Here is a 72,089-nt window from a genome sequence, read left to right as displayed (position 1 = left end):
AGACATGCAAAGAAGAAAAGTTGCACAGGAACTGGAAGCCTTTGATTGGCAGCTTGATTCACAAGAACTATGTCCTTTGGTTTTCTTCCCAGGGAAAAGGAAAACTTAAAAAAAATACTAAAGGCAGTTGTAAAGGATTTCTTTTGAAAAAAGGTTTTCCTAATTGAGGTTGCCGAAATAATCACTAACCATTATTCAATATGGGATCACACTACAAGAATTAAATGGATTTGAAAAATGCCACATCAAAGACTATTGCATATAATAAGAACTCATGGTTTAAGTGGCAACAATTAGACTGAACTGAGGGTTGATTAAGTAACAGGAAGCAAACAGTAGAGATAGATGGGTCATTTTCAGTTTGGAAAGACATTACTAATGGATTGCCTCACGGATCAGTTCTGGGGCATCAACTATTTACAATCTACATCAATGACTTGGAAGAAGTGACCAAATGTATTGTGGCTAAATTTGATGACAGAAAAATAGGTAATAAAATTGGTTGTCAAGAGGATATAAATGAGTCTGCAACGGTTGACATAGGTTAAGAGAATGGTCAAAGATTTGGCAGGTGAAATGGAAATTCCCACTTTGGTAGGAGGAATAGTATGGCTGTATATTACTTAAGTGAAGAGAAGACTGGGAAACTCTTCGAGTCATAGAGTTGTACAGCATAGAAACTAACCCTCAGTCCAACTCATCCATGTCGATCAGATATCAAAAATTGATCGAGTTCCATTTCCCAGTATTTGGTCCGTATCCCTCTAAACCTTTCGTATTCATATATCCAGGTGACTTCTAATTGTTGTAATTGTACCAGCCTCCACCACTTCCTCTGGCAGCTCATTCCATGTAGGCACCATCCTCTGCACAAAAAAGTTGCCACTTAAGTCCCTTTTAAATCTTTCCCCTCTCACCTATACCCTTTAGATTTAGGCTCCTTAGCTATGCCTCCGATGCTGTAGGAAAAATTGCCTCAGCCTATTTAGCCTCTTCCTACAGCTCAAACCACCACTCCTGGCAACATCCTTGTAAATCTTTTCTGAACCCTTTCAAGTTTCACAACATCCTTCAAGAAGCAGGGAAACCAGAATGCCTGCAGAATTCCAAAAGTGACCTAACCATTGTTCTGTACAGCCACAACATGATCTCCCAACTTGTATACTCAGTGCCCTGACCAATAAAAGCAAGCATGCTTTCTTCACTATCCTGTCTACCTGTGACTCCAATTTGAAACTATGAACCTATCTCCAAGGTCTCTTTGTTCAGCAACATTTCCTAGGACTTTCCCATTCAGTGTATAAGTCCTGCTGTGATTTGCCTTTGCAAAATGTACATTTGTCTAAACTCCATCTGCCAATCCTAAGCCCATTGGGCCATCTGATCAACATCCTGTTGTAATCTGAGGTAACCTTCTTGGCTCTCCACTACACCACCACTTTTAATGTCATCTGCAAACTTACTAACTATATCTCCTATGTTCACATTCAAATCATTTACAGAAATGACAAAAAACAGGAGACATAGCACTGATCCTTGTGGCACACCACTGGTCACAGGCCTCCAGTCTGAAAAGCAATCCTCCTCCACCACCCTCGGTCTCCTCCCTTCGAGCCAATTCTGTATCCAAATGGCTAGCTCTCTCTGTATTCCATGTAATCTAACCTTGCAAACCAGTCTACCATGTGGGACCTTTTATGATGCATTGAATGTTCTAAAAATGTAAACTGGGGTTGATAAACAATATTTCTTTTTCCCATTGTGGCCTCTAGTATTAATGTCTGGAAAATGAAGCAGTTATCAATTATAGACAGAGTGAAAGTTTGCAAAGTAGCATACCAGAACAGGCATATTTCACTCTTTTTTGCTAGCTCAAATATTATTGCTTAATAAAAATGTTATAATTACAAGCTGCTGCTTCACAGCTGTTGCTACAATTTCAGGTTTTTAACAGAGTGGTTTGTTCTAAATGGACCAAAGTAGTTTTTGGATCTAGATGCTGTATCTTTTCAGAATCTTAGCCTTGGAGAGTGAGTGAATGATTTAGTTAAGTACTGCACTATTGCAGCCACTTTAGAAATGGTGGATACTCATTTTATTGGGAAAAATAAGCTAAACATAAAGTTAGCACCAAAGATCTGAAAATATCAACATCTGAACTAAACTATGCAGAAAGCCTAATCGGAAGAGATTGCCCTTAATAACTAGTCAATGTTACAGATATTGCACACCATGAATCAAAGCCAAGTACAGGTTTAAAAGTGTTGAGAGGGGAAGAGGTTATTAGTCAGAAGTGTCCACTTTGTTATTTTACATCCACTGATTTTCTAGCATCATTATAGTGCAAATACTAATCTACAGCAATTTGAGAAACATAGAACAAGAAGTGGATGTAGTGGGCATAGTCCAAAGGTGTACAGGTTTGGTGGTTTGACCATGCTAAATTTCCCAGTGTCCAGGGTTGCATAAATTAGGTAGATTAGCCATGGGATATGCAGGGTTACAGGGATAGGATGGGTTGCTCTTCAAGGGATTAGTGTGGGCTCAATGGGCTGAATGGTCTGCTTCCATGCTGTAGGAATTCTATGATTCTATAGTGTAGAAATGCCCCTGCAGTACAGGGTGAGGATATGGTACATAAAAAATTGAAATAGTGCAATACTATCATTTGAAAAAGAAGCACAATTACAGATTGACCCATTTGCAAAGCAAATGTAAGTCATATCTATGCAAAGGAATTCATAAATAATATAACAGTGTATCCAAATGAAGTAAGGCTTTGTCACCATAATGTGTTCATAGAAGTAATGTTCTGTTGTACAATGTGAATGTAAGAAACATAAAATTCAGAGTATTTCTGAAAAGTTAGAACCTAGTGGAATTAATACTGTCTCATAGTTCTCACTTCCATCATACATTGCCAAGCAAATTAGCTTATCAGCCAACTGTTAGAATAAATTCTGTCAATTATTGAAATGGACAACTTTGACATTAGGTCAGAAACTTCGAGTGTGATTTTCTCCTCTTTCTAGGTGGGAAATAAGGCTGAGCCTGGCCCTGGAGAGAAAGTTACCCCTTTTCACTACCTCAGCAATTAAGCACTGGGCAAGAAGGTCAGTGGGCAACCTTCTTGACTTGCCATCAATTAAAGTCCTTAAGTGGTTAATTAATTGCCATAAAGGGACGTGAACCCACTACCTCCCCCATCAGCTGTCTCTCAAGTAGACATGTAAGGTGGCTAGTTTCACACCGGTGAAATCATGGCATTATGACAAATGGGGGTGGCATCCTCCAATTGCTCCAAAGGGTGCCACCTCTAAAGGACATCCCTTTCCCTTGCCCTTGTCTCCCAAACATTGACCTCCACTGAAAAGAAGGAAAAATATCCTTCCCTTTTTGCAACTGGAATCCCTGAGGAGTAGGTCTCAACCAACAGACTTCAGAACGCAGAGCCTGCTGGCCTCTGATTGACGAGATACTTGTCAGCTCTTAATGAGGTGACTGACAGATGGTTGAGCCAGATATATCACCATTGGACATGGTGCGTTAGGTAGCACTGATCATACTCACCCCCACAGTTTTAGTAAATTGGGAAAATTTTGCCTTTTCCAAAAACATTGGCTGTCAGTGCCCATTGTTAAAAGCATCTTGTCCTTCATCCTTTCAATTACAATACTTTTCACTAGGCACATGGTAAGTGAAAGTAATGCCTAAAGACACACAAGTTATGATAAACATTTAATTTTACATTTCCATCACTTCATTCAAGGATGTACAAATGCTCTGTGGATACTGGATTGGCAAATTTGATCAGTTCATGTTCTCTGTTGTCAATGATATTCATGGCGTAGAAAGTTCCCTGACTTAAATAATTTCAATCCTAATTTCTCCAACTGCCTATTTGTCTTCCTTTTTAGGGCGATGGCAGCCACATTAAGATGAAATGTCAAATTACTACATTGTGAATTTAGTAAACTGCTGAACAACTTTGAGCTCAAATTGTAGGTGATGTGTGCAGCCCACCTAAATTTTTATAAGAGGCAGCCCTACAATACTGTTATCTAATTCTACTCATTGTTTTTCTAATTAACTCAAAAGAGATACTGATGTCATTTTGAACATTCATCAGCAACTAGAAGCCAGTTCTTACTGATAACAAATTCATTGCATTGGGCACTGATGCTTTTGCACACTTTTAGGCATTTGATAAGATTATCAGCAACTGGAAAAACATATGACTCATGACTATATAGCACTTAAAGGCAAGTACAGTACACAATCCTTTATCCGATACGCTTGGGACCAGCTGGTTTTCGGAATTCGGAACTTTTCGAATTTCAGAATAAATGACAGTTCAACAGTGAAATTTTAAAAAATCTTACCAAACAGCAGACTCACAGTGAGTACTATGGGCCCCGAGACGGAATTGAGGCCTGCTAGTGCTGAGCCACGCTCCCCCCATGCCGCATCTGAGTGGCACGCATCGAGTAGGTGTGGAGTTGGATTAACTGTTTGCACGCCAAACAACCTTGTTATTGAGAAAAAAAACTTTCCAAAAAAACCTTCAGATTTTGGAGCTTTTCGGATTTCGGATAAAGGGTTGCCTACCTGTAGTATTCGTAGTTTTACTGCTCCAACAGTAAAAATAATTGCTTTTATCCATGAAACATTGAGTTGCATCCTTAAGTAAAAAGGCTGGGTCACAAAAAAAAACAAATATTCTACCTTTTCAAATTATAGGCACTTGAAATAATTCCACCTTTTGGAGGGTTCATTATCTTGGCAAGCCTTTCCAGAAGGCAGATATTGTCTCTTTCGATTTCTCGGCGTACCCTTGAATCTTGCTGTTAAAAATCAATTCATAATTGAGAACATCAGTAAAAATGAAAAGTCTCTTCAATTTCCCAAACATTTCTGACTTCACTGCTTTTGATGGAACTGTAGATATCACCAAGTCAGTCCATGTTCCACCTTTTACAATATAGTGTAGCACAAATCAGTTACTGCAGAATGTGTGGTACAACCTGGCTTCTGCGTAATCATGTAAATTTTGCACAGTAAATACTGTAACCAAATTATTCCAAAAAACCTACTAATTTGTGGAATGCATCTAATGAGAGCAGTAAAGCTTTTTTTAAATTAATTAGCTATAAGACATGAGCCAGCTGCAAATGCATTAGATTTTTTAAAAGTATTAGATTTTATAAGCCTACACATCATCTTTAAAATTGATATGTCTCATTACCTGTGAGCATTCCTTACAAACAATTCAACATTGCCTGCTTGGGACATGTCAAACATGTTGTAATAGGAGCTTCCCACTAAAGCAGCAGTCTAGGTTGCTAGAAACTAGTCTTAAAATGCTACAAGCTTGAGTCTTGAGGTGACTTTTTCAGCTCAGCACACTGTGGTATAAATATGAAATAAAAGTACCTTTGGGGGAAAAAAGGTTCATGGAAAGGAGGAGGAGCGAAACAAAGGACTCCTCAATCCAATGTAAACTACAAGCTTCATGCCATGTAAATACATTCTAATTTAATCTCCATTTCTCTCCAGGTTTATAATGGTCCGGTCAAAGTTTGGGAGAAGATTTGTAGCTCGGGTGCTCGTTGTTGTGGTTCTGTTCGCCGAGCTGGGAATTTGTGTTGCAAATGTTTCATCCCCTGTCTAGGTGACATCCTCAGTGCTTGGGAGCCTCCTGTGAAGCGCTTCTGTGCTGTTTCCTCCAGCATTTATAGTGGCCTGTCTCTGCCGCTTCCAGTTGTCAGTTCCAGCTGTCCGCTGCAGTGGCCGGTATATTGGGTCCAGGTCGATGTGTTTGTTGATAGAAACTGTGGATGAGTGCCATGCCTCTAGGAATTCCCTGGCTGTTCTCTGTTTGACTTGCCCTATAATAGTAGTGTTGTCCCAGACGAATTCATGTCGCTTGTCATCTGCGTGTGTGGCTACTAAGGATAGCTGGTTGTGTCATTTCGTGGCTAGTTGGTGTTCATGGATGCGGATCGTTAGCTGTCTTCCTGTTTGTCCTATGTAGTGTTTTGTGTAGTCCTTGCATGGGATTTTGTACACTACATTGTTTTGCTCATGCTGGGTATCCTTCGTTCTGGTGAGTTGTCTGAGAGTGGCTGTTGGTTTGTGTGCTGTTATGAGTCCTAGTGATCGCAGTAGTCTGGCTGTCAGTTCGGAAATGCTCCTGATGTATGGTAGTGTGGCTAGTCCTTTGGAATCCTTCCACCATGTGTCAGATACAGACCACCAATCAACAATCCACAAGCCAGGGACACAGCCAGACAGAACGGACTCAGGATGATCCAGGAATGATTACAGACGCTCACAACAGACTTCACAAATACAGACAAGAAATTGCGCGCCAAAAATCGTTAATTTCAAAAACCACCAATCAGAAATGGACCCGGACCATTGAACAGGCCGTCACCATAGGACAGAACAAGACCACACACCGCAAAAAAACAGCATTAACAGAAAAAATGGCCAACGAAGAGGACACCACAACACACACCTGGGTTAAAAACCTCTCCCACAGACAGCTCACAGACACAGAAAGAACAATACTGGCCAAGGGACTCAACTACAACCACAGGGACGCCAAGACAGCAGACTTCCTAGCAGCACCAGAATGCACACTCAGGAACAATGGACTGACAGAAGAGACACAACAAACAGTGAGACAAAGTATCGTACCTCTGATAACAAGGAAAGGACAAACACATAACCTCAACACCAAGGAGAGAGAAGCACTAAAATCACTAAGAAACGATAAGAATATAATCATACTACCAGCAGACAAAGGCAGAATGACGGTCATCCTGGACAAAGCAGAATACATCCAAAAAGCACAACAACCATTTGTAGATATCAACACCTACCAAAAGAGGGAGTTTGACCCCACCCCACAGCTCACCAATAGGATAAACAACACACTGAGGAACCTATAAAAAAACGGACAAATAACCAGGTCTGACCTACAAAGAATGAAACCTGAAAGCAACAACACCCCCAGATTCTATGGGCTACCGAAAGTGCACAAACCAGACATCCCACTCAGACCCATAGTATCACTACCAGGGACACCATCACACAAACTGGCCAAAGAACTACAGCAGAAACTGAAACACCTGATCAGCAGATCCAGACAATCTATACAATCAACACAGGAATTCTTGGACATCATCAGAAATATACACATAGACAAGGAAGAAACCATGGTCTCATTCAATGTAATGGCTCTGTTCACCTCTAACGACAAAACCCTAGCCAGAGAAACAATAGCCAACCTGCTGGGCATACAGAACAGACAACAGGACATTGAACCTATCAACAAAGACGGCATACTTAAACTACTGGACCTGTGCCTCACAACACACTTCACATTCAACAACCAGATATACAAACAAATCAACGGAACACCCATGGGCTCACCGATCTCTGGACTCATAGCAGAAGCAGTAATGCAAAGGTTAGAACAAACAGTCTTACAGCAAATTCAACCCAAACTCTGGGACAGATATGTGGATGACACCTTTGTAATAATTAAAAACACAGAAATAGAGAACACACACCGGATCATCAACGCCACACTCACAGGAATCCGATTCACAAGAGAGGAAGAAAAGGATAACCAACTCCCATTCTTAGACGTGATGGTACAGAGAACACCGAACGGAGAATTCAGCACAAAGGTATACAGGAAAGCCACACACACAGACCAAGTCCTGAACTATGAAAGCAACCACCCCAACACACACAAAAGAAATTGCATCAAGACACTATTCAAAAGGGCCACAACACACTGCAGCATACCAGAACTGCAAAAAGAGGAAGAAGAACACCTATACAATGTATTCGCCAAAAACGGATACCCGCACAATTTCATCAACAGATGCCTAAGGGAAAGACAACGGAATGAGGACATGCCGCAACCCAAAGGACTTAGCCACACTACCATACATCAGAAGCATTTCCGAACTGACAGCCAGACTACTGCGACCACTAGGACTCATAACAGCACACAAACCAATAGCCACTCTCAGACAACAACTCACCAGAACGAAGGACCTGATACCCAGCATGAGCAAAACCAATGTAGTGTACAAAATCCCATGCAAGGACTGCACAAAACACTACATAGGACAAACAGGAAGACAGCTAACGATCCGCATCCATGAACACCAACTAGCCACGAAATGACACGACCAGCTATCCTTAGTAGCCACACACGCAGATGACAAGCAACATGAATTCGACTGGGACAACACTACTATTATAGGGCAAGCCAAACAGAGAACAGCCAGGGAATTCCTAGAGGCATGGCACTCATCCACAGTTTCTATTAACAAACACATCAACCTGGACCCAATATACCAGCCACTGCAGCGGACAGCTGGAACTGACAACCGGAAGCGGCAGAGACAAGCCACTATAAATGCCGGAGGAAACATCACAGAAGCACTTCACAGGAGGTTCCCAAGCACTGAGGATGTCACCTAGACAGGGGACGAAACATTTGCAACACAAATTCCCAGCTCGGCGAACAGAACCAAACAATGGTCCGGTGTAAATAGTGAGGAATCTCTGCTTCATATCTTTTGGGCCATGTATTTAAATCTCATGTTACAAACACAAAGGAACATTCAAAAATGTTGTGATAAGGTGAAACAACATCAATGACAACTGAACGTTAGTTGTATGTGGACAGCTCATCACTGTAAATCAAGCCCAGAAGGGCAAGGATTAGGAATTGTTGAAGCACATTACCTTTGAAACTTGTACTTCAGCTCAACAATAAAGGCCAGCCACATTTTTCTGTAATTCGTTCATTAAAGTGTGTTGCCATCATTAATTGGAGGGGGAGTGTGGGGGCAATAAATGTGTCCATTTTTGATGCTATGAAAAGACAGCCTGCATTACAAAACCAGCATTTTGCTTGCAGGGATCATCCTGTGTAAAATAACGTGGGTGGGAAAAGCAACAAGGAGCCCACCTTCTCCAGACAGCTGATTTTGGGCATTTCTTCAGTGTTTTATATGGAAGTGGTTGACAAGAGGAATGACACTTCTCTATCCATTGGGGAAACATATCATATGAGCTAGAATACAAATTAGCACTGATGACTGGGACTCAAGTTCTTATACAAAGATAGTTCATTCGCAAAATGAAGAAGAGCATCAAGATTAAGTCAAATGTAAATACAAAGTGTCTAATGATAGGAGCCAAGAAGAGATTGGTCAAGAGAATCTCTTAACAATTTGCTGCATTACAGGCTCCTATTTCCTCTAGATGCTTGCTCTCACCTTTCTGCTCCACTTTTTCCTCCTCAGGAATCTACAATGGAACTCCACTGGACTGAGCTATGCATTAAAGCTAATGAGCTCTTCAGCAATGGAGTGTACTGATGGATGCCCCGTGGATTTGGCCAGACAGTAAAGCCATTGTTTGAGAACAGCAATGGTTCTCTCAATGAGAGTTCTTGTTGATGCTTACACTTTAATTGGTCACACTGTAATTGGAGCAACATCTCTGCTTGGGGTCCTGACAGGAACAAATCGCACAGTGAACCCTTCTGGTTCAGAAACTAGGTTCCTGATGGGGAACATGCAGAACTATGTTTATGATATCCTGAAACTGCAAAGATCAAGCAATGATGAAAAATCTCAGTGCTTTTTCATCCTGATCAGTCTCTGTAATAAATTGTTTATAAGTCAGGAGCAAAGAATTAGTGATCTAAATCACTGTGTTTTCAATGTTCTCAAAGGTTTTTAGAATGAGCCAAATCCCTGAATATTGAGCCATGGTGAACTCTTGCCAAAGGTAGCATAGAGCATAGCCTGTTGCTCTAAAGACACCCTACCAGACCCAAGCCTCAACTTAAGAGAACCAAGGACTTACTTTAAATAGCACCTCTGAAAATTGCTAATCAGTTTACTTAGGCAAAAACACAACAGTGATAGTGATATCTACAGTTTCTAGATATTTGAAGAGAAGGAATGTACAGAGATGTTGGGAAGGATGGGTAAGTGGCAGCACAGGAATTGTTCTTGGGAGCGTCATCACAAATGTGATGGGTTGAATGGCATTCTGTATCAAGGAGAAATTTCTTTTCAGGTGGAGAATCTTTGGAATTCTCTACTCAGGATGCTGTGGAAGATCAATTATGGGCATGTTCAAGACAGAAATCAATGGATTTCTGTTGATTAGTGACATCAAGTGATATGGAAAGGGGATGGGAAAATGGCACTTACATAGATGATTACCTACTATTTATCTGAAACATAGATTAGACTCAACAAGCTGAATGCCAGCTCCCACTCCTATGTTATGTGCCGGAATGATTCCAAGGTTCGTTGTTCTCAGCACGATTTGCTGGATGGGTTCATGAAGTCATATTTCAACCAAGGACAAATAATCCTTCCCTGAGATTTATTAGTTGAGTTTATTGTGTAACTTTTCAGTTAGGGTTTTATTTTGGGTTTTAGCCCATAAAGTAAAATAACAGGTTGTTTAAACTAAATTCCACGAACTGCCAGCTTAAGGCCAAGCCTCCATCTTTGAGTGCAAACCCAGTACAACACCCCATGTGTTGCCAGATGCTGTAAAAAAAAACATACAGTAAGATACACACAGAATGATTAAGGCTTGAAGTCTGAATGAATTAATAGATAGATCTGTAAACGTGAACATCACCACTACCTCGTCTGAAACACCATCCCTCCTCAGCCCTCCAAAATATAATGGCAAGATCTCAAATGCAATGTAATAAAAATACAATTTGACTTATTCATTCATTGCAAGCTAGTGGCCTTTATAATGATGGAATTGTTTCTACTACAATAACATCTTTCATTTCTCGAATAATGAACTCTGGTTATAACAAAACAAAACAAAAAAATCCATACTAAGATCTACAGATAAGAAGATACATTGATTCATAAAAGTCAAAATTTTGTTTACTGTTAAAATGAATCCTACCTGCTGCTTAATTGTTGGTGCTTTATTCCTGTTTGTGGACCTTTTCTGGGGTACAATCTGATTAGACTCAGAACGCTTGGAAATGGTGTTCTGCTGTTTGCCCCTTTTTGAACTATAAGAAATGAGTTACCTGGTCAAACAATTCAAGAAATAACAGTACAGTACTGTGACAGTCTATTCCACACAATTTTATACTATAAAGTGTATAAATATAGATGGGACAGAACATACAATAAAAGTCTGAGCAGGAGAAAGCCATTTGGGAGAAAATGCCTTTAGTGCATTGTGTAGAATAACTACTAAGACTGTTCTAAGACTGTTGAAAGAATCATATGATTTCCCCACACATAGCCCACAGAAGTTTTTTTTAAAATCACAGTATATAGCAAGCCTGGGCCAACGATCTTAATTCTATTAGTCTTAAAATAGTGATGGAAAACGACAGCCCAGATCAAAAAGTTAAAGTTCTAAATTGGAAGTAGGCCAATTTTGACGGTATTAGGGAAGAACTTTCAAAAGCTGATTGTGGGGGAATGTTTAAAGATAAAAGGACGGCGGGAAAATGGGAAGCCTTCAAAAATGAAATAACGAGAGCCTAGAGACAGTATGTTCCTGTTAGAATGAAAGGAAAGGCTGGTAGGTGTAGGGGATGCCGGATGACTAGAGGAAGTAGTATTTTGGTTAAGAAAAAAGAAGGAAGCATATGTCAGGTATAGACAACAGAGATCAAATGAATCCTTAGAAGAGTATAAAGGTAGTAGGAGTACACTTAAGAGGGAAATCAGGAGAGCAAAAAAGGGACATGAGATAGCTTTGGCAAACAGGGTTAAGGAGAATCCCGAAGGATTTTATAAATACATTAAGGTCAAAAGGGTAACTAGGGAGAGAATAGGACCCCTCAAAAATCAGCAAGGCAGCCTATGTGTTGAACCACAGGAGATTGGGGAGATACTAAATGAGCATTTTGCATCAGTGTGGTGGTGGAGGGTTGCTTTTCAGACTTGAGGTCTGTGAACAGTGGTATCACCCCTACAAGGATCGGCGCTGATCCACTACTTTTCGTCATTTATGTAAATGATTTGGATGTGAATATAAGAGGTATAGTTAGTAAGTTTGCAGATGATGCCAAAATTGGAGGCATAGTGGACAGCCAAGAAGGTTACCGCAGAGTACAACAGGATCTTGATCAGATGGCCCGGTGGGCCAAGAAGTGGCAGGTGGAGTTTAATTTAGATAAATGTGAGATGCTATATTTTGGAAAGACAAATCAGGGCAGGACTTATACACTTGATGGTAAGGTCCTGGAGTGTTGTGAATAAAGAGACCTTGGAGTGCAGGTTCATACTTCCTTGAAAGTGGAGTTGCAGGTAGATACGATAGTGAAGAAAGCATTTGGTATGCATCATTTATTGGTCAGAGAATTGAGTATAGGAGTTGGGAGATCATGTTGCAGCTGTACAAGACAATGGTTAGGTCACTTTTGGTCTCCCTCCTATAGGAAGGATATTGTGAAACTTGAAAGGGTTCAGAAAAGATTTACAAGGATGTTGCCAGGGATGGATGATTTGAGCTATAGGGAGAGGCTGAATAGTCTGGTGTTGTTTTCCCTGGAGCGTTGGAGGCTGAGGAGTGACTTATAGAGGTTTACAAAATCATGAGGGGTATGGATAGGGTAAATAGACAAGCTCTTTTCCCTGGGGCAGGGGAGTCCAGAATTAGAGGGTATAGGTTTAGGGTGAGAGGGGAAAGATATAAAAGGGACCTAATGGGCAACTTTTCCACGCAAAGGGGGGTGCATGTATGGAATGAGCTGCTACAGGAAGTGGTGGAGGCTGGTACAATTACATTTAAAAGGCATCTGGATGGCTTCATGAATAGGAAGGGTTTAGAGAGATGTGGGCCAAGTGCTGGCAAATGGGACTAGATTCATTTAGGATATCTGGTCAGCATGGATAAGTTGGACTGAACAGTCTGTTTCCATGCTGTACAGTCTCATAATTAAGGTGATTGTTGACAGGACTCAAGTATGAAGCCATGATCTGATCTTTATTCATTGATTAAGAGGGCATTACAAAAAGGGAAGCAAAGGTTGCACAGGTCTAGCAACGAAAAATTGATAAGATGTCACCGAATGGTACAAAAGGAGAGGTGTGCCTGCTAGTTAGACATGTGGGGTAACTAAAGCTTCCATCTATTAAGAATAATTCTTGAGCCCGAAGCAATTAGGGAAGAATAAAGAGAATTCTTACTTATATGACACATCTAGACAGCTAAATTTCTTAAAGGTTTCTTAAAAATGATGTGTAATGCTCAACTGCTATGTATTTAACCAATATGATTTTAAGTCAATTTAACCTTTTAAATTCACGCTTAATGAGTTTTGAGAAGATTTGTAGCTCAGGTTGAGGTTCTGGATGTAGGTTTGCTCGATGAGCTGGAAGGTTCATTCCCAGATGTTTCGTCACCCTACTAGGTAACATCTTCAGCGGGCTTCTGGGCGAAGCACTGTTGATAATTCCTGCTTTCTTTTTATATGTTTGGGTTTCTTTGGGTTGGTGATGCCATTTCCTGTGGTGATGTCATTTCCTGTTCTTTTTCTCAGGGGTAGTAGATGGGGTCTAACTCAATGTGTTTGTTGATAGAGTTCTGGTTGGGATGCCATGCTTCTAGGAATTCTCGTGCATGTCTCTGTTTGGCTTGTCCGAGGATGGATGTGTTGTCCCAATCGAAGTGGTGTCCTTCCTCATCTGTATGTAAGGATACCAGTGAGAGAGGGTCATGTCGTTTTGTGACTAGTTGATGTTCATGTATCCTGATGGCTAGTTTTCTGCCTGTTTGTCCATGTAGTGTTGTTGCAGTCCTTGCATGGTATTTTGTAAATAACATTAGTTTTGCTTGTTGTCTGTATAGGGTCTTTCAAGTTCATTAGCTGCAGTTTTAGTGTGTTGGTGGGTTTGTGGGCTACCATGATACTAAGGGGTGTAAGTAGTCTGGCAGTCATTTCCGAGGTGTCTTTTAATTTAGGGGAGAGTGGCTAGGGTTTTTGGACATGTTTTGTCTGCTTGTTTGGGTTTGTTGTTGAGAAATCTGCAGACTGTGTTCATTGGGTACCCATTCTTTTTTAATACACTGTATAGGTGATTTTCCTCTGCCTCATTCCTCTGTGATGCTGTGTGTGGTGGCTCATTGGAATAATGTTCTGATGCAGCTTCATTTGTGGATGTTCGGGTGATTGTTTCCGTAGTTCAATATTTGGTCCGAATGTGTTTTTTCCTGTAGATGCTGGTTTGAAGTTCCCCATTGGCTGTTCATTCTACTATGACATCTAGGAATGGCAGTTTGTTGTTGTTTTCCTCCTCTTTAGTGAATTTTATGCCAGTAAGGGTATTATTGATGGTCTTGAAGGTTTCCTCTAACTTGTTTCATTTAGTGATGACAAAGGTGTCATCCACGTAGCGGACCTAAAGTTTGGGTTGGGTGGTTGACAGAGCTGTTTGTTTGAGTTTCTGTATTACTGCCTCTGCTAAGAACCCTGATGTCAGGGATCCCACGGGTGTTCCGTTGGTTTGTCTGTAGGCTTTGTTGTTGAAGGTGAAGTGTGTGGTAAGGCATAGGTCCACTAGCTTGATGATACTGTCCTTGCTGACAAAGTTGATGGTGTTTGGTGTATGTGTCTTTGGGTCTTCTAATAGAATTATCAACAGTGCTTCGTCCGGAGGCCCACTGAAGATGTTGAGGTAAAAACAATGACTGCAGATGCTGGAAAGCAAATACTGGATTAGTGGTGCTGGAAGAGCACAGCAGTTCAGGCAGCATCCAACGAGCAGCAAAATCGACGTTTCGGGCAAAAGCCCTTCATCAGGAAGATGTTACCTAGTAGGGTGACAAAACGTCTGGAAATGAACCTTCCAGCTCAGTGAGCAAACTTACATCCAGATTCATCCTTAAAGTTAATCCTAACAGATCGAGAAGAACATAATAAGCTGTGATCATAAATTATCTTTGCCATTCAGTTTTAATAAGATCTGTATTTGTCATCTTTTCCTGTCCCTTATCCCAAACAAAACTGTAGATTGCATTTCTGTGCCAAAGTTCATTCTTCTTTGATAATTAAATAACTTTCAATTATTTAATAAGTTTGGCAAGATTGATCTGCTAAAATATAACAATAGCAGCAATGCCAGGTTAAACTGGTAGCATTCATTTCTTGTTGAAATGTGCACGATAAAATTTCTTTGCAAGTTCAGTTATTACAGTCACAAAACTGAGGATTCCTAGCATTGTGTTGCAGAAATTCTTGTAGGAAGTTCTGTAGAAGTATTATTTAACAGCAATAATACACTATCAAATGTTAGTCAGTGAAGACCATCAATAAACCTGTGTAAAAAGCTTAGGCATGATGTTAAGTTACTCAATCTAAAATCAAAGTAAACATCAATAGGCTTTTTTGGCCTAGATGTTCCTGCAGGAAACATGCTGACATGGTCCATTTTATAGTTGTGCAAAGGGATGCATAGCAAAACCAGTGGACAAGTATAAATAACTATGTAGAAAAGTTTAAATCAATCAAGGACAGTCAGTATAGATTTAAGGGAAGGTATACTTTATACATTTGATTGAATATGTTGAGAATATTACAAGGAAGGTCAATGACAGCAACATACTTGATGTAACCTACCATTTTTTAGTCAGCTTCTTGACAAGGTTCTGCTTAGAACATTGATCAGAAATACAAGAGCCTGTGGGATCTAAGGGCAACTTGGAAACAAAAGTATGTTCAAAAGGCAGAAAACAGAAGGTAATGACAAATAGGTGTAGTAATGATGAGAAGGCTGCTTCGTTGAGGATTCACAGGAGTCAGTAGACTTTTGTAGTATAGGTACCAATACCAAAGTCTTGAATGTAAAGGACATGCAGAATTTGGTTGCAAACTGTATAAAAATTAGCTGTGCAGTTGAGGAGTAGGAAAAAAAGCTAAAGATGGCAGGAAAACATCACTGGATAGCTCATTAAAGCAGAAACATGGCAGTGGAATTCAATTTGGTGAAGCACCAGTTAATGCATTTGGGAAGGACAAACAAGTTAACACACAATAAATGGTAGGATATTGTTACAATCCAATGGGTAGCAAGCCATAAATTGACCCCTGCTTTTTCAGGCTGAAACAGATCATGGACCAGGCTTCTGTACTAAATCAGAATTATTTATTATACGTTATTATGTTATAGTGCAGGTAATAAGCGCGCGCACATACACACACGTAATAGGCAGACAGTGCAGGGATCCCCTGTGGCTGTTCCCCTCAAAGATCTCCCAGCTGTTCCTCGAACCATTGAATCTCCTAATACTATTGCTCTCCTATTCTCCCCACTTCCCTTCTGAGCCACAGAGCCAGGCTCAGTGCCACTGTAGCTTTCCCTGATAGGACTGCCCTCCTCCCCCACCAGCAGTATCCCACTCTGGCGATAGTGATAGGAAATTCAATGGTTAGAGGAACAGACAGGACATTCTGTGGTTGCGAATGAGACTCCCGGATGGTCTGTTGCCTCCAGATGCCAGGGTCAGGGATGTCTTGGATCAAGTCTACACGATTCTTAAGGAGGAGGGGGAGCAGTCAGAAGTTATGGTACACATCACAACCAATGACATAGCTGGGAAAAGAGATGAGGACCTGAAAAGTGAACATAGGGAGTTAGGTTGGAAGTGAAAAGACAGGATGAGCAGAGTAATAATCTCAGGACTGCTACTGGTGCCACGGGCTACTGAGGCTAGGAACAGAGAGCTAGTACAGCTGAACACATCGTTGCACAGCTAGTGTAGGAGGGTGGGCTTCAGATTTGTGGATCATTGGGATACCTTCTGGGGAAGGTGGGACCTGTAAAAGGAGGACAGGTTGCACCTGAACTAGAGGAGTACCAATATCCTGGGCGGGAGGTTTGCTGGAGCTCTTCAGGAGGAATTAAACTAGTTTGGCAGGGGGTGGGAACCAGTCAGAGGATAGGGTAACTGGTGAACAGGCAGCTACTGAGTATAAAGAGTCTGTAAGGAAGGATAGACAGCTGATAGGGCAAAGTTGCAGTCAACGTGATGGGTTGAAGTGTGTCTATTTTAACGCAAGAAGTGTCAAGAATAAGGGTGATGAACTCAGAGCATGGATCAGTACTTGGAGCTACAATGTTGTGACCATTGTGGAGAATTGGATATCACAGAGACAGGAATGATTGTTGTTAGGTGTTTCAAAAGGAATAGGGAGGGAGATAAAAGAGGTGAGGAAGTGGTATTGTTGATCAGGGATAGTATCACAACTGCAGAAAAGGAGGTCATTGAGGAGGGTTTGTCTACTGAGTCGGTGTGGTGGAAGTCAGAAACAGGAAAGGAGCAGTTAGCTTGTTCGGAGTTTTCTACAGATTCCCTAGTAGCAACAGAGACACAGAGAAGCAGATTGGGAGGCAGATTTTGGAAAGGTGCAGGGGCGGCATGGCGGCTCAGTGGTTAGCACTGCTGCCTCACAGCACCAGAGTCCCAGGTTCGATTCCAGCCTTGGGTGACCGTCTGTGTGGAGTTTGCACATTCTCCCCGTGTCTGCGTGGGTTTCTTCTGTGCGCTCTGGTTTCCTCCCACAGTCCAAAGATGTGCAGGTTAGGTGAATTGGCCATGCTAAATTGCCCATAGAGTTAGGTGCATTGGGAAATGGGTCTGGGTGGGTTACTCTTCGGAGGGTCGGTGTGGACTGTTTGGGCCAAAAGCCTGTTTCCACACTGTAGGGAACCTAATCTAAAGTAACAGGGTTGTTGTAATGGGTAACTTCAACTTCCCTAATATTGATCGGAACCTCCTTAGTGCAAATAGTTTGGATGGAGCTGATTTAGTCAGGCGTGTCTAGGAAGGATTCCTGATTCAATATGTCAATAGGGCAACTAGAGGGGAGGCCATATTGGAGTTTGGCAATGAACCAGGTCAGGTGTCAGATCTTTCAGTGGGAGAGCATTTCAGTGATAGCAATCATAACTCCCTGACCTCTGCTTTAATCATGGAGGGAAAGGAGCAGATGGTATGGAAAAGTATTTAATTGGGAGAGGGGGAATTACAATGCTTTTAGGCAGGAAATGTGGAACATAAATTGGGAACAGATATTCTCAGGGAAATGCATGGCAGAAATGTTGAGGTTGTTTAGGGAGCACTTGTTGCAAGTGCTAGACAGGTTTGCCCCACTGAGGCAAGGAAGGGATGGTAGGGTGAAGGAACCTTGGATGACAAGAGATATGGAACATCTAGCCAAGAGGAAGAAGGAAACTTACTTAAGGTTGAAGAAGCAAGGATCAGACAGGGCTTTAAGTTACAAGGTAGCCAGGAAGGAACTGAAGAATGGACTTAGAAGAGCTAGAAGGGAGCATGAAAAAGCCTTGGCTGGTATGATTAAGGAAAAGCCCAAGGCATTCCACACTAATGTAAAGAACAAGAGGATGGCCAGAGTGAGGGTGGGACTGATCAGGGATAGTGCAGGGGGTAGGGGAGGTCCTTAATGGGTTCTTTGCTTCAGTATTCACTTGTGAGAGTGACCTTGTCGTTTGAGAGGACAGCGTGAAACAGTCTAATATGCTCAAATAGGTTGATGTTAAAAAGGAAGCTGTGCTGGAAATTTTGAAAAACGTGAGGATTGATAAGTCCCCTGGGCCCCCTGACAGGGTATACCCGAGGTTAGAACAGGAAGCGAGGGAAGAGATTGCTGCGTCTTTGACGATGATCTTTGTGTCCTCACTGTCCACTAGAATCGTACCAGATGATTGGAGGGTGGCAAATGTTATTCCCTTGTTCAAGAAAGGGAATAGGGATAATCCTGGGAATTACAGACCAGTCAGTCTAACGTCGGTGGTAGGCAAATTATTGGAGATGATTCTGTGAGACAGGATTTATGATTGTTTTGAAAAGCATAATTTTATTAAGATAGTCAGCATGGCTTTGAGAGGGTCAGGTCACAAGTCTTATTAAATTGAAGATGTGACAAAACACATTGATGAAGATTGAGCAGTGGATGTGGTGCATATGGATATTTGATATTAGCAAGGCATTTGATAAGGTTCCCCATGGCAGGCTCATTCAGAAAGTAAGGAGGCATGGGATACAGAATGGTTAGCCTATAGAAGACAGAGGATGGTAGTAGATGAAAAGTATTCAGCCTGGAGCTCTATGACCAGTGGTGTTCCACAGGGATCTGTTCTGGGATCTCTGCTCTCTGCGATTTCTGTAAATGACATGGATGAGGAAGTGGAAGGATGGATTAGTAAGTTTGCCAACGTCATGAAGGTTGGTGGAGTTGTGGATAGTGTGTAGGTTGCAATGGATGGGAAATTGACAGGACGCACAGCTGAGCTAAGAAGTGGCAGATGGAGTTCAACCTGGAAGAGTGTGAAGTGATTCATTTTGGAAGGTCAAATTTGAAAGCAGAATACAGGGTTAAAGGCAAAATTCTTGGCAATGTGGAGGAACAGAGGTGATAGTGTTATCAAGAAGGCATATGGTGTGTTGGCTTTCATTATCGGGGGGTTGAGTTTAAGAACCGCAAGGTTATGCTGCAGCTCTATAAATCCCTGGATAGACAACACTTGGAATATTGTGTTCTGGTCACCTCATTACAGGAAGGATGTGGAGCCTTTAGACTTGGTGCAGAGGAGATTTACCAGGATGCTGCCTGGACTGGAAGGCATGCCTAATGAAGGTTGAGGGAGCAAAGAAGAATGAGAGGTGACTTGATAGAGGTGTCCAAGATGATGAGAAGCATAGATTGAGTGGATAGCCAGAGACTTATTGCCAGGGCGGAAATGGCTATCACGAGGGGGCAATATTTTATGGTGATTGAAGGAAGGTTTAGGGGAGATGTCAGAGGGTTACAACAGAGAGTGGTGGGTGCGTAGAATGCACTGTCAGCAGTGGTCGTAGAGTCGGATAGAGTAGGGACATTTAAGCAACTCTTGGGTTGTTAGTAAAATGAAGGGTATGTCAGCTAGTTTGATCTTACAGTAGGATAAAAGGTCAGCACAATACTAAGGGTTGAAGGGCCTGTACTGTGCTATACTGTAGGAAAAAAAACCTGTAAAGTCAGTTCAGTGGTCTTTGTTTTCATATGCTAAGGTTGGGATTGTTCTCTGGAAACTTGTAGTGGTGTGTAAGAAATACAGTATGATTGATTCACTTGGAAATATCTCTGAATTATCAATTCAAAAGTCACAGCAACGACTCCAGGAAAGGTAGCTGCTTTTATTCAAGTTTAAACTTAGTTTTTTTGTGCAGAAAACAGTCTGTTTCTGACGAGGAGACCAATAGCGCACCTGTGTATTTCTCTTGCTGTGTGTCTGTGTCTCTTCAACTTGTTTCCAGTCCCAATCTGCTCAGTTAGCTGAGCATCATTCAGCTTCACTTGTAAACATCTCCTTGGCTCGTGACTGTCCACACAAAGAATCATAGAATGCCTACAGTCTGGAAGCAGGCCATTTGGCCCATCAAGTCCACACCTACCCTCCAAAGAATATCCCATCCAGACACCTATCCTATCCCCATAAACCCAAACTTACCATGGCTAATCCACTTAGCCTGTCTATCCTTGGACACAATGGGCAATTTAGCATGCCTAATCCACCAACCTCCACGTCTTTGGAAAGGAGGTGGGCGGGGGGGGAACTGGAGCACCCAGAGGGAACCCACGCAGATACTGTGAGAACATGCAAACTCTACATTGTCACCAGAGGGTGAAATTGAACCCAGGTCCCTGGTGCTGTAAAGCAGCAATGATAACTGCAGTGCCATATACCACAACTACCCGCAGCCATTAAAAAAACAGTTCACAATATAGATCAAAATCAAAATTATGCAGCCATCCTGGTAAATCCTGGTTTTAAAATCTATTTTTCAATATAGTCCAAGTTTTTAAAGGTACAGAAAGACAAATGATTGAGTGCATGCCCTCATGGTAGCAAGACAGTTAGATTAAAAATAAAGTTTCTGGTAGATAGCAGGGGCTACAAAGAGCAGCAGCCTGAGATGAATATAGAAAGTGCAGAGGGTCACTTAGGAAAGGAAAAGGGGGACATGGAAATACACTTTTGGATAAAACAATGGATAATCCAAAAGCATTTTATAAGCATTTTAGAAACAAAACGATCACCAGAAAAAAGCAGGGCCTATTAGTGATCAAATTGCCAATCAGTGTGTGACCTGGATGACGTAGGTGAGATTTTAAATGACTGTTGCAGATTTGAAGTCATATGGACACCAAACTAAGTAATGATGATAAATTCTCTTCCTTAACGGGAACATTCAATAGTGGTCAAATTAGACTAGCTTTTTTAATTCAAATTCTTAATTGAATTTAAATTTCACCATCTGTCATGGTAGGAACTGAACCCATATTGTCAGAACATTAGCCTGGAGTTCTGGATTACTCGCCCAGTGAGATATCATTGCACCCCTGCCCCTCTCTAAACTTTAAACATTGTATGTGATCTATTAATTTTAATGCCATTCAAGTTTTGAAATCACTGCTAAGTTGTTAAAGATGGATATTCCAGACATTTTCATTGTTGAAGCAGCGCTTTTATTTGATTTTTCTCCTCAGCCACAAGGACAGGACTTTGGTGTGACGTTGGAAGTGTATACAATATTGCAGTTGTGTGGGATACATAGGACACACCAGTGAGTTTCTCCTTTCTATCAGCATTGTTCATAGTAATTTTTGCTAAATGCATCTATTGAAAAGGAAAAATAATGCAAAACAGAAATCTTACTTTTTTGCCACATTGTTACTCTTGTTGGACATTCCTCCTTGAGAATTTGTTTTTGACGTTGATCTTTCTACCATGGCTGTATTGCCATTTTCAGATTCATACATTTCCCTCTACATTTTTAAAAAGAAATAGGTAGTCATTGCAGAAAGTAAAATCATTTCTCTTTACCTAAGGGCACACCAGATATGAGCAACGCCACTGCTAATAAACTTAAGCTTTTTGATTACTTGACACTTTATTCAAGTCCACACCGACCCTCTGAACAGTCACCCATCCAAACACATTTCCCTCTGACTAATGAACCTAACACTGCAGGCAATTTAGCATGTCCAATTCACCTGGCTTGCACATCGTTGGATTGTGGGAGCATTTAGGTGCTACCTAAATCCAAAGACAGATTGTTACCTTGTCAACCAAAACTCAGGAAAACAGAATCTGTTATACAACATTTCCGCTTTTTAACGAAACAGTGCAGTAGGGAGTGCTTTGAACTAAATAGAGTGGACTGGGGAGAGATATGTAACCCTCAAATTGCCAGAGGTTGCCACGTGGGAAAATTTATAATATGTTGGAAAAGTTCCTAAAACAATATGTTGTATATACAACTAGGGATCAGGTTATTTTGGATCTGGTAAATGTAATAAGACAGGCTTAATAAATGATATCAAGGAATAAGAGATCCTGAAGAAGCAGTGACCGTAATATGGTAGAATTTAGCATTCAGTTTCAGATTGAAAGATATGGGTCGTAAACAATTTTTCCAAATCTAAATAAGTTTAGTTCAAAGGAATGTAGGGAGAATTGGCTGGAATGGATTGGGAAAGGAACTTATCAGCAGAGTTGACAAACAATGGCAGCTATTTAAGGAAACTTACAAAGATAGAGTAAAGTAGCCATAGTCCCAGAGAACCATAGGGTTGTTCTTTCATTTGAGAAATGGTAGTAATGGTTTAACCCAAGGGTCACCGCATCTCAGGCAAGGGGAGAGATTGAGAGAGGGACCTTCAATGGTCTCCTTTACTGGTAAGGTAATTGAAGCCATACTGTTCATGCTACTCTGCATTATCCACCCAACTGGCCTAACTGACACCCAGGAAAGATATATACCACTAATGAAGGAGGATTCCAGCAAAGGGCGGTTAATGGTGGTGAATCAATTAAGTTAAGCATAGTATCAAATTGAAAGAAAAAATATCCCATGTGGCAAAGTAGTCAGCCAGACGATTGGGAACAAAAATAGAACAAAGATGACAAGCAAAACAGAGAGAAAATAAAACTTTGAGGGTAAACTACCAAGTAATACAAAAACAGATAGTAAGAGCTTCTTTAAACATGTAAAAATTAAGAGAGTTGTCAAAGTGAACAAATGCAGAGGAAGATACATCTCAGAATTCTAATTTTACCTCATCAGCTTGATCATCGATGCTGTCACCTGAAGAAGTAAAAGTAATATTGTAGCAACATACAAAGCAGAACATAAAGCACCTTGTAGAGTAACTGATTTCCAAATAAGGTACGATTGACATGCCATGAATAAGTTGTCAGACTAAACCCAGAAATCACAGTTAACAGTTTTAAGGTGGAAGTTCAGGATTGTTTATTTCTATTGTTACATCAATAAAATACCAATTGGTAATCAATTTGAGTTTTGAATACTATACTTAAAAGTAAAAAAGTAAGGAACCAGATAGATTTGTACTGAAAGGTGGACATACGTATTGACAAAATTACAAATTAATTCACCTCAGAATACTTTTAAAACAATCGATTAAAAAAGTTAATTACACAGTTTCAAAATAGCTAAATGAATCACAATAGACAAGTCTAATGGAAACTATCTGGAGAGTTGGAACGTTACTGTGTTTGGAATATATTCATAAAGATAATTGCTATGAACACACACTCAGTTTAAGTCTGGGTAAAGGATTCAGCTTTGAAGTGGCCTTCAAATTAAAATGTGACTCAAACAATTTTAATTGACCAAAGCTTAAGGTTCTTTTGTCTGTCTTGTTGGCTGGTGTATTCACCTGTGCAAGCAAAACTTCTCAGATCAATACAGTACTGGCCTATCTTTTGGTTTTAAGTCTACCTCCTTCAAAGCAGTCGATCTTTCTTTCTCACAAGTTCCACCTTAACTCTCAACTCTCTAGTTATTGTCTTCAAATTTCCCTCCCTCTTTCAAATCGTGCAGTGCGTTCACAATGTACACATCTTTCCTATCACTCCCAGATCAAGGTAGTTTCTGTTCCACACAGCACAATATTCTTGACATCACTTACATCAATGACTATACTCACTGCTCCTTCTTGTGCTCCTGGATTTTCTCTCTGTCTTTTAAACCCTGTTCGTCATTCTATTTTCCACAATGTCTCTCCTTTGCAGGCCACCTTCTGAGAACTGTTCTCTCTTTGCTTGGCTTTTACTCTCCCCTGGTCCTCTCTTCTATCCATATGCTACCCCTTGCCAGTATCTGAAAGTACAAATTCCATATGCACAATAAGACAAAGTTTTACATTTTCTTTTCCTGTTTGATTCCAATATTGTTAGTCCACTCTCTAATTCCTGTTTAACATTAAGTTTCAGTTAAGTCAAAGTTTTGACTGATTTTGAAGTAGACAAGACTAAAAATATTCAAGTTAATTTAATTTAATCCAACTCCTCACTAGCACCTCTGGTCCAGTGATCAGTGTAGAACCTGGCTCAAATAAGAAGAATCCCACCATTTCAGTTCTTAACATTTTCCCTGGCTGACATCTCTGTTTCTAGCACCAACACACTAGAACTATTTCATAATGCTGCTACAATTCCCTTGGACCCTTGCTCAATACTTTAACCTCGGTCCTTTTTAAGCCACCTTCAGCTGTTGACAGGCCTCCACCACATTGCTGTGCCCAACTTCAGTGACCTCCTTCAGGGCTACATTCCTTCTTTATGTCAACAACTCCATCCAAGGTAACTACGTTATTTGTCCCTGTGCTCCTGACCCTGAAGCTTCTTCCTTAATCTTCCTATTTTAACTTTCCACACTACATTCACAGTGTATTAAATACTTCCTTAACTCCATTCCATTCATATTTCTTCCTTCTACTTAGTGCCAATTTCACCCCCAACATAACACATTAACCAATGTGCTCATGTAAAATGAAAAACCAATTGCTATCTGGTTCTCCTCAATTTGCAAAATTCTTAAGAAAACCAGAGATCATCAACAGTGTTTCCCAGCATTTTGAAATAGTACAGCAGACCCAAGACTATCATTCTTAACACTATCTGATGGCCATCAGATGCCAGGATCAAAAATGTCTACGTCCAAATTCCTGTTACTAGTGACATAATTATAACGCACACAAGCTAAACGCCTACTGTTGACATAGTAACCCAATAAAAACAGCATACCAGTCCTCAACAGCTAAAATACACCCAAGATTCAGCAAAAGACTTATAATTCCCTGCAAAATCAGAAATGGTATTGACCCTGAAACCTAAATTTTAACCTAAACTGATTTCACAGTATCAGACAAAGATGGATCAGAAAATCATTTAAGCATTAAATTTACTGGTACAGAAATTTGTAGGTCATAAAGACCGTGCAGAATTGAACATAATTAATTTGGGAATAGAATGGCAGTTTAAGATTTACTCCAAGTGCGATACACATTACTTGGGTATGATAGTTGCCCGCCCAAAATGGTGTCTGGCATGATGCACTTGAAAAGAGTGTGCATGTACTGCAGTGCTATTTTGGAGCTCTAAGCATTTCACTGGGAATCAGTGCCCTTGGTAGGCTTAGGCAAGTATTGTACAGCTGTATTTTTGGTGTTCTTTCTATATGCATAGTGAGTGACTGGTGGAGGCATGTAAAACAGACACATTATAAAGTCAATCAGAGTGCAATGTTAATTTGAAAATATCTGCACCATGTTGAAATTTAATGCATCAGCTAACACCCTCTCAAATTTGCAAAGCTGAATGCACAATGTTATCAGTACGAATGACCGCCCAACAGTACTATTTGAAGAAATAGACCTATCAAAAAGTTAGGTTGTGGTTGATATCTTTTGGTTTCCACTTTAAATTGAGAAGTTTTTCAAGCTTTTATTAGTTGTTGAAATGCTGCAACTCCAACAAGGAGTGATGAAACAAGTGCTGACTGACTCTCTTTGCTGGCTTCAAGGCTCCAAAATAAATTGTTTCCAAACATGGGTGTATTATTGGACTCTTCACCTTGGAATAAAGCATTATTTGGAGCATGAACAATGGCCACGTTAAGCAGGACAACATGCTGGAAGGAGATCGTGGAACTGATGAACACTAATCCAGAATCTAAGGGAAATTATTCACCCATCTCAGTGAGAAACAATGTATCAGGTATCTGTGCTTCACTAACGACATACTCAATGAAATCTACCACCATAACCGCAGTCTCAGGCAAGGCAAGTATTCCGTTGCTACTGGCTACTGTAGTTAATGTGACCAATCAACTTGAGCTGCTGGACTTCGAAATCATTGAAAACAGCCCATAGTTGCTATCATGTGCCTCATAATCAGAGGACATGGCTTAATTGCACATTCCTGCATCAGTTTTCAGGGACTATCAAATTGATTTTCTGCTATCCTTAGTTTGAGTTTCCGATTTCCAAACAGCTTTTGCTGTGTGAAACAGACCTAATGATTTCATTATTCATGGAATTGAGCAACTGGGGAGTAGATTGTTCCAAACAACTGATTGCATTTAACCTCAAGTGTATCAACAATACTTTCTCATTCGTTTAACATAACAGAAAGCATGTAGTATCGGAATTACCCCAGGAGACTTTGGCTGTCTTGTAATAGCTTAAACCAATTTAACAGTTAGATTTAACTAGTGTATGAAATATGCAGCCATTTTTGATCTATGAATAACTGAACAATTATACAATCCTGTCCTACATTTCCAGCAGTGGAAAGAACTGACCTTAGCTTGAAAAAGCATTTGTTCCAGTGCACATGAAGTGGATTATATATTTTTTCTATATCCTCTGTTGTACATATGTATGTACATATGTGTGTTTATATACACACACATACACAAGCGAGAACATTTCATTCTACACATTGCATGTATACTGGCCCACATGGTCTGAAGAAAGGCTCTTCCTTTTTACACTTGAGAGGAGATTCTGCTTGGAGTTCCTGCAGAAATGCGGAACTGTACCTGCATTCTGGCAGTTCATTCATAGCACAGAATGTAAAGCAGGGTCAAACCACACCCCTTTTCCCAGCTGCTGCTGATTCTGAAATTTAAGAGCCCCGATAGCCACTTTAAGAAAGCTAGTCAAATCTTTAAGTACAGTTGGTGAGCATGATGTTAGGGTGCCAGTTGGATAGGAGATAGGGTGCTAAGCAAGTAATGCAATGTTTATTGTTGGAGAAATCTATTCTGGGGAAAGTGGTGGGTGGGGACAAAGATATCTGGTGAATTCTGGTTGGGGTGTTTGGGAGGCAGCAGTAAAGTTTAGACAGTCTGTACCAGGAATGCAAGGGATCTAGGGCAGATATGGTTGGATTTGTTTAATAGAATCTTTGCTTAATAAGGTCAGTTTAATAATTGTTCAGGAGTTGTACTATGCATTTCATTGTGTAACTTTTCCTTAGTGACTGTTTTACTTAGTACCATCAGAGCAGGCTGAAGTCTTCAACTTAAATGGATACAGTCAGAGGATTCCAGGTGTCGAGGAATTCCCCTGTGGAAAATTCAATTTACATACGAATTCCTTAGTACGATAGCGAGAAAAATAACCACCTGGCCAGCAGAAAACCCAGGTCATGACATTCTCGAGTCCATGGTGTAATTTTGTGTGTAAAGTAGAATTACTTTGTTATTAAAAATACATTACATTTTTGCACTGGGAATACATATCTGTCAGTATAAGACTTTCTAAGCCTTATCCTTCAAGTGTACCCTTCCCAAGAGAATCACAAACTCAAATCACACTTGTTGAAAGAACCAACATCTTGCAAAAAAAAATCACTCAAATAAAAGCAAGGAAAATTAAATAAAAATACATAAGCTAACAGAGCACCAAATCACAAAACAAAAGGTTGCTGACGCCATGACATACTAATGGAACAGATACCAATGTTAAATGGTGCAAAATTCAGAAAACAGAACACTCATGCTGAGCCTCTCAATATTGTTGCTGATAGTCTTAAGATTATGGGCAATTTGAATAGCACATACTAAGTATAGGAAATTGCACCATCAGATACATGCAATAAAGCCAATACAGGTAAAGCCAATAAGGACATATAGTTAAGGGACTCAGAGAAAGTGAGAACTGCAGACACTGGAGAGTCAAAATCAGGAAGTGTGATGCTGGAAAAGCACAGCAGGTCAGGCAGCATCCGAGGAGCAGAAAAGGCGCCATTTTGGGCATAAGCCCTTCAATCAGGAAAGGCTTTTTGCCCAAAATGTTGGCTTTCCTGATGCTTGTTTGATGCCTGACCTGCTGCACTTTTCCAGTACCACACTTTTTCACCATAGCTATAGTTAATGCAATGGTCCTAGATACAATAGCCATTATGCATCAGGCCACTGGAAATATACAATATAAATCACTTGATATTCGGAGATTCATAAGTTTTACTAAAATTTACTGACCACTTCCTATTTTTGTAGATTTCAAATTTGAGGGAACGTGGTTTGTACCAACCATGGCGGCTCTGCTTATCTGATCTTTCTGTATAATAGGTGATTGATGAAAGACAGACGTCACAAAACCCCATCATAGGCATCGATTAAAACTTTCCTGAAATAGTTGCTGTGGACACTGCCATTATTACATCATACAGTTGCTGCATTTGCCAATGGACTTACTGTGTAATGCAACCTGATCCTCTGTGACCTGTGACATCACAAAAGGAGACCACTTGCAGTAATGGATACCTGTTTGGAATCAGCAGCTATGTGAAAATTCAACAATGGTCTACCTCTGAAATATTGATACTTTTAATCAACCTGTTCAAACATGGCGTGACACACCTCTTGAACAGGTGGACCTTGAACATGGACTTCTCACCCAGAGGTAGGGATACCACCACAGCACCACAAGAGTCCTAGAAAGCTTAAGTTTTAAAAATAGATAAAAGAGCTAAATGAAAGAATAAAATACAACTCTTATGAAAACAGTCCAGCTGGACAATGTCAGGTCTACCTTTAGTCAGCAGATTTCAAAAGCTGCAGATGACTACAGCACCCCTAGATGAGGAAGAAGGAATGGGGAGGAAACATGCTTGATGACTATACATTATCTTGTGCTGGTGCTGCATGAGTATGGACATGAAGTGATTGGGCGCCATTGTGATGTCCTCTGGTTAAACGACATCCCACAACTCACTGTAGCAGGAGACTGAAACATCACTCTTTGAAACAGGTTCGTTCAAATTACTAGTACTATAGAAAGGTACCGTAAAGGGGATTCGCCACATTTGGTAGACTTTCTTGTGAAGCATACCTTCATTTAATTAATTGATCTGACTTGAAATACCCTATTAGTTGCTAATCACATTAATTTTGGCAAGTAGCAAAAATATATTATGTGATAAAAGCAGAGATATTACTTTGTGGAGAACATATTCAAGTGTCACTTGAGTAATTTCTAAAAGGACACAATTTAAAGTTTGCATACCCACATATCACTAAACTGATGCATGAGTTTAGATTAGATTCTATACAGTGTAGAAACAGGCCCTTCGGCCCAACCAGTCCACACCAACCCTCCGAAGAGCAACTCACCCAGACCCACCTCCCTCTGACTAAGGGGCAATTTAGCACGGCCAATTCACCTGACCTGCACGTCTTTGGACTGTGGGAGGAAACTGGAGCACCCAGAGGAAACCCACGCAGACACAGGGAGAACGTGCAAGCTCCACACAGATAGTCACCCGAGGCTGGAATTGAACGTAGGACCCTGTTGCTGAGAGGCAGCAGTGCTAACCACGGAGCCACTGTGCCACTTTAGGACACATTAGAGTTCAGTAACAAATTGGTCACAGTACCTGAACTATTAACTCTCTTTCTCTCCTCAGATGCTTCCAGACCTGCTGAGTTTCTCCAGCAATTTTTGTTTTTGTTTCTGAGATAAATTGGTTTTGGTAATCGTCAATTTTCAACAACCTATTTCTCCTGCAAAAATGTCAAGATATTTATCCCTTTCTCTATTTTTTCCTTTAACTTGTAAACACAGATTCCCCCTCTTTCAAATTTATTTTGATTGACCCTTTTTGCTTTCTAATTTATCAGCAATTATTTACATTCTCCTTGATAAATACCACATGTTGCTCAGTATTAACCTTTAATAATATCTTTTCTATTTTGCCTCTTTTCAAGATAATAATCAACTGGTCTTGATCAGAAATAGAAGCCTCCTTGGAAAGCGGTGACTGAGTTCTCGTCTATATTCATTCATCTATCATTCATAGTTTAGTGAAATATGTTGTAGTATTAATTTAAAGCAAAACTACATGATTCGTAAAAATACTTCAGATGGAAAATTTATGTATTACTGCATTTTGTAGATTGTAAATGCAAATGCAGGAAGATGTACACAAGGGAATGATTTCTAATTTTTCAGCTAATCAGAGGTACTTTGCATGATTTATACTTGTGCAAATAGCACATAATTAAATTGAGCATCTCACAGGCATTCTACCTATAATACAAATACAAAACAATTCCAGAAATTTAAAACCTTTAATCTATGGTAGATGTCAAAAGGGCAAGGATATGATTTAAACTTCAGTGTTTTTTAAAAATCTTTGCACACTTTCTATTTCAAGTTGTGGTTAGTTGCATAGAAAACGCTGCTCAAAGTATAATGAAGAATATGGACAAAATCACGTCCTTGCAAAATAGAATATAAATATTTTTATTTCATAAGCTCTTTTCAGAAAAAAAGTCAAAATGACAAACAGCAATACTTCAGGCAAAATTTGTAAAGCACCAACTATTAAGTCAATAAAAACTTTGTTAAAAAAAAAGTTCCACTGAGGAATCTCATTTAACACCATTTACCTCACATGGTTATTAAAAACAGACAATGACATAAAATTGATTGGGGTGTTGCACCCTATCATCAACTTTGAACAAAATCACTACATTGTACAGTAATTTTTAGAATCAACATTCCACTCTAGCATTTTGAGGAGCTTTATTTTTGAAGAATTTGTGTAAAGAGCTTTGCAAGAGTCAACAGTGAAAGAACATACTATGTACAATATATACAGAATTACAATTTAATTATGCATGACCCGAAAGACTTCCAGAAATTCAGTGTATTTCTTCTTCACCTCTTTAACCTGTACCGCTGCAGAAAAAGGAAGAGGTGAACAATCATATTCTTTGACAAAGTTAATATCCTTAATATATAATATTCCTGCATATTAAAAATTTAGAAACATGATCTTAAAACTAGCTTTTGTCTCAATGTCACAATGCAAAAAAAAGGTTTATTAAAAAAATCTTACGTGGACCTGGCCACTAACAAGACTTTGATTAACTATAATAATTGTGACAGTTACAAGCCTTCATTTGATTTGATTTATTGTTGTCACATGTACTAAAATACTGTGAAAAGTGTTGCTTTGTGTGCTATCCAGGCGAATCATATGTACATCAGGGTAATAGAACAGCTAGAAAAGGTGCAGAGAAAGATCAACTCAATTCTGATACTTCCAGTATTCATACAGCCAAATGACCAGTATTCCCCCTAATTTCTATGCAAGTTCAGCAACTCAACAGCCTGACAGGTACCTTGCTCCATGTTAAGTATGGTGCCTGCTCAAAAAGAAATTGCAAAGTACATAACAACAGAATTTTGTTAGAATGTTCATCATCATAGGTCACATGAATAAGGAGGCCAAACATGACTAGCTCAGTACATGGAGCAATTGATTCACACTGTAAAAAGCATAATCCTTCAGAAAAGTAAGATTAGTGAAGTACTTTAAAAGATAATGCTGTGCACCAGCATCTGAATACATAGTACATCAAACAGTAGAATGGGAAGGTAATGACCTAGTGATATTATCGTTGGACTGTTAATCAAGAGACCAAGTTGATATTCTGGGGACCCATAGCAGTTGATAAGAATTTTGAATCCAACACAAGTCTGGAATTAACAGTCTAACGATGCATGAATTCATTATCAATTGTCCGGAAAAACCCATCTGGTTCACTAATATCCTCTCAGGAAGAAAACTGCCATCCGATCTTGGTCTAGCCTACACTTGACTCCTGACCTGTGGTTCTTAACCATCCCACTCTGGACAATTAGGGATGGCCAATATATGCTGGCATAGTTAGCAATGACCTCATCCAATGAATGAATAAAAACATTAATTTAGAAGAAATATTAGGCAAAATTATAATTTAAATTGGATACAATATTGTTTATTCAAGATACATGTTCATGTAACTTTGCAAAACTCTGAATATGCATTATGCCTTTGGAGCATTTTAATTCACAATTAAGTGATAATTGTTGGCAATGGAAAGATTGTGCAATACAAGTGATTGTTAAGAGAGGTAGGCAACAGTTGCCTGATTGCTTTACTTACACAGTGTGGCAACGTCACCACCTTCCCAGTTTATCACATCTTGTTGAAGTCCATTCACGATTGTCTCCAACTTCCTGCATGTGTCACTTATTTCTGCCAAGGCTGCAAGCTCCTTTGTAAAGGGGTACATGTATGTAACCAGATGACAAGCATTTTTAGGATTCATTTAGCATGCAGACACTAAGTTTGCAGAAGAACAGATTTGTACCAAATGAATTGACACAAAATGTGCACACACAAGCACAGAATTTGACGATGGTTTCATTTTTGTGCAAGCTGGACAAACTTAATATAATTAGTTTACATACTGTGAGCTGACTCTTAATGTGAAAGAACTATATTAACTCACTCTTATAGCATCAAACTGGAAATAATATAAGTAATCAAGATGGTGCAGAATAAGACGCTCCAGTCAGAGTACCTCTGCTGACCAGCTCCTTATCTTTTTGTTTCTTCCCTCTTTGCAGCAGCTTCCACCAAATCTCACCTCACACCTCACTTCTTAAATAAATTATCCTACCCTGCTGGAGCAGAGCTCGTCACGGGTCGAGTCCGGAGCTGCAGCGAGTCCCGTAGCAGCAGCAGTGCAGTGAGACCTGTACAGTGGACAGCATGTGGAGCTAGACTGGCCTCATATTCTGAAGCCCAGCAGGCCCGTCTCATGTTGGAAAAGGACTCTGAGGACAATAACTTTATAAACTTGAGTACTTTATAGACACTCTTTAATTTCAATTTGGGCGTTTAAACTCTGTACTTCCATGCTAATCTTTTTAAAAACTATTTCAGTTCTGTGACAACACTTAAAAGTATCTGTTCCAAGGTACCCTGTACCTAAGATGGCGCCAAGAGGCGACATTACAAACTTTTCACTGCACTCATTCAAGTGCACATGACTATAAAGGCTATTCTACTCTAATAAAGTTGCAAGCCTGGTCTCTCCAGATTAAAAACAGAATTAACTGGATTCTTTGTTCATGGAAAACATAAACATTTTCCTGTAAATTGAGAATTCATATCTGTCATTGCGGCAAATTTGTTTTGCCTCCAAGCTAAAAGTTATTATGCTCAATCTGACTCCATTTCAAACAAATAATTCTGCTTCAAAAGTTTGAAAAAAAAAGTGTTAAGGATCTCATTGCTGAACTTTAAAATCACAAACATGCGCAAAACTTACATCAACACAAGATGTCAGAAGCTTATGGACAGCTCTGCAGAGTGATCCAAAGTTGCAAAGTTCAGGTGGCGCTTTATTACAGTGCATACCAAATTCATGCTCAAACGTCAGAGAAAACACAGTCATCAGCTGATGGAAGTCTGAAAGCGTGAGCTTCAAGGTTTGAAAGGTGGTATCATTATTCTCAGTGGGACCCAGAAAAACAAGCTAAATTTTATTTAAAAAACAAAGTTAAAAACAGAAATTACCAGCATTACCAGGGCAGCTACATGTTCAGAATGAGCAAATAAACAGAAATGAATACAGAATTAAATTCTGTGAATGCTTAATTTCTGAAACTAAAAACAGAAAATACAGTGACAGAAAAAAATAAAACTAATACTTCAAGTCAATGACCTTTCAGTAATTATTTATGACTTCACAGGTGTTTGCCTGACCTGCGAAGCACGTCTAGAACTTTATGAAGAAACTTAGATGACACAATATCTAAAAACTGTGTGGGATTAGATTGTATCCATTCAAGTGGAATAAACACACCACAATGCTGTCAACAATTACTTTGCAAAGTCCAAACCTGCTTTCCAATAGAGGTGAGCACAATGCAGAACTGATCATCAGCAGACATTATCTGAAATTTCATTCAGATGGCCAAAGAATAGTTGGTGAACGAAATAGTAGATAACGTACTTGTCCATTATGAAGTATTCTTAACATTGGGTTTAAGTTACTGAATGAGCTTTATTCTGCACTAAATCAACCTACATCTAATCTGGAATTGCTAGATACTATATTGGGAAGATGTTCCAATTCATCAACATCATTATTCACCTTTGGTACATAACTTCTGCAAATTCTGCAGCCCTGTAGAATATATTCACCAAAAATATTATAAATCCCATCTCACCCTCTCCCAAATCAGAGACTGGTTTCGCATTATTTTTGGAGACATTGCCTCTTTCCACCACCTAAATTGAGAAGTAGGGGTTGATTTTCTCCAGTTTCACCCAAGATCACAGAGCATTCTTCCTCTCTCTAGTTGACAGAAACACTCAAACAATCAGTTGCACCTCTTAATTCTCTTTACAGCTCTGACTGTTCAAAAAGACCAACAAGCATCTATACAGTTCCCATTAAGGGATTCAGAGCAACTGTCAATCAGCAATCATTAACAGCTACCTTCTTAAAAATAACAGGCAATAGCTTTTCAGGATAAATCAAATATGAGGAGTTTGTAAATCTTACTGTTTTCTTCATCTCTTCAAGGTATCCATTTGTTTCCTTTAATTCCTCAGAGAGTTTCACCAACATTTTCTCCATAGAATGAGTAGAAGGTGGCGAACATCTCCTGAAATTATTTTCAGACAAATTAAATGGTTGCAAACATAATAGCTTGCCTCTAAAGTAGTCTGAAGTTAATGCAAGTCGCACTTTTTTGAAGACACTGCGCATGCACCTACCCTTGGAAATTAAAGAACTATAATTGCTAAACATTGGCCTTACAGAGTCATATCATTTTACCCTTTGAATAAAACAGTGCAAGTGCACTCCGGAGACCTAAGCACAATCTAAACTGACACATTAATGAACCACTAATGGAGTGCTGCATTTGGATGCACTATCTTTGGATTTTAACTGAAGAATATACAACCTTTCCGCGTAGATTTTAATACCCCAAGTTCTAAGTGAAATAAAAACAGAAGACACTTCTCTTTCATCCAACACTACCACATCAGTTAATCTGCTCACTATTTTTTTTGCTGTTTGTGGAATCTTGCCGAGCATACATCAGCAATCATGTTTTCTTGCATCATAACATTGATTAGATTAGATTACTTACAGTGTGGAAACAGGCCCTTCGGCCCAACAAGTCCACACCGACCCGCCGAAGCGCAACCCATCCATACCCCTATATTTACCCCTTCACCTAACACTACGGGCAATTTAGCATGGTCAATTCACCTAACCTGCACATCTTTGGACTGTGGGAGGAAACCGGAGCACCCGGAGGAAACCCACGCAGACACGGGAAGAATGTGCAAACTCCACACAGTCAGTTGCCTGAGGCGGGAATTGAACCCAGGTCTCTGGCGCTGTGAGGCAGCAGTGCTAACCACTGTGCCACCGTGCCGCCCAAAGGTGGCACAGTGGTTAGCACTATACTTTGAAAACACTTAAATTGATTGCAAAAACCTCTGGCATGCCCCAAGGAGACAAAAGTCATAATATACAATCATTAGTTCAAGTCAAATTTAAATCTTCAATTACAAGAAAAATACATTCCAGCAGTATAACCTGATCTGAATATTTGTGGATAAAGGCAACAAACATGAATCATAAAATTAAGTAATGTGCCTCTCACATTATCCAGTTCATGTTCATTTTGTTGTTAGATTTCAGAAGCCTGCAAAATTCCAAGGAAAACTTGCAGATTTAACATAACTTTTCTCCAATGATTTTCACCTCAATAAACAAACTGTGGCTTTTCAAACTTTATGAACAATTGTTTGTATATTTGAGCCTTCTAACATAACTGTCTAGGCAATATAACATTCATACATCTTAAAATGTTCCAATAACATTCTATCAAAAAACCACTTGCTTATTCCCTCGTGATTCAAAATTGGCCTCAGCTCTTTTAAGAAGTCTGTGTGCATCAAGAGAGAGGTTGAAATCCAGTTTTGCAGGTGATCGAAGATGAGGATCATTTCGAACTTCTGTGAGTAACTGGGAATTCCACGCATGTACAGAACTGAAAACAAAATAAAAGTTCATCAACATCTTTTAACGTATCAAGGAAAATTTTCAATTTCCTGGTGTTCGAACCAGTGAATTTTGCTCAGCATGAAATGTTAAAGGTCTATCGTGAGGTCTTCTTGAAATGGTGTAATCATGTAATCACTGAATTTATTTAACACATTTCCCACATTTCTTGTTGAATAGTTCTCATTAATTTCAAATTGCTCACATCAGCATTTAATTAGAGTCATAGAGATGTTCAGCATGGAAACAGACCCTTTGGTCCAATCCGTCCATGTTGACCAGATATCCCAACCCAATCTAGTCCCATCTGCCAGCACCCGGCCCATATTCCTCCAAACCATTCTTATTCATGTACCCATCCAAATGCCTCTTAAATGTTGCAATTGTACCAGCCTCCACCACATCCTTTGGCAGCTCATTCCATACACGTACCACCCTCTGTGTGAAAACGTTGCTCCTCAGGTCTCTTTTACATCTTTTCCCTCTCATTCTAAACCTATGCCCTCTAGTTCAGGACTCCCCGACCCCAGGGAAAAGACTTTGTCTATTTACCCTATCCATGCCCCTCATAATTTTGTAAACCTCCATAAGGTCACCCCTCAGCTGCGGATGGTCCAGGGAAACAGCTCCAGCCTGTTCTGCCTCTCCCTGTAGCTCAGATCTGCCAACCCTGGCAACATCCTTGTTAATCTTTTCTGAACCCTTTCAAGTTTCACAACATCTTTCCGATAGGAAGGAGACCAGAATTGCACGCAATATTCCAACAGTGGCCTAACCAATGTCTTGTACAGCCGCAACATGACTTCCCAACTCCTGTACTCAATACTCTGACCAATAAAAGAAAGCATACTAAATGCCTTCTTCACTATTCTATCTAACTGCGACTCCACTTTCAAGGAGCGATGAACCTGCACTCCAAGGTCTCTTTGTTCAGCAACACTCCGTAGGACCTTATCATTAAATGTATATGTCCTGCTAAGATTTGCTTTCCGAAAATGCAGCACCTCGCATTTATCTGAATTAAACTCCATCTGCCACTTCTCAGCCCATTGGCCCATCTGGTCAAGACCTTGTTGTAATTGGAGGGAACACTCTTCGCTGTCCACTACACCTCCAATTTGGTGTCACCTGCAAACTTACTAACTGTACCTCTTATGCTCGCATCCAAATCATTTATGTAAATGACTAAAAATTAGAGGACCCAGCACCGATCCTTGTGGCACTCCACTGATCACAGGCCTCCAGTCTGATAAACAACCCTCCATCACTACCCTCTGTCTTCTACCTTTGAGCCAGTTTTGTATCCAAATGGCTAGTTCTCCTTGTATTCCATGAGATCGAACCTTGCTAATCAGTCTCCCATGGGGAACCTTGTCGAACGCCTTACTGAAGTCCATATAGATCACATCTACTGCTCTGCCCACATCAATCTTCTTTGTTACTTCTTCAAAAAACTCAATCAAGTTTGTCAGACATGATTTCCCACACATAAAGCCATGTTGACTATCCTAATCAAACCTTACCTTTCCAAATACATGTACATCCTGTCCCTCAGGATTCCCTCCAACAACCAACGTCAGGCTCACTGGTCTATAGTCCCCTGGCTCATCCTTGCCCTTCTTAAACAGTGTCACCACGTTAGCCAATCTCCGTCTTCCAGCAGCTCACCTGTGACTCTCGATGATACAAATACCCCAGCAAGAGGCCCAGCAATCATTTCTCTAGCTTCCCACAGAGTTCTAGGGTACACCTGATCAGGTCCTGGGGATTTATCCACCTTTATGCATTTCAAGACATTCAGCACTTCCTCCTCTGTAATTTGGACATTTTGCAAGGTGTCACCATCTATTTCCCTACAGTCTATATCTTCCATATCCATTTACACAGTAAATACTAATGCAAAATATTTGTTTAGTATCTCCCCCAGGTTCTGCGGCTCCACACAAAGGTCACCTTGCTGATCTTTGAGGGGCCTATTCTCTCCCTAGTTACCTTTTTGTCCTTAACATATTTGTAAAAAACATTGGATTCTCCTTAATTCTATTTTCCAAAGCTATCTCATGTCCCCTTTTGCCCTTCTGATTTCCCTCTTAAGTATACTCCTACTTCCTTTATACTCTTCTAAGGATTCACTCGACCTATCCTGTTTCCTTCTTTTTCTGAAACAAACCCTCAATTTCTTTAGTCATCCAGCATTCCCTATACCTACCAGCCTTGCCTTTCACCCTAACAGGAATATACTTTCTCTGGATTCTCGTTATCTCATTTCTGAAGGCTTCCCATTTTCCAGCCGTCCCTTTACCTGCGAACATCTGCCCCCAGTCAGCGTTTGAAAGTTCTTGCCTAATACCGTCAAAATTGGCCTTTCTCCAATTTAGAACTTCAACTCTTAGATCTGGTCTATCCTTTTCCAGCACTATTTTAAATCTAATAGGATTATGGTCGCTGGACCCAAAGTGCTCCCCCACTGACACCTCAGTCACCTGCCCTGCCTTATTTCCCAACAGTAGGTCAAATTTTGCACCTTCTGTAGTAGCTACATCCACATACTGAATCAGAAACTTTTCTTGTACACACTTAACAAATTCCCCTCCATCTAAACCCTTTACACTATGGCAGTCCCAGTCTATGTTTGGAAAGTTAAAATTCCCTACCATAATCACCCTATTATTCTTACAGATAGCCAAGGTCTCCTCACAAATTTGTTTCTCAATTTCCCTCTGACTATTGGGGGGGGGGGGGGGGGGGGGGGGGGGTCTATAATACAATCCCAATAAGGTGATCATCCCTTTTTTATTTCTCAGTTCCACCCAAATAACCTCCTGGATGTATTTCCAGGAATATCCCCCCTCAGCACAGCTGTAATGTTATCCCTTATCAAAAACACCACTCCCCCTCCTCTCTTACCTCCCTTTCTATCCTTCCTGTAGCATTTATATCCTGGAACATTAAGCTGTCAGTCCTGTCCATCCCTGAGCCACATTTCTGTAATTGCTAAGATATCCCAGTCCATGTCCCTAACCATGCCCGGAGTTCATCTGCCTTCCCTGTTAGACCCCTTGCATTGAAATAAATGCAGTTTAATTTATTAGTCCTACCTTGTCCCTGCCTTCGCTGACTGTTTGACTCACTTCTGTTCTCAACTGTATCAGTCTCAGATTGACCTCTTTCCTCACTACCTCCTGGGTCCCTCACCCCCACCCACCCACCCACTCACCCCCCCCCACCCACCCACCCACTCACCCACCCCCCCCCCCCCCCACCCACCCACCCACTCACCCCCCCCCCCACCCACCCACCCACTCACCCCCCCCCCCCCCACCCACCCACCCACCCACTCCGCTCCCCCCCCCTACCCACCCACTCCCCCCCTTCCCCCACCCCCCCCCCCCACCTTATCATTAGTTTAAATCCTCCCAAGCATTTTGAGCAAATTTCCCTGCCAGTATATTAGTCCCCTTCCAATTTAGGTGCAATCCGTCCTTCTTGTACAGGTCACTCCTACCCCAAAAGAAATTCAATGATCCAAAAATATGACTCCTTCTCCCATACACCAGATCCTCAGCCATGCATTCATCTGCTCTATCCTCCTATTCCTGCCCTCACTAGCTTGTAGCACCGGGAGTAATCCAGATATTACCATCCTCGAGGACCTCCTTTTTAAATTCCTGCCTAACTCTTTGTAATCTCCCTTCAGACTCTCAACCTTTTCCCTTCCAATGTCGTTAGTTCCAATGTGGACAATGACCTCTTGCTGGCCCCTCTCCCCCGTGAGAACATTCTGCACCCTCTCTGAGACATCCTTGATCATGGCACCAGGGAAGCAACACACCATTCTGATTTTTTGCTGCTGGCCACAGAACATCTGTCTGCACCTCGGACTAGAGAATTCCCTAACACAATTGATCTCTTGGAACCAACATACTGCTTGTTGCATTAGAGTCAGTCTCAATACCAGAAACGTGGCTGTTTGTGCTACGTTCCCCTGAGAATCCATCCCCCCCCACCTACATTTTCCAAAACAGCATACTTGTTTGAAATGGGTATAGCCACAAAAGACTCCTGCACTAGCTGCCTACCTCTCTTATCTTTCCTGGAATTAACTCTTCTATGTGGCTATATCTGCGACATTTCCCCTTCCTGTAACTGCCATCCATCACATACTGTTGTTGTTGCAAATTCTTCACTGCAACCAACCCATTCGATCTGATAAGAATCTATAGATTCAAGAATTTATCTCTAAAAGTAGAATCGTCTGCTCCCAAAAAGCAGAGGGGAAAGTTGCAGGAGGGGAAGACAATCAAGCGGATTCCTGCCACCACAGGAATTAAGTTTAAAAGACCACAAGGGCTTCTTTACTCTTCCACTATCATTACCTATAAAACAGAGTGGACTGCCTATCAGATGGTGAGCAAGCCTCTAGTCTGCTCTAATTTGATGATGATCAGGGTCCATATGAGGCACAAGGCAGGGCAGTTGCTGAAAAACAAACTCCTGCCACTACATCTGACCACTTACAAATCCAAACCCCATGCCCCGCAAGCCCTCCTCCACTGGTGTGACTGCAGCTTCTGGATTCTGGTGATGTTTGCTATAGTTCACTGGCAGTCTCCAGTTGTGCTGGACAGATTGTCGCTGCTGGCTAATACTGTACCGGGAAGTGAGCCTGCTGAGAGCCCAATGGGTGACCACTTAAGTACAAGATCTTGGTGGCTGCCTCACCTGTTTTTATCTCTGTCACCATACTTAGAACAAAGAATGGAAATTTCTGCCACAAGACTTTGTACAAAAATTCCACTGCAAGCATAAATCTATACTATAATTTGGTACTTGCCATAGTTCACATAAGTATAACAAATGTTTCACATAACCATCTTTAGACCTCAGTATAGATGTATTAATATTTCACGTTTTCACCATTATGCTTTATTGAAATCCTCCAAACACCAGGGAAGGAACTTAACACAAGCACCTTTTTTTTTAAATGTTAAAAGCATACCATCTAAGAATTTATTTTATTTTCTAAATGTACATTAAACTGCACAGCAATATATATTTTAAACATGTTAATTAGTAGATTTACTATCATTATAATACTAATAGATTTCTTATGGATCTGTGCATAGTCAAAATCAACTGCAGTTTATTGGCACACTGCATTATGTAAGGGTAGCATGCATTGACTTAAGTCAGGTCCCATTTCAAATAATACATTTTATATATTCTTATTTCATATTTTTGATCTTTATGGAGCAAAACTTGCAGCAATTTGGATGTGGGAGTAGTGTTGATGAAGAATAGCAGTTTTTCAACAGAGCAAGATGGAAAATGTAAAACTGAAGCAACATAGCAAATTTTGCTATGATGCCTCAGCACACAGGAATTTATAAGTTGGTGCACTAAGAATTGAAGCATAATTAAAGTGCAAATATACTTCACAAAATAAACAACTTAACTTATACTTCAAACAAAATTACAAAACTTCAGTAGTGTTACTTGCTCAGAAATGGTGAACAACACAGCCATCAAGATATTGAATTTAATATGTACTCTCTGCCTAATTGGTTTCAGGTTGGGCAGCTGCAGAAGTGCTCCAACATAGCAGGTCTTTAAGGCAGAAAATCATCTAAGGTTTTTGTTCATGGCATTGGGTTCTCTGAAGGAAAATGTTTATGTGTGCATGTATATACCACTGACAGGATTAGACGATAAGAATATAAGATGCAGGAGCAGAATTGTGCCATTAGGCCCATCAAGTCTGCTCAACCATTCAATCATGGCTGATAAGTCTCTCAATCCAATTCTCCTGTTTTCTCCATGTAACCCTTGATCCCCTTACTAATCAAGGACCTCTCTCTCTCTTTTCAATACACTCAATGACTTGGTCCCCACAGCCTTCTACAGCAATGAGTGCTACGGATTCACTATTATCTGGTTGAAGAAATTCCTCATCTTATAAGTAGCCATCACTTTCTTCACTGTACCTAGGTACACAACTACTTTTTAAAAAGTTCTGATATTTTAACTAAATTATACTCTGGTTAGGAGTCAATAATTTCAAGGAAGGATGAGAGGAGATTGGAGGTTAAAAAAATGGTCTGATGTCATTCAGGAAGGAATTTTTTTGTATAGATATAACAGATTAGAAATGTATTTTTCATTGAAATTGAGTTACTGCAATGAATCAATTTGACATTCAAAATTATAACTCTATGGTGCATGCTTCTAATAGAACATGCAGTATTTTATCCCAAACAGAAGATATTCGGCGTTTAACTCAGAGCCAGGATATAGATAATTACAGTATTGCAGATAAAACAAATAATGCACGATACATCAATTTTTGAATTAGCCTGTAAAATGACGTAGATTCTATGACAGATGCATATAGGTCCTGACAGATAAGTAGGGAATGAACCCCTTTTACTAAAATAAATTATAGAAATATACATTAAGGGAACAAAAGAAAATTACTTACTCAATGCATGTTAAATCTGTTGATGCTGTTGTAATTTGTTTATATTGCTGAAGGCCACCCAACATTTTATCCATCATCAACAACTGTCTCCAAGGACTTTCCTGACCCTAACATCCAAAGAAAGATATTACAATTTTATAATTCACTGGTCTCAGAATCATCATAAATGCAACAGTAAGATTCAATATATTTAAATCAGCCTATTTCTATAGTGTTAAGAAATCTAAATAGTCACAATTGCATGGTACCATACCATATACAGAACAAACTCAATTATCCAAATTGGCCAGTATTTTGTTTGGATAACTGAGAGTTCAGATAATGGATAGCATTTTTACAGGATTTTGAGATCTTGTTCAGATAATCTGAAATTCAGATTATTGATGTTCAGGTAATCGAGGTCACCCAGTAAACCAGTGACTGGTTATCAAAGCATGGTGGAGCTTATGAACAGTGTGCAGTGTTCAGCTCAAAAGCATCTCAATCCAATCATTTATGACTATCAAGCACAAAGGAGTACTTGGGAAAGTAATCAGAGATGGCAATACAGCACGTAATATCAGATTCAGAACAGTAATAAAATGGAAGATCTTTCGCCATCGGACAGAAGTTCATGAGACTGGGTCCATGGAAATTGAGTCAGAGCTGCAAGTACTTGCCATTACCCAGGAGTCCCAGGTGGGCAGAAGGCAGTGAGACTTGCTTGTTGAATATGTCTAAAGTAGTTTACAGGGATACATTCACTCATTAGTTTGAATATATCTAAACTGGATTTAACTAATAAATTTGTTTTAATCAAAGTCTTTTTGCATTCATTAAAATCAGATCTTGAAGAACCTGTTAGGCACTTTCAGCCTGATATGCAGTGCCAACAAAAGCATGTTTCCATCAGTGGTATTACAAGACATCAGCCACAAAGCTATAAGTAAAAGACATAGACGGAAAGTCACGCTCATTACCAGCCAATGAGCTCCAACACAGCACATCAGGCAACACATTGGTAAAGAAGAGTGTGCTGTTAATGCCCGACAGAAACAAAGCTACCAGCTTAAATATGGCATCGATTAGGTGCCTCTGCAACTGAAGAATTATATCTAACCACAATCTGTGATTTCTAGTCCTGACAAATGCCTCATGCTACCACAATTGTAAATCCACAGGATTCAAGCTTGGTTCGATGCAGAGTGCAGGAGAGCAGCAGCAGCAGCCACATTTAAAAATGAGGTGTCAAACTGGTGAAACAGATGCAAACTAAACAACAAATACAGCATGTTATAGACAGAAATAAGTGATTCCACAAACAACAGATCAAATCAAACTTGAAGTCTGCCATATCCAGTTGCACAATTAAACAACTGATTCAGCTTCACTTCAGGTCTCCAATGTCTCAGATAATATTCTTCAGTAAATTTGATCTATTCCATGTAAGATCAAGAAAGAGCAGAAAGCAGCAGATGCAACAAAACTGACGCATCCTGAAACATTTCAGTTGCATTGAAGATTGGTGCTTCAGAACTAGCTGCAACTCTAAACAAGCTGATCCAGCTCAGCTAAGACACTGTTAACCACTTATGATGCTGCTGCTCCTTTAACAAGGGTATGTTGTGCTTGTTTTTTAAAAATCAGATGGGTCATAAAGTCATAGGTTCCAAGATGTCTGGGTTTATCTACTTGAAGAAGATTTTAAGTTTCAAAAAAATACACTTGTTACAATGAAAGGGTGGTGGTCAGTTTTCCCAGCTCTGCTTTTGTTTGGTTTGTTTTGGTTTTAGCAGAGTGGCTGTTCAGAGCTGCTGGTCACTAACAGCTGGGGAATCCCAAGGAACAGCTATAGTGGAAGGAGGCTCTGTGTTAAATCTCTCTGCAATCTCTCTCTCCTGTAATTACCTGTGTTTGATTTTACTTTTTTGCCAAGGGGATGTTTATGGGAACTGTTGCAGGCATTTGGAACAGCATCATTAAGTTGGAAAAGTCTGGTGGGTTTTTGGATAGGTGAAGTTATTCTGTATTCTGTTCTCTTTATCTGTGGTCATTCAGTACTCTGTAAATAAATTCTGCTCTGTTTAAAACCGAGGGGTTTTGACCAGCTGCATCACTCTTGGAATATCCACTCTGCACCTGCTTAAAACAACTAGAAAAGTTAGGGGCTGGGCTTCAAACATTTTGAGGGGGTCCTGCCTGATCCATAACACACTTGCCAAAGTAGAAAATTGCCAAAGGTCTTCTGAGGAAGGGTCATCAGAAATTCCCTGAAACGTTAACTCTAATTTCTCTTCACAGATGCTACCAGACCTGCTGAGCTTTTCCAGCAATTTCTGTTTTTGTTTCTGAAAACTCTCCACTGGTTGGAATCATATTTAGCACAGAATAAAATGGTTCTCATTATTGGAAACAAATCCTCTCAGTCATAGGCCATGCTACAGGATTTTTTCTGAAATTCATTCTACTACTTCATCAATTACCTTCCCTCAATCATAAGTGGAGATGTTTGATGATGACTGCCCAGTGTTCTGTACTATTCATAAAAATAGTGAAGCAGTTTACGACTGCACACAGCAAGACATGAAGAACATTCAGGCTTCGGCTCATCAGTGCCGAATAACATTCATACCACAGAAGTATCAAGTAATGACTATCTCTAACAAGTGGGAATCTAACAACCTCTCCTGAACATTTAAAAACATAATCACCGCTAAAACCCTAACATCAACATCTTAGGGATAACCATCGATCAAAAACTTAACTGTTCCAACTATTTAAATACATACTGTGACAATATAGCACATTAGAGGTGATGAATTCTACGGTGAATAACTTTACACTTGACTCCCCCAAAGTCTGTGAACCAATTACAGGGCACAAGCCAAGACTGTTAATGCTCTCTACTTGCCTGCATAAATGTGCTTCCAATGGCACTCCAAAAACTGAATATCATTCAGGAAAAAGCAGCCCATTGCTCACCCTAAACATTCACTCCTTCACCACTGGCACATAGCAGCAGCAGCGCATAACAATATATGGCGCAATGAAACAGGTTGTCAACCCTCCTCTGACAGCCCTTCCAAACCCACCCCCCAATATTCATCACCTAAAAGGACAAGGAAAGCAGATGAATGTGAGCATCACTACTTGCAAGTTTCCTTTCAAGCAACACAGCATCCTAACTTGGAACTATATCATTGTTCCTTCACTGCTGTGGGGCAAAATCCTAAGACTACTTTCCTAACAGCACTGAGTTTACTTATACCATATCAGCTCCAGATGTGCAGCTAGTCAGTTCATTACTACCTTCTCAAGGGCATTTAACCTTCCATGAAGAATTTTTTAAAATTAGGTCATCATAATCCAATGAAGCCATCTTCAAATAGATACATTGAGCTATTCTTCTAAAACATCCAAACTCAGGCTAATTATAACAGAAGTCCTGCATTGCGCCATTATGATGCAAAATTCAGATGATTGTCCAGTAACGTTAGCAGAATACTGGAGAAATTCACAAACCAAAATGCAGACTAAGGGTATAGGAGGTTCTTGTGCAATTGACTATTATATAACGCATGTATCAGCCATTCCAAGCAAGTACAGCACCCAATGGGAATGTGAAGTCTAATTTTAGAATAGCCTAAACATTGAGGGAAATGAGTCAATTTAAAAACAATCAAGATCATACATTACCAAAAAGAGATCGTAATCTTCAGCACTGCAGACGCCCAAGCTATGACCAAGCCATGTCATTTCTGTGAAAGAGTATCAAAGTATTTATAATAGTGAAGCAATTTTATATCAATTAGATTCACAATTTTAATTTCACACAAATTTAGCTGTTATGTTTTAAAATATGATCACAATTGTGCAAAAGAAAAATACACTGTCCTGTATTGTTTTAAGTATAAAAGACCAGGCACTAATTGAATTTATGTATTGATAATTACGAAAGGACTTAATAAAGTGGATGCAAATAAAGTTTTGCCCTTGATGCGATCATCTTAACTTTAGGGATAAATCATTCGAAATAAATCAGAAAGTACTACTTCCTCATTAAGGATAGCAGGATTTGGAACTTGCTTTCCCCAAAAGCTGTGGTTGTTGAACTGACTGGCTAGACACATGCAGAATTCTTCAGGATATGGCCCTGTTTCTCAGATAGCATTTTCCAGATTGGGATGAATTCTCCCATAAACATGATCAAAGTTTTGCAATGTTTACTATTTTTAGAAAGAGTTTGAGTTACTGGTGCTAAAATAAAGGATTATTTTACCTATTGTGTACTCTGATTTACTTACTTATACTTATTTATAAATCATATCCCTAGATATACAGTTTGCCAAAACTGTATATTTGATTGTAAAATTTGATTAATTGTATTATGGCTTTCAGTGCAACAATGATAACACAAGAAACTTTTCTGCCCAAATTACATCATAAAAGTTTATTTTGCATTAGTTCATGGGATGTGAGCATCACTGGTTGGGCGAGCATTTATCATCCATCCTTAGTTGTCCTCAAGAAGTAAGGTTTGAGCTGCCTTCTTGAACGACTGCAGTCCATTTGATACAATAAGACCCACATTCCTGTCAGGGAGAGAGGATATTGACCTATCAACACTGAAGTAACACCAATATATTTCCAAGTCAGGATAGTGAGTAATTTGGAGTGGAACTTGCAACTGGTATGCTCCCATATATCTGCTACATTTGACCTTCTAGATGGTAGTGGTGTGGGTTAGGAAGATGTTGTTCAAGTAGCGCAGAGAGAGCACGATCTCCATGTCCTCCATTAACTCTCCCCTACCCTAACCCTATTGTAGCAGCCTCCTGGCTACATAACATATAGGTTTCTAATTTGGCCAAACTGCAAGGGATGCTGGGTACATTGGCCAAGTAAAACCTGAAATTACAAAACCCACACAACAAACAGAGTTCGGTCACAGCAACCAGGTGCTAATGACATTAACATTGGGTAAAATGCAACAGTTATCCTGGACAGACCTACTCGCAACAACTTATCCACCAAACAAAAGACCCAGACAGAAAGGCCTAGGTCCTGCTACACAAACAAGCAGCAGCAAGTCATCTGAACGATTGAAAATATTTCAAACTATTAAGTATCTCTCCCTGATTTGCCAGAATTATCAGAAGTTCCAGAAAACCATCCAAAAACAAATAAAAACAGAGATCACTTGCAGATAAATCTCTCTTGAATCTTCTGAGGAGACCAGCATGCAAGAGGCAGAGACTAGCTGACCATCCAGAGAGAGACAGAGAGAGAAAAAAAAAAATTGAGATTGAGAGAGAGAGAGTGAAAGAGAGTAAGAAAGATAGAAAGCAGCTTCACACACCCAGACAGAGCTATGGAGAGAGCAACAGTGTAAATCTACAAGACATTCAGGAAATATTATACGCTTAAGTGGCCAAGTAGGATTAAAGATAGTATGTTTTTTATTAAAGGTTATTTTAACTTATTTCCTAACAAAGTTGGGACTGTTTTGCGTTGGAACTGATTTGTGTTCGCACTGATTTGATCACTTTGCGGCATTGTGGGACACCTAGGCAAATTCATTCATAACATTCTGGCTCAAGTTGTATTACTTGTTTTAAGGAGGAACTAGATAACAAGATCTTCTGTTACATACTTAATTGGTACTTAAACCAAGACCTTCTAGCTCAGGTAGGGACACTAGCACTGCATCCCAAGACTATTGTCGGACTTTGGCTCAATCTACTAATTTACTTTCTTCTATGTGTGAGCCAAGACCAAAACTATACAGAGGAACCTTGATTATCCAGCATTCAATTATCTGGCAAGATCACAAGGTCCCGATGCTCGCTTAAACTATGTTAGCCAGCATTCGATTAACCGAACAAAATACTACCTGACCGTGCCCTTTGGATAATCGAGATTCCTCTGTCCATGCATTTGAATTCATCCATTTACCAGGGCTGTATAATTACTACCACCAGCAGTACTTAGTGCCACACACAATGCTCTCAGGAAAGATTACGGATAGAGACACAGTACATGGAAATTACAATAAGAACACTGAGCCCAACTGTTCTGTGTCCATTTTAACATTCTGCATAGTGTAAACTAGTCACACAAAAGTGCCCATCTTAAAACTTATTATTTAATGTCATCACTTTACACATGCTTGTACGTGATATAAATGAATTAGACTTGTTTCTACATCAAACAAAAAGGGGGAAAACGAAAAAGCTAAAGTATCAGGCAGATTTTGCAATCAACAACAATGCAAAGATGTGGCCCAAGCAAACTTCACTGAAATATCCCAGATTTCTCTGCCAAGATTTTCACCCCCAATGTCTCAGTATAGAATCCCTACAGTGTGGAAGCAGGTTATTCAGCCCAAGTCAACATCAGCCATCTGAAGAACATCCCACCCAGACCCACCACCTAATCTATCCTTGGAGCCCGACATTTCCTATGGCTAATCCACCTATCCTGCATATGCCTAGACACTATGGGCAATCTAGCATGGCCAACGCACCTAACCTCTGTATCTTTGGACTGTGGAAGGAAATCGGAGCACTTGAAGGAAACTCACGCAACACAGGCAGAATGTACAAACTCCACACAGACAGTCACCCAGTGATGAAATCGAACCCAGGCCCCTGGCACTGTGAGGCAGCAGTGCTAACCGCAGAGCCACCGTGCCACTCATAATAGTGTTGCAACTGTTTTGTTTTCTTTACTGGCGATCACTTAAATCTTTTTGCATATGGCAAGTTAAAACTTGGGACCTACATACAAGAAAAAAGTAGAGGCTAATATATTCAGAAAAAACTTCCAGTCTGGCGTCCCATCAAACATTATTAATCACATTAAACCTGAATGAACAAGATTCGGTTAACAGCTTCAAGTGGTGGAAAGTTGAAACCCTTGGATTTCATGAGTACTCAATCTTAGGTGATACGCAGAGGGGTCTCAAAATGCAGTCTGTGTCCAAACCTCAGTGACAGATAGTAACTTCAGAATTTAGTGTCAATCTCTGCAAAAGTGACATACTTAAGGTGCAGCTAATCTAAAAGTAGCAATTATGACAACTTGTAATGACACTGCAAAATCCAACTCATGATCACAGCAAAGTGTAAAGTTTGGATCGAGATCAAGTCTTTAAAAGAAAAGAAAATATCCAACGTTTTATGACGAGGTCTGTTCCATAGTCTTGCATAGAATGAAAACGTAATTCTGCAAATTTTCTTTCAAGTGGTGGGTAGCAGCTATAAAACAAGAAAGAATTAAAATGTTAAATAATTTCTTTCAGTATTATAAAACATTAGCAAGTTACATCAACCACTTAAATTGCAGAAAGTCTATGTAAATAAACAGTAAAAACAAAGTTGCAAATCAATATTTCAATACATTTTAAAATTCAGTATGTCAAGGTCAAATGTTTTATCTGTATTTTTGCAGTATGCCATGAAGTCTTATGGATCATAAATAGAGTTCAAAATTAATGTTGCTATTAATTTGCTTCTATCAGAAGTTGAAAATGCCAAAGTTGGATGCATTTATGCACCAATGGCCTGATTTCCCACTGGTCATATAGTCGTTATTCCAGAGTAGGTGGGAGTTGCACATGGGGATCTTTTAAAATCTGAAGGAATTACTCAGAAATCGAATTTTCCCCTGGACAATTCCTCCACACATAGAACTACCCAAAAGTCTCTATTTAAATCAAAAAATTTCTAATGTTCCAAAGAAATTAAGCAAAATACTTACTCAGGAAAAGTTAGACTAATTAGACTAATTGGTCTAATGCCCAAGTTACTTTTAAACTGATCCATCACTTACCCCACACACACCCAGCTACATCATCCCCAGCCTGGACACCCCCACCTAGGATCAATCTGACATTCCCACACCCACCCACTGAACTTGATCTGACACTTTGGCCACTCACTTTGAACTAATCCGAAACTCACCTTGTCACTTTGTATCCTAGCACCACATTCTTTTCCCACTTGATATCCTGCCCAACTGGAACCCTACTTACCTGATATCCTACCCAGATGGCATCCTACTTGCCTGGCACCCTAACATCACACTTATCTTATGTACTTTGTGGTTTGACAGTAACTGTCAACGTGGCTGTCAGGACCTCAACTTCAGAATACAGCAGCTGGCTGCTATGAAAAGCGGGTGTGTTTGTTTTCTGCTGGCTCTCCTGTGTGACAAAAGAACTGTCAAAATGAAACTGCAGCTCAGCATTTCTAAGGGAACCCTGAATGGAATTTCCTGTAATTAGGGACTGATAAGTGAGTGCGAGTGAATTTCTCAGTGAATCACAGGCCTCAACAGTGAAGCTGTCATCCAATCAAAAGTCCACTGGTCCTGGCCTACTTCTTAGGGGATCCAAATACACAAAGGTATGGATCTTCAATACACTTCTCACATGGTAAAGTGTTGTAGGGAGTGGGGACTCAGGTGGGTCAGACAAGGGCAAAGGGTTAGCTTTCAAGGACCACCCAAATGCCACCCATTCATTCTGTAAACTGCCTCAGATTGAGGAAACACCAAAAGTATTCCCTTCAACACGGCAGGAAGAAGCATAGTTTCTCAACCTGGAAACCAGCCACCATTCTTGCCCATCAGGGAGGCACGAGATCAGAGAGTTTGGGGTTGAGGTCATAAGTGGACAATAATTAACCATTTAATGCTCTTAACTGGTGGAGTGGACAAGATGGCTTATTAACCTTCTTGGCCATAATTTAATTAGTGAAGTGGCAAAAGGAGTGTGATTTTCTCTCCCAGGTTAACATGCTCAATTATTTCCATTTTCCTCCATCTTTAGGAGAGGAAAATCACATGACTTAAGATATAAATCAATGTCACTTTCCTGCTCTAATATAAGGTATAACATTAATTAGAGCAAATTCCCTCCACATGGCTCCAACGCTATGGTTTAGATTCAAATAGGAGCCTTTCTTATTGGGTTAATATAATATTTTCACTTCCTCGATTAGCCATTCAATAGGCTGCAGATTGATAACATTTCCTGAGTCATAAAAGGATTCTGCTGCATCTACATATGAGAAGAATTGGCATGACCTAGATTCTAATTTTCAATTTTTTAAAAAATCTAACTTACTTTCTTCTAAACAACCTCATCAGAGGGTTACACACCTTTGGAGCAGGTGGGACTTGAATCCTGGTGGAACAATAGGGACACTAGCACTGTGCCACAAGAGGTTGGCCTAGATTCTACGTTTAGAATCCTTACAATTTTCAGATGGTACTGACAGAGATTAATAATTATGAATAATTCCTTGAAATATATAAACAGGAATATTAGCATCCTGTCCAACAAATACAGAATCTCTTCCACAGCTCACAAAATATGAAATGCAACATATTTATGTAGAGTCTCTTTGTTTTAGAGGCTATTATATATAACTTAGAGGTGTAGATGCTTTCAACAAATCCATGTTCACATGTTTGATACTTAGATCACCCAATATTAACATCTTATTTAATAAGAAAACAGGCTACAAAATAGTCTACAGGGAACAAATAACTCTCTTTATGTTCCTCCACTTTGCAAATTGCAGACTACCAACCACGATCAGAAAATAAATAAATGTGGATGGGATCAAAAAATACGAAAAGTTTTAGTCAGCTCCCACGATCATAGCCAAAGCACAGGCTCCACATTTGATTCCAGACCTAAATCTCTCCATTCTTTAAAGGCAAAATATTCGAACAGTTCATACACAGTGAAGAATATTGAAATGGACAAATGAAATCACTGAGTACCTGATGCATAACCATTCTAAGATTTGAAGTCTGTCTACACTGGGCGTGCACAACAACTGAATAACTGCATCCAAATCATTCACATTGACTCCTTCCAGAAATGGGCATTTCAGATTCTGAAAGAGCAATTAACAACATTATAATATATTCAAACTTGATAATATTTTTAAACAAAGCCTGCATCATGCAAAGACACTGAAAGCTCTAGAGAAACCTAATATTGAACATTTACTAAAATTACCAGGTAGATTCCATATTAGGTTCATCCATAACTTCAACCCATTTGAAATTTAAATTCAGCTGGAAGATGTTGAACAGCTTTCCACTGTTTCTGTGCAATAGTTCTAATTCACTACAAAAGCATACAATGTTCCGCATTCCACCATTGTAATTATTAGTTTAGCTTAACCTGGACATATAATCCAAGCATAAGCTTGAGAAACATAACTGACTGTCTGAAAATTGTAACAATCCTTTCTTCCCCTGGACAAAATTTCATTTTAGTCATAAAAGAATTACAAATTTTACAACAGTAAGCCAGAAGGAATATTATACTTCAGTCCCATTCAACCTGCAACAAAGTTTAACACTTGTTGCTGGATCAGCCAGACTTCATGAATGGCGGAGCAGAATCAAAGGGCTGAGTGGCCTATTCTAGTTCATATATCTTCACATAGACAAAAACAGAATTGAAATTTTCGTGTCAGTATTAGGGCTGCTTAGTTATATGACTTACATTTATAATGAATAATAAACAAATCTGCTAAAGTATGATTATAATCAATCACCTACAGCCCATGTAACATGGACACAATAAGCAGTATTGATTAAGCAAAATTTAGTTTTTAAATTGAATTTAATTGAAATTAATTGGATTCATTTGAATGTTGATTGTATTTTCAACATATTGTACATTTGATAAAATTAGAATTAAATATTGTAAAAAGAATGTATTGTACTTATTGTGGTATATTTTAAACATTGTTGGAAATGAAAGCAATAAAAAAGAAATAAACATATGAGCAACAGACAGCATTACATATCACGGCTGACTTTTATCAGAGGGAATAGAAACTAATGATGGAATGAGTAGGCCATTCAATTCACCGAAGCTAGTCAGAGTTTTAAAGAAATTAAAACTAAAGTAGGGCATGGTCCAAGCATATCAATATTATTGAAAAATGATAGTTGCATGCACCATCCACAAAACCTTACTTGTTGTTCTCACGTTGCTTTTTTTTTGTACATGTCAAGAATTTATTAAGTTATTTATTAGTGAACTAGAATTATTGACCGATCTGCTGAAACAAACTAAAAGATTTTTATATTTACCTAACACAAAAGATTGTTGCCCATTTTTGAAACATGACAAGGCGACAACTAGCTAATAAAACACAAGATTTTCCCATAAAAATAAACTGAAGAATGTGATACATTTCCCCAGAATCATGGATATTTACAACATGAGTATTTCATTTTTTTTTTAAATTACAAGTCTGTGCCGAGGAGAAAGAGTAATGTAAAATGATACAATTTTAGGCACCACTTTGCTCTTCCCAACCAACCTGCACCATTCAGTCAAAAATTGATACCATGTATCAATATCTGAATGATTAATCATATAATTTTAAAAACTTCATTCTTCATTTGTCCTTCTGCATTTTGGTCAAATTAATCCTCAGTTGTTTCATGTACTAAATAAAAGTTCCAAAACAGCACTTGATTTTCTCACTACTTTTGTACATTCAAGGGAAAAAATGTCTTGCTTAACAGACACAATGCCTTCACAGTGAGTGGCTTCAACAAAATCCTACTCAATTAAAACTATAATACTGCAGATGCTAGAAACCAGAAATAAAAACAGCATTTCTTGAGTTTATGAACCCAATGGCAGCCAATCATTCATTCTAAACTATGGATTTTGCAACAAAGGTTCCAACAAGTGGACCAACCATCCAACAAGTAAACAAGTACCCTGCAACCAAACTGTCAAGTCTCTAGCATTTGGTTGCTATTTTTTATTTCAGAAATATACTTTATTCATAAAATTATTTGGATCTTTATACATTCGGTCATGCCATGCTTTTGCACACATTACATTGCTTTACATTGCTTTACATACAGACATCGAAATTTATTTTTCCTGAGACAAGTCTGGACATTTACTATCCAGCTCTTCTGCTGAGGCGTCAGCGGAGCCCAAATGACTGGGTGGGCCCCTGTTCTTCATAGGCAGGCAGATGTTACACGGTGGTTTTTCCCCACCGCGCCTTGGCAGCAGCTGCCCCAAGCTTCAGTGCATCCTTCAACACGTAGTCCGAGACCTTGGAATGTGCCAGTCTGCAACACTCAGTCAGGGTCAACTCTTTCAGCTATAAGATCAACAGGTTTCGAACCACCCTAAGGGCATCTTTCACCAAGTTGATGATCCTCCAGGCACAGTTGATGTTCGTCTCGGTGTGCGTCCCGGGGAACAGACCGTAGAGCACGGAGTCCCGCGTCACAGCACTGCTCGGGACGAACCTCGACAAACACCACTGTATTCCTTTCCAGACTTCTTCTGCATCGGCACATTTCAGAAGGAGGTGTGTGACAGTCTCGTTTCCCCCCCCCCCCCCCCCCACAGCTGCTTTGAGGGCAGCGCGTGGAGCGGCAGAGAGTCCGGGCATGCATGAAGGATCTCACAGGCAGAGCCCTTCTCACCACCATCATGTCTTGGTGCTTGTTGGAACGTTCTGGCAATGAGGCATTCTGCCAAATGACTTTGACAATCTGCTCAGAGAACTGCTCAATAGGATCCACCCTCTCCTTTTCCCGAAGGGTCTCAAGGACACTACGTGCTGACCACTCCCTGATGGACTTGTGGTCAAAGGTGTTTTTCTTCATAAACTTGTCCACAAAGGACAGGTGATACGGAATGGTCCAACTACACGGAGCGTTCCGCGGCAGCGAGGCCAGGCCCATCCTTCGCAACACCGGGGACAGGTAGAACATAGTGACACTTGGTGTTTGCGTACCAGGGATCCAAGCACAGTTTAATGCAGCCACACACAAAGGTGGCCATTAGGGTGAGTGCGGCATTGTGTGTGTTTTTATCCCCCCTTGCCCAGATCTTTATACATCGAGTCCCTTCGGACCCGGTCCATCTTTAATTTCCATATAAAATGGAAGATGGCCCGGGTGACTGCAGCAGCACAGGTTCTGGGAATAGGCCAGACCTGTGCCACGTATAACAGCAATGACAGTGCCTCACACCTGATGACCAGGTTTTTACCCACCATGAGAGCGACCATAGCTTCCATCTGCCCAGTTTCTGCCTCACTTTGCTGATACGCTCCTCCCAAGACTTGGCGCACGCCCCAGCACTTCCCCCCCCCCCCCCACCAAATATCCAGCACCTTCAGGTGGTCAGTCCTGACGGTGAAGGGGATCGAGGATTGGTCGGCCCAGTTCCCGAAGAGCATGGCCTCGCTCTTGCCTCGGTTTACCTTGGCCCCTGAGGCCCATTCGAACTGGTCACATATGCACGAGTCTGTGCACGGACAACGGATCCGAGCAGAAAACGGCAACGTCATCCATGTACAGGGAGGCCTTAACTTGTTGTCCCCCGCTGCCAGGAATAGTCACCCCTCTCAGGTTCACATCTTTCCTGATGGACTCGGCAAATGGCTCTATGCAGCACACAAACAAGGCAGGAGAGAGAGGGCAGCCCTGCCTGACTCCAGATCTGACGAGGAAGTTATCTGATTCCCACCCATTGATTGAGACTGCACTGACAATGTTGGTGTAGAGCAGTCTGATTCAATTGCAGATTCCCTCCCCAAAGCCCATTTTGGAGAGAACATCTCTCATATACGTGTGTGATATCCTGTCAAAAGCTTTCTCCTGGTCCAGGCTGTTGAGGCAGGTGTCCAACCCTCTGTCCTGCATGTAGGCAATCGTATCCCTGAGGATTGTGAGACTCTCAGCGATCCTCCTGCCCAGTACAGCACAGGTTTGGTCAGGGTGAATCACTGACCCCAGAGCAGACCTGACCCGGTTGGCGATAACCTTTGACAAAATTTTGTAATCCGCATTCAATAGTGAGATTGGTCTCCAATTTCTGATTTCCTCCCTCTCCCCCTTCCGTTTGTAGATGAGGGTGATGATGCCTTTCCTCTTTGATTCACTCATGGTACCTGCCAGAAGCATACTAATATACACCTCCAGCAGGTCCTGGCCAATCAAGTCCCACAGAGCAGAAAAGAACTCGACTGGTAAGCCGTCACCTCCAGGAGTTTTATTCTTTTCAAAGGACTCAAGGGCCTTGGTCAGCTCGTCCAGAAATAGTGGCTGCTCCAGCCTCTCCCGTGTTCTGTCGTCTAAGACCTCCATGGTAGAGAACAGGAATGACTGGGAGGACGCGCTGTCAGTTGGCTTCGAGTCATACAGACTGGCATAGAAGGATTAACTGATCCTCATGACGTCAGCCTGAGATGACGTTAATCGAGCCATCTTCTTCCTTCAGGCTGCTGAGCACGGAGCTCTCTTTGTGCACCTTCTGGAAGAAGAAACGTGAGCATGTCTCGTCCTGCTCCACGGAGCGGACCCTGGACCAGAAGATTACCTTGGAGGCCTCAGAGGCAAAGAGCGAAACTTGCTGGCCCTTCACCTCCTGGAGGTCCTCCGTGACATCGATCCCCATCGTCTGCAGCAGGGGCAAGTTCTGTATACTTCCCTGGAGCTGGGACAGTTTTCCCCACCTCTCTCTCACCTCCTGAACACCTTTGAAGATGAAGAACCTCTTGATGTTCCCTTTTACTGTTTCCCACCAGTCCACTGGGGACTCAAAGAGGGGCTTCACGGTTCTCCAACCTGCGTAGTTCCTCTTGAGCTCCTCAATGTTTCCCAGGGTCAACAGCTTTGCGTTCAGCTTCCACGTTCCCTTACCAGCCTGCTGCTCGTCCTGTAAGTGACAGTCAGCCAGCAGGAGGCAGTGGTCAGAGAAGAACACCGGCTTGATATCGGTGGATCTGACCGAGAGCGTTCAGGACACAAACAGGTAATCTATCCCTGTGCGGATAGACCCGTCTGCCCGTGACCAGGTGTATCTACGCTGCGCTCCGTCTGCAGGGGTGCTGAAGACGTCATGCAGCTTGGCATCTTTGACAGTTTCCATCAGGACTCTGGACACGGTGTCCAGTTTATTGTCCCCCCGCCGGATCACCCATCTGCATCAATGATACAGTTGAAGTCTCCGGCCTGAATGTAGCCAGCAACAGTGGAAGCTGCTGCAGGACGGCCAACCGTTCACTCTTACCCACTGGGGCGTACACATTAATCAGTCTCAGGGGAGCATTCCTGTACATGACATTGGCGACGAGGAGGCACCCGCCCACCACCTCCTTAACCTCGGAGATGGTGAAGTTGCCTCCTTGCAACAGGATACCCAGGCCGGAGGCGCGGCTATCGTTGCCCCCCGACCAAACTGACGGCCCATGGGCCCACAAGCTCGACCATCTCCTGTAGCTGCTGAGGTGCGGTATCCCACACTCCTGCAGAAACAGGATGTCAGCTTTAACATTGGCTAGGAAGGCTATCGTAGAAACACATCGCGTAGCCGATTTGATGCTACACACATTGATGCTGGCAATTTTTATCTCCATCTTAACAGTTTACCAGGTTACAAGTGTCCATTTGCTGCTGGTCCTGCCTCTCTGGGGTAGCTGTGTACATCCCCATGGTGACGGCAAACAGCTGGACCCTCCCAGGGCTGAGGTAGCTGTCTGGCTCCATGCTAGGGCCATTTCCCCGCTCTGGTGTCGTCAGGTCGGGCCCAGGGTCTGCACAGTCCAGTTCTCTGTTTGACAGCGGGGCTGTCACAGGACCGCTACTCCCAGTTACCTGGAGCTGTGGGGCAGTGGGTACCTCTTGGTTCTCACCGGGTGGGAGGGTGGTCTTTACCGTCCCCTCAGAGGGATCACCTTTTCCTGCTTGGGCAGTGCTGCCCTCCTTTTTCCCCGTGGCGCTCTGTCTCTTCCTCTGGTAACAACCCTCCTTGCGCCCATCCTCACCACCCAAAGAGTTGCCTGTACCCTCGTTGTTTCCCCCTTTGCAGGGTGGCTTTGGGGGCCTAGCGAGGTTTCCTCTTCCTGCTTTTGACAGTAATCCAATCCTCTGACTCCTTTGTTCCCTCCTCGTCTTCTGTCTTGAAGGAGCTTGGATCAGCTGCTGCACCTCCACGCTGTCTGCCATCTGCTCTGCTCCAGCCTGCACTTCTTTCTGGGTGCCACCAGACACCATTCCCATGCTGTTTTGTGGTACCTTGCTGGTCTTAAGCGTTCCACAGCTCGTGTTGCCACCTCTGGCCATCTGTGCATAGGCAGCAGCCCCTCGTCTTGGGCAGGTCTTGTACATGTGGCCCACCTCTCCGCACAGATTAGAGTTCTTGGCCTCTTTACATTCCTTGGTCAGTTGGCCTTCCTGCTTGCAGTTTCGACAGACGGTCACCTTACAATCCGCCGCCACGTATCCTGACCTCCTGCAGATTCGGCACACTTTCGGCTGCCCTGCGTATTGTCAGGTAACCTCTGCTTCCTCTGATTGCGAAGCTGGAGGGTTGGTAGAGAATGTTCCCACTGGCATCGACCCTCAGGATTACCCTGACCTGCCGCTTGCTGGTCCAGATCCTGAAAGGATCGACCACATCCGTGCTTTCTCCATCAACCCAGATGTATCTTCTCAGAAAGGTCAGGACATCCGCTGCTGGGACGTGGGGGTTGTGCATGTGGATTGTAACAATCAGACTCCTCTGCGGAGGAAGCACACACAACGGGACCGCCGACAAGATGGAGAACAGAGGTTCCCCTTCCTTCTCCTTGAAGACCTTCAGAAGCTGCTCGCAATTCTTCACACTCCTGAAGGTCACATCAAAATAGCCTGCCCAGGGAAATCCTGAAGGCAGTACACGTCCGCTGCTTTGAACCCACAGCACTCCAGTAGAATCTTCTTGGCAAACACTGTCCATTCAACCAGTGTATGCTCCTCCACCTTCTTCACAGTCACCCTGAATGCCCTGGTCTGGGCTGCGAGCGGCTGCTGTGGCCATAGCTCTGATGTTGTAGTACCTGAATTAGCATTAGGCCAAAGCCAGCATGAAGATCCACCAAGGGCAGGTCAGCACAACCAAACAAACCTCCAATGGCCTATCACAATCCAGCAGCTCCGACGACTCGCAACTCAACCCCCATGGTATCTCTCCTGCCAGCACATGTCTGCTGCATCGAACCTGCAGCACTCGAGCAGAATCTCTTCCTCTGGTCCTCAGGAACTGCACATATTCCGAGCCAAAAGGCCGAGAAGCATTTGATTGCTGGGGGCTGGGTCTGTTTACAATGTAAACACAGGCTGAAACAACACTTAAGACCAACTGTGGTGGGTGCACTTGTGCAGTGGCAGGAATGACCCGACCTCTGTACCAGGAAACCTGGGCTCAAGTCTCACCTGCTCCAGTCTTACGTAATACATCTCAGGACAAGATGATTAGAAAACTTTTTAAAAGTTCATACCAGTGGAGGATGACAAAGGAGACATTCTCAATTCAAACTACAGGACTTGGATACCTCGGTGCATAACCACAGTTGGAACAGAATGGAAATCCTGATTCAGTGCATTTTACACTTAAAAGTCATGAGATGTACAGCATAGAAACAGACCAGATATCCTAAAGTAACCTACAGTAGTCCTCAATGTACCCACAAGAGATACTTTCCAAGGCATACCGTGAATAGGAACAAACCTATTTATTAACATGGGAAAATTACCTTCCCAGCAGCCCCTGGTCCCGGAACGTTCCCCGGAATATATTTGGGCCACGTTAAACCATGGGTAACTGAAACCATGGAAAATGATTCCACAGATATAGCAGTCACCCTGCAATGTCATTTGGCCCATATCCTTCCAAACCCTTCATATTCATACACCCACCCTGATGCCTTTTAAATGTTGTAATTGTACCAGTCTCCACCACTTCCACTGGCAGCTCATTCCATACATACACCATCCTTTGCGCGCAAACAGTGCCCTCAGGTCTCTTTTATATCTTTCCCCTCTCACCCTAAACCTATGCCCTCTAGTTCTGGACTCCCCGACCCCAGGGAAAAGACTTTGTCTATAAATCCTATCCACGCCCCTCATGATTTTGTAAACCTCAGCCTCCGATACTCCAGGGAAAACTGCCCCAACCTATTCAGCCTCTCCCTGTAGCTCAAACCCTCCAGCCCTGGCAACATCCTTGTAAATCTTTTCTGACCCTTTCAAGTTTCACATCCTCCCAAAAGCAGGGAAACCAGGTTTTAATTTTGCTTGTGTGTGTGTAGGAGGGAAAACACTTTCCATATCGTGAAACGGCTTCTATCCAATATTTGCCATCAATGCAAAAGCCTATCTTTTTATTTCCTTACCAACAACTTTTGCGTCACTCGAGCTCCAAGCTGCGCTTCACTCAAACTCTCCGCCATTTTAAGCGACCGCCCCCGTACGAGCCGCCCGGACCGGCCAGCCAGGGGAGTCTTTCGCGTCCATTGGCTCGATGTTCTGTCGGTCACACAATCTGTACGTTGATTGGGTAACATTGTTGCCCATTACCTTTCCCCGCCCTTTCAGTGGGCGGGCTCGCCCTACGACGTGCGCGTGCGCGTTAGCGTCGCTATCACCCGGGCTGGAAAAACCAAGGCGTCTTAAAGGGACACTTCATTACAGAGACAAAATAAATTTTAGGAATATTATGATGAACACTGCCCTGTCTTTTATTACCCAATACTTTATCAAAAGGAAACAAATTAAGATGGGAAAACTCAGCAGTTCAGGCAGCACCTGCAGAGAGAAACAAGACATGTTAATGTTTCAGGTCTCCCTGTGATTGCCCTTTTGATTACCAACTCTCCAGGATCTCCTGAATTCCACAAGAATTTTTAAAAACTAATCTCCAGGAAACTGCTGCCAGCAACCTGAGACAAAAATCAAAGCAAGAATAAATTAATTATGTTACAGAGTCATAGAGTTATACAGCCAGGAAACAGACCCTTTGGTGCAACTCATTCTTGCTGACTGGGTATCCTAAACTAATCTAGTTCCACTTGCCAACATTTGGCCCATAGCATCCAGATGCCTTTTAAATTGTGTAATTGTACCAGCCTCTACCACTTCTTTTGGCAACTCATTCCATACATGCATGAAAAAGTTGCCCTTTTTATATCTTTCCCATCTCACCTTAAGCCGATGCCTTCTGGTTTTGGACTCCCCTACCCTGGGAAAATGACCTTGGCTCTGCACCCTATCCATGTCCCTCATGATTTTATAAACCTCAATGAAGTCACCGCACAACCTCCGATTCTCCAACCTCAGACCCATCCAATTCTTTTTTTCTGAACCTTTTCAAGTTCAACAACGTATCTCCTGTAACAACAAGACCAGAATTGAATGCAGAATTCTAAATGTGGCCTGACCAATGTCCTGTAAAGCCACAATATGACAAGTCAATTCCTATACACAATTTGTTTCACACTTTATTTGAACAGTCCATTGGAGATAGGCAAAAAAGAAGATTGTCTACTGGATGAAGCTATAGGAGGCGGAGATGATAAAACTCATAGGAATACGTTGAGCCAATGTTGCCAGCCAGTCATGACAGTTCTTAGGCACGGCAATGGACAGTGGATGCCCCCTCTCACAGGAAACGCATGGGCGCTGCCAAATGTATTGCTACCCCAGTTAATTACATGGGGAAAAAACACAATTTTGCAGATGGTGAACTCTAAACTGAAAATAGAAAAAGTTAGATCTGTGAAGGCGAAATAATTTGACATTTTGGTGTGTGGGATGACATTTTCAAACAGAAAATATTACCATTGAATAATATAAAGACAGATATGGCTTCTTTTTCCATGTAATACATTTCCAATGATTACATCAGGTGACATGCAACGATCCATTTTCCTATTTGCAAGAATTACGTTTCGAACAAATATACAAAAAAGCAGTGAAAATAAAATGCTAGCTACAAAATCTAAAATAAAAGCAGCTAGGAATGGAAGTCCAACACTTTCTGCAATATATCATAGTTGTGGGGCAGACGTGTTCATGACCTGTTAGCCTACCTTTGACTTCTCTTCTACGTTAAAGAGGGAGAGGCAAGCTATCCACACCCCTTGTAATTTTCTGCCTAATGTTTAGGGTGATAAATCTTTCAGAAAGAATGGGAATTATTAAAAATGCAGTACATTTTGAGCAATGAGTAGGTAGAACAAGAACAAAAGTAATGTCTGAAATACAATGGAAGATGGGAGAGATAGAATGACAGAGGAGTCAGTCTTACAGGGCCCTCAAAGGGAATGCTGATGAGGCAAGAAAAAAAAATTTAAAAAGATGTGCCTGAAGCAGGTATGCTGACATCTGAAACTGAATATGTGAAAATATCTGAAACATGCAAAGCAAAGTAAAAAAAAGGAACAAAGTACATGGTCTGAAATTGTGAACTCAGTGTTGAGACCGGAATGGAAGGCTACATTGAGGTGCTGATCCTGAAGCTCACATTCAGCTTCATTGAAACAGTGCAGCAGGCCAAAGACAGAGTTGACATAAGAGTAAGGTGAAAAATTAAAATTCAGTCCACCAGAAGCTCAGAGTCATGTTTGCAAAATGATCAGAGGTGTTCAACATAGCATTGAGGCTTATTCAATATTTACTTTGGCTTAATAAGTACATCCAGGGCCTTGAAAATTCAAACTGAGATAAAGGCTTTGAGAGGAATTTTTTGGGAAACAGTAGTATTCTACTATGTACTTTGTTATTTATATAAATGTATGAAGAAATTCTGTGGTTCAGAAGAACAGCCTTTTGATTCAAACATTAATTCTGTTTTTCTCTCCACCAGTATGTTCAGATTGCTGAGATTTTCCAGTATTTTCTGTTTTTATTTCAGTGGCATGTTGATTTTATGCAATATATATATATATCAGTATATAAAGCACAATTTCCTATTCCTCCTGCGTCGCCTACATCATTCATCTCCATTAAAACGATTGTCGTGATACTTTATGAATGGTAATGCCATCAATCCTCAAGTTAAATCATGACTGTTCAGGAGTAATGATTTGGAGGTGCCAGTGTTGGACTTGGGTATACAAAGTTAAAAATCACACAACACCTGGTTATAGTCTAACAGGTTTATTTGGAAGCAATAGCTTTTGGAGCGCTGCTCCTTCATCAATTCTCCACAATCATCTGATGAAGGAACAGTTCTCCAAAAGCTTCCAAATAAACCTCTTGGACTATAACCTGATGTTGTGTAATTTTTAACTTTGTTCAGAGTAGGTTTTATAAGAAATAAATAGAGATAAATGTCTAGTCTCTCACCCAGGCAATGATTGGCTTTGATTGTGGGCCCCACCAAACAGAGGAAGGTGACAAGCTGCCTACTGGGTAGCAGCTATCGTGAACACCATATAGTACATGCCTACACTGTAGCTGAATATATTCCTCCATCTGGTGGGCTGAAAACCTCAAGTGGTTCTTAATTTGCCACTCTGAATTGGTGAAAAGAGGAGTGAGAAGGGTGGAAAGAGGAGCATCCTTAGCTTTCCTGTTCGAATAACACAGAGATCCCAACTGGAAAGTTGCATCTTGTATTATTGAATACCAAAATAGAGCGACTACTCATTGCATACATAGGCTAGACCCGGACCAGGACAGACAGTTCTGCAGACCCATCTCTGGATCTGCATTACAAAGGGCTCAGGTGCTGAATTCTAGGTGAGCAGGCTTGCTACCAAGAGCGTTCATACTCAACAAGTTCCAAAGGGAAACTAAGTAGTGATCCCCCATTGGCCTTGTAGGGGCTATCACATTCCTCTCATTAGATTACTTACAGTATGGAAGCTGGCCCTTCGACCCAACAAGTCCACACCGACCTGCCGAAGCGCAGCCCACCCAGACCCATTCCCCTTCATTTACTCCTTCACCCAACACTACGGGCATTTTAACATGGCCAGTTCACCTCACCTGCACATTTTTGGACTGTGGGAGGAAACCGGAGCACCCAGAGGAAACCCACGCAGACACGAGGAGAATGTGCAAACTCCACACAGTCAGTCGCCTGAGGCGGAAATTGAACCCGGGTCTCTGGCACTGTGAGGCAGAGGTGCTAACCACTGCGCCACCGAGTCTGAATGTTTCACCTCACTCCTGTCACAATGGGACTTCTTGCGTTGCTTTGCCCATGGCCCTATTCCTGTTTGCATTTCAGTTCTGGTCAGAGGGGGCATATAATAATCTTTTCCATGAAGACCATTGAAGAGCCACTTTCGAGGGTTCATCCTCAGTGGCGACCTCCTACTGAATTTCCGTTGTCGCTGTCTCCATCTCCAAGCCTGAGTCCTCATTGTCCAGAGGATTGGCCCCTTGTGACCATTTTCATTTTCGTCAATCTTAGGTGGCCATTGTGCAATCCTTGGAATATTGGTCGCTAGTCAGGCTCCAAACAGGAAAATGGCATCTCCTTTGCTCACCTTCTGAAACTTTGAGATATAGGATTTTAGCTTTTCTGTAAGATGTCCTTGTGGTTCACCATTTAGGATGATATGGTGTAGCTTTGCCGATAGAGTCCTTTTGGGTCAAAGCCTTTGGCAGAAATTGATAGAGTGTCCATAAAGTTCAAAGTCATGATGACTTCAGCCATCTTCAGAAATGAAGAGAGGCTGGTGGGTCGCAACAGCTAGCTCAAGACACTTAATTGGCTATATGTCTCCCTAGATGATGTTCCAAGGTATTTTCATAGACACCTAATAGCAGTGCTGTTTTGGATCCGAGCCGACATGATGGACTGACTTGCCTTGTCTTCCTTGAAGAGGCCCAGCAGAAGTTCTTGATCGGTTACTATGGTGAAATGCTGACCACAGACATACAGGTGGAACATTTACACCACAAACATCATGCCCAACCTTCTTTCTTAATCTAGGCATACTTCCTATCTGCCTCTGCCAGGGTTCGAGATATGTATATGATTGGATGTTCTCCCAACACTGTGATAATAACACCCCTATCCCTTGGGGTAATGTCGCAGGTTAAAGTGAGTGGTCTTGGGGATTATAGTGAGCTAATATATATTTGTCGACAGTAGTTGTTGTTTGACATTTGCAAAGGCTTTCTTTTGCAGCATTTGCCATCACCATTTCTGAGCTTTGTTTTCACAGGAAATGGAGGGTGCCAGCAGGGTCACCAGGTTGGGTAAGGGTTTCCCATAGTAATTTATGAGACCTAGAAAAGACTCCTCTTTGGAGTCAGAGCCCTTTTAATGGCCTTCCCCTTCTCTTCAACAGGGTATAATCCATCCTTGTCAACCCTTTACTCAAGGTATGTTACCTCATTTATATGGTAAATATGTGGAACCAGCAACAGAAACCTCCACCAAACTCTCCAAATGTTGCTTTGCAGTAACTCCTTAGATTAAAACATCCTCCAAATGTGCAGATGTATATTCATTTCAGAAAATGTGTGACTTCCAGCCAGCTTTTCATACACTCTCTATGCTTGGCATAGCATATCTGTCTAAGCTTGGAAGCTCTATTGACCATCAGCTTATAATTTCCATTTAGAAGGACCACATTGTCAGATTCTAAAACTGGGACTACTGGTACATCTCATTCACTATGCATATGATGCCTAATTCCTTGAGATGTTACAATTTTGGAAGTAGGGTATAGGAGACTAGCTGTGCCTTGAAATATTTAAGTCACAGCAAGTTAAGTGCACATAGATCTTGGCCCTGGTGCCTTTTACCCTCCCAAGGCCCTCCTGGAACACTTCAGGATACTACTCAATGACTTCACATTGATCACTAATAACTATTTTAAAGATTTGTTGCCAATCCAATCGCATTTTCTGTAGTTAGGCCCTTCTCAAAAGATTGGGATCTGACCTTTGTACCATCATTAAGGGGAATCTGACTGCCTGCTGCCCCTCTGTAACTGGGGTTATGGTGGTCTCAATAATATCTATCCCAGTGCACCGGCCAATCTAGCCATGGTGTTTCCCAGACAAGATGGCCCATCGGTTTCCTTACAATTTTCTTCCCAACAATAGATACAGAGGCACCTATGTCTATCTCTATGTCTGGGGGTGAACATTTAACTGGAGTTTTATTTTAATTGGGGACACTTTGGGAGCAGTGATGTAATTTGGCTTTATCAATTCCTGATCCTTGGGCTGATTTATTTGTGAAGTCCTGTCTTGACGTGGCTTTGCCCTTCAGCCGGGGTGATACACGTTTTGCCCATTCCGATAGCCTTGCCTGCGGTGAACTCTATGACCACAAGTGTGACATGGATGCTCTTGTTCCTCACTGTATTGTGGAGAAACCTGCTGTCCAGTTCTAGAACCTTGCGGCCTCTGACTCCAATTACCCTTACTTGGAAACAACTGGGAGCTGTGAGTATTATCTGCTGGGGACTTGGTTGTGTGGTATGGGTGTTGCCTAAGGTTCAGGACTGAACTTTCTATACACCTCTGAAAAGCTCAAGCCCCTTTTTTCATGGGAAAGAGTCATTTCTAGGGCTTTCTCAAGGTCCAGATCTCGTTCGGTCAGGAACTTCCTTTGGGTTGCAATATTATTAATTCCACAAACTAAGCAATCCCTTAACTTTTCCCAAACTGCTGACCTGGACTCACAGTGTTCCATCAATTTCCGCAATCTCATCAAGAATTCAGTAACTAGATCCCTGGAAGTCTATTTGCCATGTTAAACCTGTAATGTTGCAATATTACAGGTTTGGGGTCATGATGGTTTGATCGGTTCTTCAAAAGGTTTTGACTCCAGGACTGCTGGGAAGGTTAAAACTTTATGATGCTAAAAGACAGACATCTACAAGCAGTCAGGAGAATAACCTTTTGTTGATGTTCCCCTTCAAACCCATTTGCCTGAAAAAAGTAGCTCATTCTTTTGATGTTCTGGGGCCAATCTCCACAACTGCATCATAAGGTTCCAGTTTGCCAAAAAACAGTATTTTTAATACTTCCTCTCAAACCATCACAGAGTGCATTGAAAGGCAAGGCTGTGCAAAGCCTTTCTTGACTCCCATAGCTAATGTAACTTAGCTTTACATTAATTTAGATTTATAACGCAGGAAACACAACTAAAAGGAGCATCATTCATTGTTAAACACCAAAATAGAGCCACTATTCCTGGCATACATAGGCAATCCTAACACAGGACAGACAGTTCTGTAGACCCATCCCTGGATCTGCTTTATAATGGGCTCAGGTGATGAGTTCCAGTTATGTCAGTCATTGATTGTGATCAAGGGAACTCATACTCAATGAGCTCCACAATGAGATTAATTAGAGATTCCCCTTGGGCAAAAGCATGAAATTGGTGGGATTTGGGTACACCCCCATCTTGCCTAATTAAATGCCTTTCTTAATTCCAAGCTCACCATCATCAGAAGCTGAAGATTCTGTCTCATTCTTCTCAAATAAATTGTCAACTTTTTTTTAAAGAAAGGCTCAATGGTGTAAATTTACCAGAAATATAAGGGAAAATGTGTAAGAATAATCTGCAAGTCAGGCACCATCTGTGGATGGAGACATAAACATCTCTGTACTGCTTACCCTGTTCAGTATTCCTTGCATTTTCTGTTCTATCTTAATCAATCACAAAAAAAGTTTCCAGCCCACTTATTTCTATATGACATGGTTGTAGTAACATCATGCCTATTTTGTACATTAAACACTATTAGTTCAAAGTACAGTTTTCTTATAGTTCTAACAAGCTGCCATAGTGACTATTCAAAACATCTGAACATTACGCCCAATTCTACACGTCTTGAAGTTTAAACACTAAGTGAAGTTTTGTTAAATAGATGTTGTTGGCAATGTGAATAAAGCATGCCTTACATTTTTAATTTTGATATGGGTGAGGAGCAGCTGTTGTGGTACAATGGTGTCACATGCTGTATTTAACAACTGGCTACAAGCCTCAAAGAACAGGAAATTTGTTATGAGTGAGGTAAGATTGACTTCATATTCAAAACATGGCTCACTTCAACTTTCGACTTAGTTTGGTTGATAATTCAGGTAAGTTGAAGTTATATCTAAGTTTTCTAGCATTTTCTCTGCATCAGATTCAACACATTCACGAATGTTTTTTCCTTGTCTATTCACCCTTAAATTTCTTTCAAGTTTTATTTTCCCTCCCTTTTGCATTTTTGTGATGTTTCTATCAATATTCTGTTTGTTCAGGATTTTCAGACACTGGTTCTTTTATACAGCCTCATTTTCTGCTGAAAGATCCTCTTTCCTTGTTTGGCTGTTAACTCTCTTGTGAACCTCTGTGTGGGTGGCTTAGTTTACTTCAAATTTTTATCGCAAATGCAGGCCTGTAATTTTCACAAATTCATCTTGCTCTTATGTCAAAATGTTGCTGGAACTGTATTGGAAATCTATGGGTTCAGTTATACTTCCTTCAAATTTGCAGTAGCAGAGTGGGAGAAGACACAAATCACAAGATCAATGTTTGCATTTCATCTGTTCCTCTGCCTTCCTTGACCACAGTTACATAAATGCCTTTAAATATTTATCAAGGTAAACCTATGAGAAAACAACTTCTCAGTTTGCTCTTGAATACCTTGTTGCAAGTGATGAGTAAATATGTCCCTCTGAGACAGGCAAAAAGTGGTAAGATAAAGGAACCTTGGATGATGAGAGTGGTGGAGCTTCTCTTCAAAAGGAAAAAAGTAGCTTACATAAGATGGAGGAAGCTAGGGTCAAGCTCAGCCCGAGAAGATTACAGGCAGGCGAGGAAGGAGCTCAAAAATGGTCTGAGGAAAGCCTGGAGGGGTCCTGAGAAAGGTTTGGCAGAACGGATTAGGGAGAACACAATTGGCATTTTACACTTATGTGAGGAATAAGAGAATGGTCAAAGAAAGAGTAGGGCCGATCAGGGATAACATAGGGAATTTGTGTGTGGAGTCTGAGGAGGTAGGGGAAGCCCTAAATGAGTTTTTTGCTTCTGTCTTTACGAAAGAAACGAACTTTGTAGTGAATGAAACCTTTGAAGAGCAGGTGTGCATGCTGGAATGGATAGAGATAGAGGAAGCTGATGTGCTGAAAACTTTGTCAAACATTAAGATTGACAAGTCGCCAGGCCCGAACCAGATTTGTCCTCGGCTGCTTTGGGAAACGAGAAATGCAATTGCTTCGCCACTTGTGAAGATCTTTTCATCCTCGCTCTCCATTGGAGTCGTACCTGAGGACTGGAGAGAGGCAAATGTAATTCCTCTCTTCAAGAAAGGAAGTAGGGAAATCCCCGGCAATTATAGACCAGTAAGTCTCACGTCTGTTCTCTGCAAGGTATTAGAAAGGATTCTGAGGGATAGGATTTACGACCATCTGGAAGAGCATGGCTTGATTAAATGCAGTCAACACGGCTTTGTGAGGGGCAGGTCATGCCTCACAAACTTTATTGAGTTCTTTGAGGATGTGACTAGAAAAGTTGATGTAAGTCAAGCTGTGGATGTGGTGTATATGGACTTCAGCAAGGCATTTGATAAGGTTCCCAATGGTAGGCTCATTCAGAAGGTCAGGAGGAATGGGATACAGGGGAACTTAGCTGTCTGGATACAGAATTGGCTGGCCAACAGAAGACAGCGAGTGGTAGTAGAAGAAAAATATTCTGCCTGGAAGTCTGTGGTGAGTGGTGTTCCACAGGGCTCTGTCCTTGGGCCTCTACTGTTTGTAATTTTTATTAATGACTTGGATGAGGGGATTGAAGGATGGATCAGCAAGTTTGCAGACGACACAAAGGTTGGAGGTGTCGTTGACAGTATAGAGGGTTTTTGTAGGCTGCAGCGGAATATTGATAGGATGCAGAGATGGGCTGAGAGGTGACAAATTGAGTTCAAACTAGATAAATGAGAGGTGATGCATTTTGAAGGTCAAATTTGAAAGCTGAGTACAGGATTAAGGATAGGATTCTTGGCAGTGTGGAGGAACAGAGGGATCTTGGTGTGCGGGTACATAGATCCCTTAAAATGGCCACCCAAGTGGACAGGGTTGTTAAGAAAGCATATGGTGTTTTGGCTTTCATTAACAGGGGGATTGAGTTTAAGAGTCGTGAGATCTTGTTGCAGCTCTATAAAACTTTGGTTAGACCGCACTTAGAATACTGCGTCCAGTTCTGGTCACCCTATAAGAGGAAAGATGTGGATGCTTTGGAGAAGGTTCAGAGGAGGTTTACCAGGATGCTGCCTGGACTGGAGGGCTTATCTTATGAAGAGAGGTTGACTGAGCTCGGACATTTTTCAGTGGAGAAAAGGAGGAGGAGAGGGGACCTAATTGAGGTATACAAGATAATGAGAGGCATAGGTAGAGTCGATAGCCAGAGACTATTTCCCAGAGCAGCAGCAGTTGTGGAAGCAAGGTCATTGGGGACATTTAAGAGACTACTGGACATGCATAGGTCACAGAAATTTGAGGGTGCATACATGAGGATCAATGGTCGGCACAACATCGTGGGCTGAAGGGCCTGTTCTGTGCTGTACTGTTATATGTCGGAGGAGTTGTAGACAGTGAGGAAGGATATGGCAGGTTACAGCGGGATATAGAGAAGTTGCAGAGCTGGGCAGAAAGGTGGCAAATGGAGTTCAATGTAGCTAAGTGTGAAGTGATTCACTTTGGTTAGAGTAATAAAAAGATGGATTACTGGGCTAATGGTAGGCTACTTGGCAGTGTGGAAGAGCAGAGGGATCTTGGTGTCCATGTACACAGATCTCTGAAAGTTGCCACCCAGGTAAATAGTGCAGTGAAGAAGGCATATGGCGTACTGGCTTTTATTGGTAGAGGAATTGAGTTCCGGAGTCCTGAGGTCATGCTGCAGTTGTATAAGACTCTGGTGCGGCCGCATCTGGAATATTGTGTGCAGTTTTGGTCGCCATACTATAGGAAGGATGTGGAGGCACTGGAACGGGTGCAGAGGAAGTTTACCAGGATGTTGCCTGGTATGGTAGGAAGATCCTATGAGGAAAGGCTGAGGCACTTGGGGTTGTTTTCATTGGAGAAAAGAAGGTTTAGGGGTGATTTGATAGAGGTGTACAAGATGATTAGGAGGTTAGATAGGGTTGACAGTGAGAACCTTTTTCCACGTAGGGAGTCAGCTATTACAAGGGGGCATAGCTTTAAATTAAGGGGGGGTAGATATAGGACTGATGTTAGGGGTAGGTTCTTCACTCAGCGAGTCGTAAGTTCATGGAATGCCCTGCCAGTAGCAGTAGTGGACTCTCCCTCTTTATGGGTATTTAAGCGGGCATTGGATAGGTATATGGAGGATAGTGGGTTAGTGTAGGTTAGGTGGGCTTTGATCGGCGCAACATCGAGGGCCGAAGGGCCTGTACTGCGCTGTATTCTTCTATGTTCTATAATCTGCTTTCCTCACTGAGTCAAATAATATGTGTTTTGACTGCAGTACTTTTCAATGATACTTCAGAATATGTTTCGAAGAGAAGGCCACTCAGCA

At 41.2% G+C, this 72,089-nt stretch overlaps 1 protein-coding gene across 1 annotated transcript; it reads right to left on the bottom strand.

The window, feature by feature from the left end:
• Positions 1-30,650: 30,650 nt before the first annotated feature.
• Positions 30,651-61,069, bottom strand: haus7 (HAUS augmin-like complex, subunit 7). The gene is made up of 10 exons (XM_072561591.1): positions 60,988-61,069; positions 52,547-52,662; positions 49,928-50,010; positions 46,448-46,509; positions 42,773-42,879; positions 36,134-36,283; positions 34,777-34,879; positions 33,535-33,741; positions 32,361-32,472; positions 30,651-31,108 (listed from the first exon to the last, which is right to left on the bottom strand). The coding sequence occupies exons 1-10, from the start codon at positions 61,042-61,044 to the stop codon at positions 31,038-31,040; spliced, it is 1,068 nt and encodes a 355-aa protein (XP_072417692.1). The 5' UTR covers positions 61,045-61,069; the 3' UTR covers positions 30,651-31,037.
• Positions 61,070-72,089: the final 11,020 nt, after the last annotated feature.

This window comes from Chiloscyllium punctatum, chromosome 42 (genome assembly GCF_047496795.1).
Source record: "Chiloscyllium punctatum isolate Juve2018m chromosome 42, sChiPun1.3, whole genome shotgun sequence".
Taxonomy (NCBI): domain Eukaryota; kingdom Metazoa; phylum Chordata; class Chondrichthyes; order Orectolobiformes; family Hemiscylliidae; genus Chiloscyllium; species Chiloscyllium punctatum.
The sequence above is the reverse complement of the archived record's forward strand: the minus strand, read 5'-3'. Positions and strand labels throughout refer to the sequence as shown.

Bases quoted from the DNA above. Each gene is read 5' to 3' on its own strand.
- haus7 (XM_072561591.1), bottom strand. From the start codon at position 61,044: ATGGCGGAGAGTTTGAGTGAAGCGCAGCTTGGAGCTCGAGTGACGCAA. The intron at 52,663-60,987 runs GTAAGGAAATAA...TTGCTCTTTCAG, and splicing joins GAGTGACGCAAAAGTTGTTG to AATCTGAAATGCCCATTTCT. The intron at 33,742-34,776 runs GTAAGATTTACA...AATAAAATTTAG, and splicing joins TTGAAGAGATGAAGAAAACA to CTTGTTTTTCTGGGTCCCAC.